Source organism: Homo sapiens, chromosome 16 (genome assembly GCF_000001405.40).
Source record: "Homo sapiens chromosome 16, GRCh38.p14 Primary Assembly".
Lineage (NCBI taxonomy): Eukaryota > Metazoa > Chordata > Mammalia > Primates > Hominidae > Homo > Homo sapiens.
The window spans coordinates 74,158,660-74,230,748 of record NC_000016.10 but is presented as its reverse complement, the minus strand read 5'-3'; the positions used below and the strand labels follow the sequence as shown (position 1 = coordinate 74,230,748).

At 39.4% G+C, this 72,089-nt stretch overlaps 1 long non-coding RNA gene and 1 pseudogene across 1 annotated transcript; one reads left to right on the top strand and one right to left on the bottom strand.

Moving 5' to 3' along the window:
• On the bottom strand, nucleotides 9,322-9,820 carry PPIAP49 (peptidylprolyl isomerase A pseudogene 49; annotated as a pseudogene).
• Nucleotides 15,228-38,357, top strand: PSMD7-DT (PSMD7 divergent transcript). Its single transcript, NR_104657.1, has 4 exons — nucleotides 15,228-15,397; nucleotides 20,244-20,443; nucleotides 24,584-24,844; nucleotides 38,023-38,357. It is a non-coding gene; the product is annotated as a PSMD7 divergent transcript (long non-coding RNA).
• The last annotated feature ends 33,732 nt before the right edge of the window (nucleotides 38,358-72,089 follow it).

Here is a 72,089-nt window from a genome sequence, read left to right as displayed (position 1 = left end):
ATGTGTACATGAATTGACATCTCTGGCTCAATTTTGAACTCTGTTAAACGGTTATATCCATTTATTTTGGCAACTTAAGTTGGAAGATCAGCCTGGGTATTAAGAATTCCAATGAAAAACTGTAGCCTGGAGGCATCCTGCTAGTTTCTTATTTAAATGCTGCTGGAAGTCTGTCTGTCAGCACTCATACTTACTACTGAGACTATGATAGGTATTTGGTAAAAAATGATAGTAGATTATTCAGTTTGTGTATTGCTTTTGTTTTAAGACGCTGATAGTGATTATCTAAGATGATTGTTGTTTCTGTTACCCTTACTCACCTGTTGCAAACATTTTTCCCCCTCTGTCCCAAGCACATTATTGCCAGGTTAAATGTACTTAAAAGGAGCTGGGCACCGTGACTTTACACCTGTAATCCTAGCACTTTGGGAGGCCGAGGCGGGAGCTCGGGAGTTTGAAACCAGTCTGGGCAATGCAGTGAGATTCCATCTCTATTTTAAAAAAAGTACTTAAAGAACATTTGCTGAATTATATAGGGGTCATGTTCCATCATGCCAAAATCCTGTCTGAAATCTTGAAAGGCTGCCCTGACCTGTAGAATTACACAGTGATCGTTTATCTGCCAATCAAAACCCTTCGCAAAACTGGCCAGTGCCTACTTTTTTAGTTTCATCTGTCATGGTTTATATGCAGTGTTTTGTACCCTGAATAGAACTATTGCTTTTTTTTTTTTTTTTGCCTTTTTGTCTTATAAAAAGCTTCTCTCTTAACCTGGAGTGTGCTTTCCCTTCATTTGTACAGATTCTTGGGCTATGAGGTTTGGGAGAGATTTTCAATATTCATGCTTTCTGATTTTCAAGACCCAGAACATATAATCCTGTCTCTGATTTCTAGTTGAAATGACTTCTTTCCTCTGACTTTCTATGTACTGTATTCATACTCCCTTAAGACAGCATTGACTACATTTTGTCATATTTGTAGTAGTTTATGTACCTGTCTTATTCCTCTAATAGATTAAAAATTGCTTGGGGTGAGGGTTGACATTTTATTTTATTTTTTGAATTTCTTGTACTAGCACAGCACTGGGCATACATTAACTTATCAGTAAATGTTTAAATAAAGATGTAGTATTGAGAAATTATTAATGTGATTTTGTGGGTGTTGAATTATGACAAAGCATACATTTTGAGGAGATTCAGACAATGACTTTGCTGAATCTTTTTTTAAAATGGCATATTGAAAAACGTTATTTTTAAAAAAACCATTATATGACTTCAAGTTTATTAAAAATTTTTTTTTGGGGAAAATTACCACTTTTTTAAAATTTTTTTGAGACAGGGTCTTGCTCTGTCGCTCGGGCTGGAGTGCAGTGGCGTGATCATGGCTCATGCAGGCTCGACCATCGGGCCTCGCGATCCTCCCACCTCAGCCTCCTGAGTAGCTGGGACTACACGCCACTGCACTGGGCTAATTTTTGTATTTTTTGTGGAGACAGGGTTTTGCTATGTTGCCTAGGCTGGTCTTGAGCTCCTGGGCTCAAGCAGAACACTCACCTTGGCCTTGCAAAGCGCAATTACAACTCTTCTACAGCAGCATGTGAGTCTGACTTGACATATGGCAGTAAACATGTAGCATGTGAATTTTCCACTCACCCACTTTCTTGATTTCATCAATGTCATGTCCCACCATCCCCATATTTTTTCCCTCTTTCCTTTAGTCACCTAGTCATGATACTTAATCTTTTTAGACAGTAGCTTGTGGATTCATTGCCTTCTCTGTAGCTCAGCCTGAATCACTTTAACAACCACCTGGATGACCTCCCTGCCTCTTGCATCCCCACTCTTAGGGTGCTGGAAACACTCTTCAGATGTAGAAATGTCATCAATAAACCTACCCAGACATCATTCATGGGTTCCCGCTGATTAAATCCAGATTGCAGCATTGAAATCTCATCTGGTTCCATTCCACCTGTTCAGCTTATCTTGCCTTCTTTGGGGCCAAGTACTTTTCACTTAGAGAGCCATGCCTTGGGAGTCCTTCAGATTCAACATGCTCAATCTTTTTATCAGCCATCCCCAGTTTGTGCTACATGGAGCAGGCTTCTCTCTTCTTTCTCTCTCCCCAGGTTCTATCTCCTCCCAGGAGATCACAGAGGCTCTGGCCTCCCCTCTCTGGCCCATTTATTATGGGGTCTGTTTTGTCCATTTGGGCCTTCCTGCGCAGCTGTTGCATAGGCCTCGTCTCCCCAGATGGACTGGGCCCTTGCATGTGATTGGTCCTTGGGCAGATACCTTGTGATGTAAAGCAGGACTCATGATTTGTGTTTCTTTCATGTGGCCCTTGGTGCTTTGCACCATGCTTGGGATGCTTAGTGAACTTCTGAATGTCTCCAACTTGGGGAAAAGCTCTGTCTACAGTAGATCATGCTGCTTTTCTGAAGTTTAAGACATTTCTCCATAATAATTTTACTTAAGATCATGAATTTTTCTCCTCCCCCCCATTATAAAACCATTAAAAAAACACGTTGGATTCTACCCTAGCCCTTTTCTTTTCTTTTTCTTTTCTTTTTTTTTTTTTTTTTGAGATGGAGTCTCGCTCTGTTACCCAGGCTGGAGTGTGGTGGTTTGATCTTGGCTCACTGCAACCTCCACCTCCCGGATTCAAGCCATTCTCCTGCCTCAGCCTCCCAAATAGCTGGGATTACAGGGACATGCCACCACACCTGGCTAATTTTCGTATTTTTAGTAGTGACGGGGTTTCACCATGTTGGTCAGGCTGGTCTCGAACTCCTGACCTTGTGATCTGCCCACCCCAGCCTCCCAAAGTGCTAGGATTACAGGCATGAGCCACCACGCCGCCCAGCCTACTGTAGCACTTTTCATATGATAACTTCAGAACAGGTAACAATCAGAATGAAATGTAGCATCTTTTGGTGGACGGCCAAAACAAATTTATGCCTAAATCACGTATAAGTTGGCCACTGATTGGAGCTGGGTGTTGAATGTGCAGCTCAGGACCCCCAGCCCCTGCCTCCTGGGGTCAATTTAAACCCACTTAAACCAACTTTCTTAAAAAAACAAAGCAGGCCATGCACGGTGCTCATGTCTGTAATCCCAGCACTTTTGGAGGCTGAGGCAGGAGGATCGCTTGAGCCCAGGAATTTGAGACAAGCCTGGGCAACAAACTGAGACCTTATCTCTACAAAAAAATTAAAAAATTAACCAGGCATAGTGGCACATGCCTCTAGTCCCAGCTACTTGGGAGGCTGAGGCAAGAGGATTGCTTGAGCCCAGGAGATTGAGGCTGCAGTGAGCAATGATCGTGCCTTTGTACTCCAGCCTGGGCAACAGTCACAAAAGAAAACAAAATAAAACAACCTACGGCAATTTGGGAATTCTGTGATTTCATGAGAGTTGCCGATGGGATTCGTGTGTTCTGTGTCCCAGGCTGGTCCTGTCCAGGTGGCACTGTGCAGTGGCAGCCCCACAAGAGAGAGACACTGGTCCATTCTCTGGGCGGAAAGATGGAAACAGGACCAGAGCTTTCTGATGGCCACTTTGAAAACTCTCTGTCTCTTTCTTCCTCTCTCTTTTGCTAGTTATTTTGAATATATTTATTTATAAATCTAAGTACTATTAAAAACGAATCACTTTCTCCCTCTCACTTTCCCTCCCCTTCCCTGCCTCCCAGCAAACAAACAAACAAACAGATCCTAATCAATGCAATTTTTTCTTGTCTGGAATTAGATGGTTTCTTCCGGTATAATACCTATTTAGCTCTACTTTGTTATTCTGATTTTATAGCTAGTAAAGTTCTGTGAATATCAGGGGATCCAAACATGACAGTAAATCACACGTACCATTGAAAAAGCCAGCTGCAAGTTTTAAAAAGCCATCCTATTTATATGAATAGAGAGCTCTGTATTTTCTCCACAAGAGGGCAGGAAAGTCTGGGCTGTAAATAGAATTTTTCAAAAAATGTCTTTATTGGAAGAAGCGCTTTACTTAACTCTACATGCATACTTTTAAAAATATATAAAAATGTCCCATTGAAAAAGGAAGTTCTACGAGTGGGTGATTTGGAAAGTTTCTTAAATTTTTCTGGGCAGTGACTTTTCAGCATCGCTCAGCACTCTCTGCTTCTCCAGCTTCTAAGTCAGAGCTTCTAATTGCAGGACTTAGTGTAGCTATGCTCCTGTTAATTGACTGAGGCGGCTTGTCCTCACTGACTCATGATCTTAGACCCTTAATACGTATACAGGGAAAAGGAAGAGACCAGCATTTCACTGGAGGCTCCTGCCAATGAGAAAATAATGCCTGTGTCAAAGGAAAACAAAAATCACATAATAGACTTGAGACCAGTTCTGATCATATATACACATTCATACATTCTCCTGCTCATATTATTTTTTATTCTTCACTGCTTCCCACTGCCTCTCACCCCCACATCTTTTGTCTTTTTTTTTTTCTGTGAGATATACATTATAGGCCACACTGCAAAACCCATCTTAAATCTGTGATATCAAAAAACACAATGCTTCTCTCTCTTCTGGTGATCACAACAGGGTTGGCTTAACCTGTTAGGTCTCAGTGTGCTGGGATAACAATGGAATATGCAAGCGAAGGGGGAGACATTTGACAAATTCACTTTGTTTTCATAAAAATACAGTTGGTAAAATATTTGTAGCTTCAGATTTGGGGGCTGGATGCCCCTTAAATCCCCAGTACCAACTAACTTCCTTCCTCCCTCCCTCCCTCCCTCCCTTCCCCCTTCCCTCCTTTCTCTTCTTTCCCTTCTTTCCTTTCTTTCTTCTTCTTTTTTTTTTTTATAAAGAGCTAATAGACTATTTGAAAGATAAATTGTGTAAAACAATAAAGCATTAAAGACTCAATTTTTGCTTAAGGCTGATAGTGATTCCCCCCTGTAGGGCATGAAATTAAAATGTGTGCACAGAACGAATGATTGCTTCGATATCATGTTTTTAGTGGTGGTTGTCCTCTTGAAGGAGTTAGTGCTGCTCAAAAGAAATGAGGTGGAACAATTCAGGTGGCAAAAGATTGATTCAAAGAGGATGTTTATACAGAAAAATTATTGACAGCTCCAGACATATCCAGTTGACATAGCATATCAGTTGGTGACAGACATAGCAAAAAGATGTGAGAAAGATATCATAGAAGTAATATGAGGACTTTCTGTGTTAGTGAGATGTAAGTGTAACTAATACCGCTAACGTGCATACCTCAAATATAAGCAACGTGGCCACCCACACGCGCTGTTTGTTGCGATATGGCTGCTCAGAAACATACAAGTCATTTGGCACCCACTCCTTTAAGCACCATGACAGTTTGTAGCTTTAGGAAAGGTTCACTTGAAAAACCCCTTATGGTTTCACTCCTAATTACAGATACAGATGGCCACATGAATTTAAAAAAAAAATTTAAAGTGTAGAACATTGAGCCGTGCTGAAAGTTCATTTCAATCCTATGAATGCCTTATGTCTGTTTTCACAGCCTGTCTTCTTTTCCTTCTTATCTGTTTTTCTTTAGAAGTAGTGTAATGGGCAGTGTGCGTGTGTGTGTGTGTGTGTGTGTGTGTGTATGTGTGTACCTATGTATAATTTATATATATATTTTTCATTTTTCTTTTGCATTATAGCTCTTTTTTGCCTGTACCTAACGTGGTTAGTCTTGGTTGAGTGAATGATATCGCAGTGATTTTGGCTTTCTTCCAGCAGGCAGAGGGAGAAATGACAAAGTTGACCAAGAATTTCATAGCACAATGGGAAGAGGAATGCACTAAACAGACTTTACTCAAAGGAAACATGAGGAAAACATCTTATTATAAGATATATATTTAATATGTTTTTCATATTTGGAGAGAAAAGTTAATGTCTGGGAATGCCTTTTGATTCCCTGGCCAGAAGGATATGTGTTGTTTGACATCTCTCCCCACTCCTTCTAAGTCTTTAGATTAGAAATGATTTATTTACAGAGAAAAGAATGGTACTTTGATATACTATACTAATGTTAAACATTTATGGGGTTTAAAAATATTTATGAATGTGTAAAAGTTATTAAAGTAAATGTGTTTTGGGTTACCTTATGATCAGGTATAGTATGAATACAAAACCAGGAAATTTTATAAAAAAAAAAAGAAAATACATATAGATTTGTAAAGTTTAATAATCTTAGGGTATGCACATGTGTCTATTTTGTGTATAATTTAAAATACATAATCCTGTAAAATACAGACTTAATATACATAGGTATATTTTTAGAGTCATCATAAATTACAACGTTAAAGCTCCAAGAAAATTTCATTATAACTCTTTATTCTGAGTCACTCAAAAAATAATAAAAATTTTTCAGTAAAAACTTCCACAATTTGTTCTTTATGAAAAAAATGATCATTTGGGGAATATTGGACTGCTTTTTTGGGGGACATTAGTTTTAAAGGAAGAGAATTTTTATTTGCTCTATAAGATTTTTCAGGCCTTATGTACTTCATAAGAAAAACATTCAGTAAACTTACATAAAATTATACATGTGAGTAGGATACAAAAAGAGAGGCCGTGGAATATTTCAAGTTAAAGGAAAAATTTCTTCTATATCTTTATTAAGTCGATTTTTCTAGAAGCATCTACAGTGCTCAAAGGATAAATGCTTTTTTAGCAACATTAATAGCACACCTAATATGAGTCAAGCAAAGTCATCTTTTCTTTTTTTTTAAAGTATTTCAAGGAAATCAAAGACCCCAAAATTTATTACTCCAAAAATAAAAGGGTTTTAAATTCTTTTTAGTTTTCTCTTTGCCTCTGGGATTTGTAAGCCTAAAAGGACACTTAAAAATATGCATATATCGTGGTCCTTATGTGGTCATCAGAAGAGTGGCTAGAGAGGTGAAGACCCACACATGTTGCAGGGAAGTTGTCTTCCTGCTCCTGCCTTCTCTCAGTGTCCAGGCCCCCGTTGTGACTTTATAGCTAACCAGGATCCTAACATATGAAAGCCTCACAGATCTGCTTTCACTGTGGAGAGCTGTGGGTTTCCTTGGGGCAGCTGAACTTCTTTATGTACATTTTTAATAATTTTGCCACATCAAATTCTTCCTAGGCTATTTATAATTGTTGAACACTAGACAGTTTCCATACACATTGAGGACTGTCATGATCATTTAGTTTATGCAGGAAATGAATATTTTAATCCTGATTCTATTATTGTGGGTGGAAGAGGGGGGAAGGTCAGGTCCACAGACTCACGCTACAATTTTATGCTTTGCTTTGGTGCAATAGCTGTGGCTTATACTACATCTTAATTATTGTGAAAGTGAGTAAAATGTACAGACAAGGTAGAATTTTTTAAATGAAAACTTTATATAAGGAATCACCGTATCATTTAGAGAGAGTAGTAAAATTTATCATTTAGAGACAGTAGTTAAAATCTGCATGTCTAAAATGCACTCCTTTCTTCTATTTCAACTTGCATTTTATAATTAATATAGCCATTTTTTTGTGGGGGAGGGATTTGAGATGGAGTCTTGCTCTGTTGCCCAGGCTGGAGTTCAATGGTGTGACCTCAGCTCACTGCCACCTCTGCCTCCTGGATTCAAGCAATTCTCCTGCCTCAGCCTCCCGAGTAGCTGGGATTATGGGTGCCCACCATCATGCCTGACTAATTTTTGTATTTTTAGTAGAGACAGGGTTTCACCATGTTGAACAGGCTGGTCTCAAACTCCCAACCTTCAGTGGTCCACTTGCCTTGACCTCCTCAAGTGCAGGGATTACAGGTATGAACCACTGCGCCTGGCCAAGTATAGCCATTTTTGATTGTACTTGATGACTATCAAAATCTTGAGGGCTTTTACTCTCAGAATGTTAACTGTGATTCTGTCACCTAGAGTAGAAAATAAAGTGGAGAAGTATAAAATACAGATTGGGACTAATTAAATTGTCTAAATGGAAAATATATGTAAGAGCTACCTTTATGCAAACGTTAAGTGGATGTGTTTTTTTACTCCGGTAAACCAAGATACCCTGGGGCCTACCCCTCACTGAAGCACAGGTTTCAGTGTCAGGGGAAAGGTGAAACAGCCGAACAACCAAGTCACTGCTAAGTTTTGGCTACCACATTAAGCTTTTGGAAGTCACAGTGAGATAGTAGTTTTGAGAGCCAGACTTTGTAGAGAGAGAAAAAGGACTTCTGCTTCTCAAGGCTCCTTTTATATGATCCAGACACAAGAAGCCAGGGCTGAGATGGGGCCAAGTCTCCAAACATGGGGAATCCCCAGGACTCCAACAGTCGCAAGAGAACAGACCACAAGTTCCACCAGGTGAGGACTTCAGCAGGTGGCCAGAAGAGAAAGAGCCATCTCTCAAGAGGCAACAGGGGCACTGAGGGCCTGGAGGACAGCTCAGGGTCTAGCCTTTGAACATAAATGTTGCAAAAACAGTACAAAGAACTCCCCTATACCCTTTGCTTAGATATACCAACTTTCCACTTACACGTTAGCATTCTCTATCTTTATATGTGCACGTATTACTAATTTTTGAACCATTTGAGAGTAGGTTGCATACATAATGCCTCTTTTTCCCTTTAGTCTTTCTGTGTGTATATTTTTAAGAACAAGGTCATTCTCTTCCATAATCACATCAAGTTCATGAAGCTTAACACTGATACATTGCTTCTGTGTCATCTGCAGTGCATATTCAAATGTCATCACTTCTCCCAATGTTGTTCTTTTTAGCATTTTCTCCCCAGTCCAGGATTATATTTTGAATTAATTTCCCTGCGAGACTGAGTCATTGTTGACAAATTGTAGCCCATTTTGTCACTCCATAATACCCAGCCTCCATCTGCCAGAATAGGCACTTCAGAGCAGGTTTCGTTTTTTCTTATTTTTGCCTATTTATGTATAGTGCATGTTGAGTGTATATCCATTTCTATTTCCAAACACTGAGCCCCGTATGTAGAGTTGAGGGATTTCATCTTTATCCTGCATCATTAATTAGACTTCAAGCCAAGTAGCCGAGAGATTTTTTACTTCTGCAGCCTTGGAGGGTGCCCTAATGAAGTCAGAAGAGAGGTAAGGTCATATATTTTTTTTTTTGTTATTTAGTTTTTATTTCATAATCATTTACTTAAGTTTTATTTCAAAACTTAACTCTGCAATCCAGCCAGGCATGGAAGGGAAGAAAGAAAACATGGAACCCAAAGGGAACTGCAGCGAGAGAACAAAGATGATAGGATACTGCAAACAAATGGGGTGGAGGGTACTCTCCTGAGCTGCAGAAGGAGTGGTCTGCTGGTTAAGATAAAACACAAGTCAAATGTATTCGAGTTGTCCACAGTCAGCAGTGGTGATCATCTTGCTGGTCTTGCCATTCCTGGACCCAAAGTGCTCCATGGCCCCCACAATATTCATGCCTTCTTTCACCTTGCTGGAGACCACATGCTTTTGTCCAACCACTGTCTTGGCAGTGCAGATGAAAAACCGGGAACCGTTTGTGTTGGGTCCAGCATTTGCCATGGACAAGGTGCCAGGACATGTATGCTTTAGGATGAAGTTCTCATCATCAAGTTTCTCCCCGTAGATGGACTTGCCACCAGTGCCATTATGGCATGTGAAACCACCACCCTGACACATAAACCCTGGAATAATTCTGTGAAAACAGGAACCCTTATAACCAAATCCTTTCTCTCCAGTGCTCAGAGCATGAAAGTTTTCTGCTGTCTTTGGAAGCTTGTCTGCAAACAGCTAGAAGGAAATGTGGCTTAAGGGCTTGCTGTCGATGGCCATCTCGAAGAACACGGTGGGGTTGACCATGGCTGATAGTATGGGGCTCCTGGTGGCAGTGGCATCTGCCTATTTAATTTATTTTTATTTTATTTTTGAGATGGAGTCTCGCTCTGTTGCCCAGGCTGGAGTGCAGTGGCATGATCTCGGCTCACTGCAACTTCTGCCTCCTGGGTTCAAGCGATTTTCATGTCTCAGCCTCCCGAGTAGCTGGGATTACATGTGCCCACCACCAGGACTGGTTAATATTTTGTATCTTTAGTAGAGACAGGGTTTCACCATGTTGGCCAGGCTGGTCTCGAACTCCTCACCTCAAGTGATCTGCCTGCCTCACCTTTCCAAAATGCTGGGATTAAGGCATGAGCCACCGCGCCTGGCCAAAGGTCATATATTTTAAAATAATAATATTTTATTTTATTACCAGCACAAAGCACTAAATATACATACGCTTATTTAATCTTCAAAACAAATCCATGAAGTAGGTTGAAATCCTCCATGGCTCATACGACCAGTGTTGTCTAGTGTTTGTCAGTTCCCTCCACCTGCTCATTACTTTTTTGCTCACCCAAAGCTTTATGTTTTTTTGAAGGGCTGTGTTATTTTCCATCCCAGGGTCTATACCCATGGCCGTTGTCTGGAAATTCTTTGCCTCACTGTTTTTCAAAGAAGCTTAGCTATGGAGGGAAGGTAAGAGTTAAACTGGTCAAGGGAGGCCAGGCGTGGTGGTGCATGCCTGTAATCCGCCACTACTTGGGAGGTTGAGGTAGGAGAGTCACTTGAACCCAGGAGTTCATGACCAGCCTGGGCAACATAGCAAGGTACCCTTCTCAAAAAAATAAACATGTCAAGGGATGGTTTTGTGGTAGTTCTTATGATTGTTGATGCTTCGTATTGTAATGACAGCCACATATCTATTGTATAAGCTGCAGAGGAAGAGTTAAGAGACAGGAGGAAGATACAGAGGAAAAAGGAAATGGGTGGAGGGAGGTTCCTTAAGAGGAGGGTGGAGATGAGATACAGAAGAGATGAGCTTTTTACAGCTGGGAAAACTCATTGGCAGGCATGCCAGAAGTTGAGGGAGTTTGGCTCTGCTAGTCTTTACTTTTTACTGTTAAAAGGCTCAGTCATTTCCTTGAATGTTTACACAGAGGAGGTTAAAGATGGAGGAGAGGATGGAGGATGAGGGTTGATAGACAATATGACCAAATTATGTTTGAGAAATGGGGACAAAAGGATACCTGCACCCTTGCTGTTATGTTGGACCCCTGGAAAGCAAGATGATTTTAGAAGTGTCTTGCCTGCAGCACAGGGTGGGATCAAAAGAAATGTCGGTGGGTGTCCGAGAGAGCCCCATGGAATCCTGGCCTACTGGGGGACCAGTAACATTTTCCCATGTGGCTAGAGTGGCACAGGTGTACTACATGGGGCTTATGGGGATGAGGAGGAAGCAGCAGTGACCTGTAAGAGCCGACAGGATGGAAATGAGAACATTTTAGAGGACGCCAGCCCATGGGATAAAACTGATGACCCCATTGTTCTCCTCTGTGCCTCAGTCTTGTCTAAGACCTCCTAATGAGAGATGATGACAATCTGGGGAACACTGAAGGACTTTCCTTAAAACTATGTGCCCTAAAAAATTTAATTGGCTTACCAATAACATAGAAAATATCTTACAAGGCAAACTCGAGTTCAGCTATTTTTTAAATGGGAAACACTTCGAAATGTTATTGTTACAAGGACTGAATTCGTTGAGGAATTTCCACTGAGAATTGGAACTGAAAGAGATGTGCCGTGATAGAAATGGAAATCTTTCTCTTATGAGCCTTTGGAATATAGACCTTTTTACTTCCCAGTAATTTTCTGCCTGAAGCGCTGACATGTCTAATTAATAATAATATTCTATTGAACAGTATGATTAATCTGAGAGATCGTTATGCACAAGTAGATTAAAAAAGCAACCTAAATCCCCTTGGTCTGATTTAAGATAAAATAAACCTGAATTTCTTATCTAGGGAGATTTTTTTTTTCTCCTTGTGATGTAACTCGAGGGTACGTTCTATTTCTGTGATTCTTCTGGTGTGTGTTCTTTATTATCTGATGAACTGCAAGGAGACTTTCGAATACAGTACCTATTCAGTCGCACCTCTCCAATTCAATGATAATTTTGTGTAAGTATTTGTATGTGAATATTATTTTTGCAGAATATATCAGTTACTTAATATCTTTCTGTTGTTAGCTTCATATGGGGCAGAGCTGTTAATCTTAATATTTTACTAATAAGAACAAGGAATCATTTGGGAAAAATCAGGTAGCGAAGGACCCCATGGGATATTTGAGCAATTCAGGCTTAAAACTGCCTGATTCCTGAGCTGAAAAAATGACAACAGCATTGTTTTCCAAGTTCAGCAACTGAAAACAACATAAATGTTTTTGCTTTCTCAAAAGGCTATTTTAAGGAAGTCTGGGTATTTTAAAAGTTGTTGTTCCTTGAATTTTTCATTTACTGATGGCAAGATTTTTGATAAACTTTCCCTTACAGCCAGGCACTGGAGTAGAGTGAGTAAAATCTAGCTTTGGGGGTTTTGTGGCTTCAGGTTTTACCTGCTGTGGGACCTTGGTTAAGTTGGTTAATGCTTCAAGGCTCAGTGTCTTCATCCCTATAATGGGGAGATCACCTATTTCCTAGGCAGAACCTCCCTGATGTGTCTGCCTCTCAGACAGATGTTCTGAGATGTTGGCCAGGTGCGGTGGCTCACCCCTGTAATGCCAGCACTTTGGGAGGCCGAGGAGGGTGGATCACTTGAGGTCAGGAGTTCGAGACTAGCCTGGCCAACGTGGTGAAACCCTGTTCCTACTAAAAATACAAAAAAATTAGCCGAGTGTGGTGGCAGGTGCCTGTAATCCCAGCAATTTGGGAGGCTAAGGCAGGGGAATTGTTTGAACCCAGGAGGCGGAGGTTGCAGTGAGCCAAGATCACGGCACTACACTCCAGCCTGGATAACAAAGCAAGACTCTCTCTCAAAAAAAAAAAGTTCTGAGAATCCCTTTGGCCCTGTCTCTCTAGGAATTCAGCAGTGGGACAAACTCAGTTTCTGTATGTGCTAAGTAGTGGGAAATTTGAGGTGGCAAAACCAGTTGTGAGAATTAAGAGTATTTGATGAAGGTAAAGCCTTTAGCTCTGCTTGGGACCTCATTGTTATTTGATAAAAGCCAGCATCCATTATTACTTATTAGAAAATTCATCACACCTTCAGATCATATCTACGTTATTTTTAGAGATAAATTTGTCTTCTATTCGATTGTCTTTCATCTGGAATTTTAACATTTCAAAGATATATCCATCAGCTAAACATTGGAGCCATTTAGCACTTAGCTAAATTTCATAATAGCACGTGGGCATATATAATCTTATACAATTCACAAAACACTTTCCATATCATATTATTTTAGTATATGGTCACTACTGATTATGACCAAGTATAACATTTGATTTTGCCTAAACTGATTATCTCTGGGCATCTTAATCAATGATCAAATTTGGAAAGTTCATGAAAAGGCCACTCACAAGTACATACACACACACACTACACTCATCTATAGATGGTTTAAGATACATACACTGCTTGCTGCTTAGATATTGATATTTATAAATGGTGTTAGAGATGTAATAATTTGTACTATTGTATAATAAAACTACTGATTGGCATTTAGTTCCTATAATTCCTTTCAGTGACTATAATGGAGTAGAAAAGAGTCAACAAAAATGGCGGAAACGCCTCATAGTTAAGATAATGTAAGTGAAGTTTTATTTATTTATTTATTTATTTATTTATTTACTTTTAAAGAGACGGGTCATGCTCAGTCACCTGGGCTGCAGTTCAGTGGCATGATTGTAGCTCACTACAGCCTTGAACTCCTGGGCTCAAGTGACCCTTCCATCTCAGCCTCCTGAGTAGCTGGGACTACAGGCATGCACCACCATGCCTGGCTAATTGTTTTATTTTTGTAGAGAGAAAGTCTTGCTGTGTGTGTGTGTTTTTTTTAATCTCAAAAAAAAAAAACCCACAAAAAACCGACTAGTTCTAATAAAGTATATTGAAATTGATGGTGATATTTTCATCATACATATCTTTCCTTAAAGTGTGCATACACTTGATAGACTGCTCTTCATATAAACATGCATGATCACATATAAACACTCTTGGTGTTAAGAGTTGTCAGCTCTGATAGAAACTCTTCCCATGACAGTGTGGGACATGGAGGCCCAGAGAAGTGAAGTGACTTCTCAAGGCCACATAGCTTATTCATGATAGAACAGGCACAACTAGAGCCTAAGGAACTGTAATGCAATTTCCACTGCCTCGCTCCTCCTCTGTGGGTGATTTCAGGAGCCCTCCAGAAAGTCAGATGCCTCCTGACTCAGCTAATTTTTTCTTCACTTTCTGTGATCAGAGATGCATACCTTCTTGGTTTCATCACTGCTTAGCATAGTGCAAGTAGCTCAGGCTTTTGAGGCAGATGAACTCGGGTATAAAATCTAGCGCCGATACTCAGGGCTGCCACATTGCACAACTCCAGGGGGCACCACTCCAAGGTGGTTTATGTAAATAGAGCCTAGATTAACAAGAGGCACTTAATAATTTGTTAGGAGTAGCATCAACTACTGCTTTTTGAATTTGGAAGCTGACATGAGTGGAATTTTTTCGTAGTGAGGACTCTGTGTTAAGAGCCTGTCTGGACAAGGAGATGTATGTATGTGTATCTATTGCTTTAGTAAATGTCATAAATGCACACAATAAAAACTATGTGAATGTGGATGCCACTACTTCAAAAGCTGTGGTCATGGGGGCAAGAGCTGGGGCAATGGGTGTTATCTTCTCTCTCTCTCTCTCTCACTCACTCACTCCCATTTCCTTTGAGACATCCTGACCCACCACTCGTCTTCCCATTCCAGATCCCGAGTGAAAGGCCTGGCCACCTCTGTTGACATGGTGAGCAGCTAATGAACCTTTGGGAAGTTGCAAAGGGGACAGTTTGCAGGTATCACTTCTGTCATCGCTCAGAGGGCAGGAATGAGGATGGGAGAGCAGCCATCTTAGCTCTGCTCTCCATTTGTCTGTGAGGTTGGTGAGAACTTTCTGAGACTCTTCTAAAATCTTTTCTATTGTCCTTTAGTTTCAGAACTACTGGGATCTAAATTTTGGTCCCAGAGGCTGGGAACCAGTGCGAGAGATTGAATTTTCTGTAATGCTTATGGTCTATTGAGCAAATGAATAGCATCTGAAAATGGCAAGACTCTATAAAATTAAGAAAATGAATTGTTTTCAAGCAGTTTTAGAGGAACCATTTACATACGGACAAGATAATTATGATATAACAAAAGCTTGTGTTATTTAAGGTGGGGCTTTGGTAGTCTAATTTAGTGGGTGTCTGTAGTAGATCATCATCATAACAGCTCCCAGTGAATCAATGCCTCCCTGCATCCACACCCCTTTGTAACATGATATTGTTGCTCTTCCCATCAAGAAATGGTCTCTTTTGGCCGGGCACAGTAGCTCACGTCATCCCAGCACTTTGGGAGGCTGAGGCAGGCAGATGGCTTGAGGTAAGGAGTTCGAGACCAGCCTGGCCAACATGGTAAGACCCTGTCTCTACTAAAAATACAAAAACTTAGCCGGGCGTGGTGGTGTGCATCCCAGCTAATCAGGAGGCTGAGGCAGGAGAATCACTTGAACCTGGGAGGCGGAGGTTGCAGTGAGCCACGCACTCCAGCCTTGGTGACAGAACAAGACTCTGTCTCAAAAAAAAAAAAAAAAAAAAAAAAAAAAAAGGAATGATCTCTTTCTCTATCCCCTTGAATCTAGGCTGGTCTGCAACTTGGTTTGAATAATACAAAGGGATGGAAGTAATGTTCTCAACTTCCACGCCCAGGTCTTGTAGCTTCTGTTCCCATGGAAGGGACCCATCCGTTATGTAAAGAGGGCCAGGCTCTTCTGGAGGGAGAAGCTGTGTGGAGCACAACCAGCCCCAAAGTGCCACACGTATGAGTTAGGCAGTCTTGAGTCCGCCAGTCCTAATGGAGCCACTGCTACGCTGAGTCCTACTCAAATTCTTGACCCATAAATGTGTAAGCAAATAAAATAGTGGTGGTTTTAAGCCACCAATAAGCTTTAGTGTGGTTTGCATGTGGCAATAGATAATGAATACAGTCACAATTCTAGCTGCTAATCAGAGTCTAGCTGCTAAAAAAATTTAGGAACTTTTATAAAAAACAGATTACTTGGCCAGGTGCAGTGGCTCACGCCTGTAATCCCAGCACTTTGAGAGGCTGAGGTGTGCAGATCACTTGAGTCCAGAAGTTCGAGACCAGCCTGGCCAACATGGCGAAACCCTGTCTCTACTAAAAATACAAAAATTACCTGGGTATGGTGGTGGACTCCTGTATTCCCAGCTTCTTGGGAGGCTGAGGTGGGAGAATCACTTGAACCTGGGAGGTGGAGGTTGCAGTGAGCTGGATAGTACCACTGCACTCCAGCCTAGGTAACAGGGTGAGACTCTGTCTCAAAAAAAAAAAAAAAAAAAAGCAGATTACTGGGTTTTGTCTCCAGAGTTTATGATTTGGGACATCTAGTGGGGAGAGGACTGTCTCAGCCTTCTATAATCTACATCTTCCCCCACCCCCATGCAATTTTTATTTGAAACAAGTTTAAATCTGTAGAGAGGTTGAAAGAATAGCACAAACATCTAAAGAAACTTCTCCTGGATTCACCTATGGTTAACATTTTGCCATATTTGTATCAATCAATCAATGTGTTTGTCTTTTTGTAAAATCATTTGACAGGAAGTTGCAGATGGCAAGTCACTTCATCCCTTATCAGGGGTATAAGGGATTCTTACATCCCCGTCTAAGAAAAGAACATTTTCTTACATGACCACATTATCATTGTCACAACCAAGAAAATCCACATGGATTCAATCATATCATTTAATTTATAGTCTATATTCAAATTTCCTAAACTTGGAAATGTCCTTTATAGATTTGTTTAGTTTTAATTTTATTATTTATTTTTATTTTGAGACAGGGTCTCGCTCTGTCACCCAGGCTGGAGTGCAGTGGCGCGATCACGGCTCACTGCAGCCTTGATCTCCCAGGCTCAAGCGCTCCTCCCATCTCAGCCTCCCAAGTAGCTGGGTGATAGGTGGCTATTTATTTATTTATTTTTTATTTTTTTAGAGATGGGGTTTGTCTATGTTGCTAGGGGTGGTCTCAAACTCCTGGGCTCATGTGATCCTCCTACCTCAACCTGTCAAAGTGCTGAGATTATAGGCATGAGCCATGGTGCCTGGCCTCACCAGCAAATTTAAATCGTAAAAGTTGCTGATGCCAGCTGTTTCTACTTCCTTACTTCTCATTCTCTTAACACGGTTGTCCATCTTCTGTCCTCTCCACTCCACTGAAATTCTAATGTCACCAACAACCTCAGTGATTTCCACCCCAGTGGTTATTTCTATGTCCTCACATTCCTCGACTTTTCAAGTGCTTTCCCTGTAGCTGACCACTTCCCCCTTCTTGAAACACTATTTGTCCCTTTGGCTTTTGTGACATCACACTCTCTCCTGGTTTCCCTCCTACCTCGGTGGCTGTGGCTTCTTGGGCTCTTTTGTGGATCTTAGTCTTTTCTGCTTGACCTCTGCGTGTGGGGGAGCCTCTGGGGTCTCTTAACCTATTCACTTTTCCCCAGCTAATCTCATTCAGTCCCATGACTTTTCATCTATATACCGACAGACTCCTAAAGGATTATCTAGCCCTGCCTTCTCCTCTGAGTTTCAGTCTCATATAACTGACTGCCCACATGGTACCTCCACTTTGATGTATAAGAGGCGTCTCAAACCTAACATGTCCTAAACCATTTTTGATCTCCCTCCCCTACCTGGCTTCTGCCCTGGAATCTTCCCCATGTTCATTGCTTTATCTACTCAGTCCCTGAAGCCAAAGCTTAGGGATCCATTTCATCTGTTTTCCTCACTCTGCACTGTCAATCCTTTAATAGGACCTGTCAGTCTGAAAGGGACTCTGAAAGTGTCTGAATTTTCTCACCTGCACTGCCGCCTTTCTTGGTTGATGGTCCAAGCCACTGTTATCTCCAGCCCAGGTCACTGTAAGCCTCTAAACTGGCCTGATTCCTTCTTACTTGCTGATCTATTTCTCTAATGATCTCTTGTTACTCCGCTGCATAAAACCTGCACAATTTCTAACCTGGGCAACATAGCAAGACTCTATCTCTAGAATAAATAAAAATATTAGCTGGACATGGTGGTGCATACTTGTAGTCCCAGCTACTCAGAAGGCTGAGGTGGGAGAATTGCTTGAGCCCAAGAGGTCAAGGCTGCAGTGAGCCATGAGTGTGCCACCACACTCCAGCCTGGGTGACAGAGCAAGACCCTGTCTCAAAATTAAAATAAACATTAAACTCCATCATATTTAAAATCCAAGCTCCTTCCCTGGGCTGTAAAAACCTATGTGATCTGACGAGGTCAGGAGATCGAGACCAGCCCTGCTTGCCTGCCTCTGCAACTTCCCCTCACTCACTGTGCCATAGCCAAATCGGCCTTCTCTCAGTTCCTTGAACCTGCCAACCTTGTCCCTTCCTCAGAGGCTTTGCACGTGTTCTTCCTTCTCCCAGAGTGCCCTTCCCCCTGGGTCTTTGCATGGCTTTCTCCTCTCCAGCCTTCAGGTTTTGACTCAAGGGTCACTTCTTTAGAGAAGTCTCTCTTGACCACCCAAATAGAAAGTAGCCGCCCTCCCCGAGTTACTCTTTCTCACATCTTGCTGTTTTATTTTCTTCAGAGCACTTATCTATTTTAATATTGCTTCCTCGTTTGTTTACTAGTTTTCCATTTGTCCTTTCTACATTTAGGGAGTTGGGTTCTTCTGCGATTTGTTTACTGTTGTGTCTCCAGTATTTTTAGAAGTGTGCCTGGCACGTATTAGGTAGTAAATGACTGGAAACAGTGAATGGGCCGGTGGACAATCCCAGTATTAGAAACCCGGGATTCACCCTGCTCTCCTGTGCTCCTGCTTTCTGTTCAGTAGCCAGGTGCTATTCATTTTGTATTCTTGATTTTTCTGAGCTCTATCCCCCTTCCCAGCTACTACCACTGGCTTGGTTTTTTCCATCAGCACCTAGACAGTTTCCCAGTCACTAGTCAAGGACTGATCCCTGCATGTGTTTTTTTTCCCCTCTTCCTCCAGGAAGAACAAATCAAACACTCTCTGTGCCACCATGATGTTCCCAGATCTACTTCCATAGGACCCCTGAAGCTTTATTGCACAAACCCTTTGCTGTGTTCGCCTCCTCCTATTATAATCCCCCTGGAGTCAGGGATCCCATCTTCCTGTTTTTTTTTCTTTTATTCTTTTTTTTTTTGAGACAGAGTCTTGCTCTGTTGCCCAGACTGGAGGGCAGTGGCACAATCTCAGCTCACTACAGCCTTGACCTCCCAGGGTCAAGTGATCCTCCCACCTCTGCCTCCCAAGTAGCTGGGATTATAGGCAGGTGCTACCACGCCTGGCTAAGTTTTGTATTTTTGATAGAGATGGAGTTTCGCTATGTTGGCCAGGCTGGTCTCGAACTCTGAACTCAAGTGATCTGCCTGCCTCGGCCTCCCAAAGTTCTGGGATTACAGGCATGAGCCACCACACCTGGCCTGTTTTTTCATCCCAAATAATTAACAGTGTGCCTGGCATGTAGTAGATATCTGATAAATGTTTGAAAGAAGAGGATGAATGAACACGAATGAGTTTGACTAAATGGGTCTACATAAAAACAGCTACAATAAAGCACAAACCTAAACTTTAGATTTAAAATTAGTGATGTCCAATTTGTGAATTTAAAAACAACTTTAAAATAAGGCTTACCTATGACAGTTAAAGCTCAAAGACTAGTGACTGACAAACTTGCTTTTGAGGTCATCGTGTTCTTCATTCCAACGTCTGCAGTTCTTGCTATTCATTTTTTTTTGAGATAATTTTATACATAAAAATAAAAGCCTAGCCATTCCCATATTCTTCTCATAGAGATACAAAAATAAAGACGACTTAGTGCAAAGAACCCCATGCTATGTACAAGTTTTAGGAAATCTTTTTTTATTCCCTTTGTATCTTTTGTTGTCTTTTAAATATGTTTCACATATCTAAAGCAATTTAGGAAAACTATGAACAAAACTGTTCACACATCCTAGGACCCTAATCTAACCTCAGAAGATTCAAGTTTCATTCTTATTTTTGCTACAATACTCACTCCATGTGCATCTTTTGTATTTCTAAATATTGAAATCAGAATACATGTCCATATCTGTTAGTGAAATAGAGGAAGCTGTAATTGTATAGTATTTCCAGACAATGAATATACAGTAAATTCTGCATGTAATTTTTATCTCCTTCCATCAAGTGTAACAATATGTTGAATTTGCCATGGGCCTTTAAAGCTTCAATGTTGTGAAGAGCTCTGCATGAAATTTTAAAGAGACTGGACCTTTCATCTGCACAACAGCAGGGCACCTCGCTATAGGGACAAGAAAGGAAGAGAGAGAGAGAACATTTCTGAAGTAATAGTGAAAAATAACAGCAGAAGCAATTATTTCATCAAAGGTTGATTTTTCCCTCCCTATTCTTTATTTATATATTTTTTCAAATTTCTTAGCTGGAGATTGTCTACCTTGTTACCATCCTCTCCTGGCATATGTTAAATTTGCAGGTTTCACATGGTCAAAACGGGGGAGAAAATTCATAAATGAAAAGATGTTTATTTTAAGAGGTGATGTTATTGATGATTGCATTTGAATGTATTTGCAAGGGATCTGCAAGTGGGGAAAGTTGCAAATAACTAAATTTGGCACTCCCCAGCGTCCTGAGTCTGTTTGCTTGGGGATATGAATGATGCGGATATGTTTTCTTCCTCACTTTGTTTTCTCCCTTTTCTCCCGCAAACATTAGCACAAACTTTGACTGCTGTGGCAGGGCAAGAGAGTTTTCTCTCTGCATCTCTGTGGCTAATACTAATATGCTTTTTTTGTTGTTGTTTGTTTAATCTTGGGAGTTTGCCGGGCCCTCCTGGCTGTGGAGTCAGTTTGTACCACTTCTGTGAGATAGACGTTATCCTACTGGCAAAGAGGATAACCAAATACAGAGCCCCATCTTCTTTTCTGTGTTTTTTTTTTTTTTTTTTTTTTTTTTTTTTTAGATGGAGTCTTGCTCCATTGCCCACGCTGGAGTGCAGTGGCGTGATCTCGGCTCACTGCAACCTTCGCCTCCCAGGTTCAAGCGATTCTCCTGCCTCAGCCTACTGAATACCTGGGACTACAGGTGTGTGCCACCATGCCCAGCCAATTTTTGTATTTTTAGTAGAGAGAGGGTTTCACCATGTTGGCGAGCTGGTCTTGAACTCCTGACCTCAAATGATCCACCCGCCTCAGTCTCCTGAAGTGCTGGGATTACAGGCGTGAGCCACTGCGCCTGGCCTTTTTCTGTAATTTTGATAAATCATCAAAATGAAATGCCTGGGCCTGCTCTGCTGTTTGCTTTCATTTTGGATGACTCACTTTAACCTCCCTCTTCCTCCATTTTCTTTCTCCTTTGTCTGATGTTGAGAGGATTGATAAAACACTATTTATTTGGGCTTTGAGGACTTTGGAGAAAACGCCCTCCCTCATGTTAGTTTCCTATCGGCACTGCAATAGATTCCTACAGATTTAGTGGCCTAAAAGAACACAAATGTTTTCTCTTACAGTTCTGGAGGCCAGAAGTCGTATGGGGCTCAAGGTCTTGGCAGGGCTGTGTTCCTTCTGGGGGAGTCCCCGGGAGAATCTGTTTCCTTGTCTTTTCTAGCTTGTAGAAGCTGTGTTCCTTGGCTCATGGCCTCTTCCCCATCTTCAAAGTGCATTGCTCCAGCCCCTGCTTCTATATCCCATTCCCTTCTTCTTGAGATCTTTAATCATATATGCAAAGTCCCTTTTACCACGTAAGGGAGTGTATTCACAGGTTTTAGGGATTAAGATTGTGGACATCTTTGGGGGCACGTTATTTGGCCTACCATCGTGCCCTTCAACTTTATACTAAATAAAATTTTTGTAATCTTCATTCTATTTCTTTCCATTTGTGGATGTGCAGATCATTCCATTCTCAAATGGCAGTGACAGTGAACTTCTTGTTCTTTGTTTTTTGAGATAGTGTCTCTCTCTGTGGTCCAGGCTGGATTGCAGTGGTGTGCTCACAGCTCACTGCAGCCTCAATCCCTCAGGCTGAAGCCATCCTCCCATCTCAGCCTCCCTAGTAGCTGGGACTACAGGCATATGCCATCACACCCAGCTAATTAAAAAAAATTTTTTTTGTAGGGATGGGATCTCACTATGTTGTCCAGGCTGGTCTTGAACTCCTGGGCTAAAGCAATCCTCCTGCCTTGGCATCCTGAGTAGCTAGGACTACTGGCATACACCACTACACCTGCATAATTTTTTGTAGAGAGAGGATGTTACTACATTATCTAGGCTGGTCTCGAACTCCTGGGCTCAAACAGTCCCCCTGCCTTGGCCTCCCAAAGTGCTGAGATGGGAGTTGTGAGCCACCACGCCAGGCTATGACAGGAGAACTTCTTAAATGCACACGAGAGAGTTTTGTTTGCATCCTCTCCAAAGATTCACCTAAGAGTCAAAACTGTCAACAGCTTCAGGGGAGCAAACTTCTTGCAGCGCTGGCTCCCTAAGCAATTGGGGCTGTTTCTCTGTGTCTTTCAGAGGCTTGTGGAGTTTTGAGGAAGTAGATTTTTAGGATTCATCACTTCAGGCTCAGCCAGAGGCTTGGAGATGCACGTATGTTATAATCTCAGCTATTCTAAACTTCCTCACTGGGTGCAGATCTTTACTCTCTTCATTTTGCATTTATTAAAGATCTCTCCTCATTTTTTGGGTGATCCCCTCTCTCACCAACTGACTGTGGTTTTAGGAAGATCTCTCCCTTCTCTGCCAAACTTACTTACTCCATCCTCTGTGTTCCCATAGTGTTTTGTGCATTCTTTTATTGCAATCTCCATCTTTTAGGATTGTGATTATTTGTTTCTGTGTCTCCTACTAAAGCTTGAGGGCAGGAATCTTGACTTATTTACCTTATTATTTCCTTCATTAGCACAGTGCTTGACCCAGAGTAAGCACTTACTGTGTATTTTTCAACAAGTGAATTACTAGAACATTTTTTTTCTTTGAGACAGGTTCTCACTCTGTCACCTAGGCTGGAGTGCAGTGGCAGGATCACAGCTCACAGCTCACTGCAGCCTTGACCTCCTGAGCTCAGGTGATCCTCCCGCCTCAGCTTACTGAGTAGCTGGGAGTACAGGTGCATGCCACCATGCCTGGCTAATTTTTTTGTATTTTTGTTTTTTTTTGGTAAATATGGGGTTTTGCATATTGTTCAGGCTGGTCTCAAACTCCTAAGCTCAAGCAATCCTCCCGCCTCAGCCCCGCAAAGTGCTGGGATTACAGGTGTGAGCCACTGCACCTGGCTGCCCTAGTTCTTTATATATTAACTCTGGGTCTGTAGGGGAATCCAGTTGACCTGGGTTTGTGACAGTTTTGTGGGAAACATGTTCTTCGACATTGCCTGTGTCAATCATGTAGACTGTATGAATTCGAAACAGGCCTAAGGTAACATGAGACAGTGGGAATATCCCAGTTGGACCATAGATATTCCAAATAGGAAAATAACTCACGTGGGGCTCATGGATGAGCTGTTTGTTTCTTAAGAGGCTTCTTGGGATGACATTACCTCAGTGAATCCACAGTCTAACCACTGGCCTTTTTCCTGGCAAGCTGAGAACTTTGCTTTCTGTCTACACGTCAGGTGGCTTAGTTGGCCTGTTGCTTGAGCCAGGGACCCTATTGCCCGGGAAGCATTTGAGTTGGCACTATTACCATGTGCTTTTCTGAAGCTTTTGGCTCTGTACTTCCATGGCTAAGCAATATGATTTTTTAAAATTGATTCATTGTATCCTGTTACACATAGAGCAAGGATATAGTCAAGTATTGCCAACCCTGAAGCCTTTCTGTGTCTGTTAAGGGAGAGAGCATACCATGTTAGTTGAGAACATAGGCATTGGAGGCCGGGCGTGGTGGCTCACGCCTGTAATCCCAGCACTTTGGGAGGCCGAGGTGGGCGGATCATGAGGTCAGGAGATCGAGACCATCCTGGCTAACACAGTGAAACCCCGTCTCTACTAAAAATACAAAAAATTAGCTGGGTGTGGTGGCGGGCGCCTGTAGTCCCAGCTACTCGGGAGGCTGAGGCAGGAGAACAGTGTGAACCCGGGAGATGGAGCTTGCAGTGAGCTGAGATCGCGCCACTGCACTCCAGCCTGGGCGACAGAGTGAGACTCTGTCTCAAAAAAAAAAACAAAAACAAACAAAAAAAACCCCAAAAACATAGGCATTGGAATTAAACAGAACTGAGTTCAAATCCCTGGCACGGCCACGTAGACTGTATGGAACCCTTGCCACTTTCTTGAACTCCTCTAACCTTATTTTTCCTTTCAATAATAATAAGCAACCTTAGGTGCGTTGTGAAGATGAAGTGAGATATACGGTATGAAAGTCCGCGGTGTTTGGCATGGGGAGGTTGCCTGGTAATTGGTAACTTCTAGCTTCATTATGATGTAGGTGACCTCTCATCTCTCTCTTCTGATCCAGTTTGTGCTGTTTTTCAAGTTTAACTTTCAGGAGCTCATCTTATTTATCTTGATTCCAGATTGCAGGGAGAGGCTCCTCCGTGCTCCTGAGAGGCCGAACACAGGGTCGCCAGCACAGCTTACTGCTCGGTGTCTCCTGAGCCACAGAGGAAGACGTGGCAGGAGCACCTGGTGCTAATATATATTCATGTCTATGGCAATGCCGACCATCTGGCTGGTCTGAACCAGGATAAAAGTGAAGAATTCCTCTGTGAAGACCCAGCTCTTTCTTTGGCTCCTTTTTTGAAGCCATCTTTGCTCTGCTCTCCTCTGCTGCCCAGGTATGTGCAGTATAAACAAGTTACACACATATCGCATAAATCCATGCTTGTGAAAAATCCAAATAATGCATAAGCATATAAAAATTATTGTCTTCCTTTACTCTCCCAATGGCCCTCAACCCGTCCTATTTACTAATCATTATTAATAATACAAATACATAATTAGTAAATTAGTATTATTTTGGTGTGTATCATTCTAGCCTTTTTCTATGCATTTATATACTTCTTTTAAAAAATGGTATTACACTATGCACACTTTTTGGCAAACTGCCTTTTTTTTTTTTTTTTTTTTTTTTTTGAAACCGAGTCTCACTCTGTCACCCAGGCTGGAGTGCAGTGCCGCGATCTCGGCTCACCACAAGCTCCGCCTCCCAGGTTCAAGTGATTCTCCTGACTCAGCCTCCTGAGTAGCTGGGATTACAGGCGCCCATCACCACACCTGGCTAATTTTTGTATTTTTAGTAGAGATGGGGTTTCACCATATTGGCCGGCAAACTGCCTTTTTAACTTAATGTTATTTGATCTTTCATGTCAGTACATAAAATTCATCATATTCTTTTTTTTTTTTTTTTTTTTTTGAGACAGGGTCTTGCTCTGTTGCTCAGGCTGGAGTGCAGTGGCACAGTAACGGCTCACTGTAGCTTTGACCTCCAGGGCTCAACCAATTCTCCCACCTCAGCCTCCCATGTAGCTGGGACTGTGGGGGTACACCATTACGCCTGGCTAATTTTTATGTTTTTTGTAGTGATGAAGTTTTGCCATGTTGGCCAGGGTGGTCTCGAACTCCTGGACTCAAGTGATTCCCCTGCCTTGGCCTCCCAAAGTGTTGGGATTACAGGCATGAGCCACTGCTCCTGACGTCATCACATTCTTTTAAATTTTTGCATAGTTTTCTGTATATAGATTAATCAATGTATACCATGAGAGTATTGATGGATACTTAGCTTTCCAGTTTTTAAATACTAAAAACAAGGTTTCGGTAAATATTTTTGGGTTACAAGTGATGTACCTATTAATATTTTGATAGATATTGCCCAACTCTCCTCCTATAAGCCAGTTTATATTCCTATCCACAGTATGCAAGAAGGCCCATTTCCATATATACTCACCAATATTATATCTTCTTTAGTCTTTTTACTAAATGATAAAACACTTTATTTTAATTTGCATTTTGCTGATTATCTGTGAGATTAAGCATCTTTTCAGTTTTTTCATTGGTTCTTCTGAATACCATAAGTTTATATCTTTTTCTCAGTTTTCCATTGCTTCATAGGAGCTCTTTGTATATTATGGATTTTTCGTTTTTTTCTCTGTACTTTCTTCCAGTCACTGTCTTTTAATTGCTTTTTTGTGACTTTTGCTATATACAGAAATTTTAAATTTTATCTAGTTGTTTTTTGCTTTCTTATTATAAAATTTACTCTATTTTATATTTGTAAAGGAGTGTAAAAGTTTAAAAATTACTCAATCTCCCCTGTGGTAACACAGGATAATATTATTTACATGTAACAAATAAGAAAAGTTTAGCACATGAAGTTTAAAACTCTTATTGCAAACTCTAGCTGCTTTCACATCAAACCAAGCATTTATTGAATACCTACTATGTGTCTTATGTGTTAGATAATAAAAATTAACATAAAACATGGTCTCTGCCTCTATTTGTATGTGAAGCATAATGGTTATATACACCTTAGAAAATCATATAGGGAATTGGTTAGCTAAGTGCTGAATTTTGTTACAGAAAAAGTGGCATTAGAATTCAAAAGGAAATGGGTCAAAAGAGTATATATGCTAGTACCTGAAAAAGGCTATAATGGGAAACTTAAACTGGAGCTTAAAGCCTGGAAATATTGGGTAATGAGGTTATAGAACCTATATTAGCTTTCTATTTCTGCATAATGAACCACCCCAAAACTCATAGTTTAAAAAAACTACCCATTTAATGTAGCTCATAATATTGCAGGTTGACAATTTTGGCTGGGCTCAGCTGGGTGGTTCTTTTTTTCTTTTTTTTTGTTTTTCCCTTGAGATGGTGTCTTGCTCTGTCGCCCAGGCTGGAGTGTGGTGGTGTGATCTTGGCTCACTGCAACCTCCGCCTCCCAGGTTCAAGTGATTCTCCTACCTCAGCCTCCTGAGTAGCTGGGATTACAGGTGTGTGCCTCCATGCCCGGCTCATTTTTGTATTTTTAGTAGAGACAGGGTTTCACCATGTTGGTCAGGCTTGTCTCGAACTCCTGACCTCAGGTGATACACCTGCCTCGGTCTCCCAAAGCACTGAGATTACAGGCGTGAGCCACCGCGCCCAGCCAGATGGGTGGTTCTTCTAGTGTGGGCCAAACCTAGTTAATCTTGTCTGAGGTTGCTTGTGTACTTGTAGTTAACTGATAGATTGTGTGGGCTGACTGGTTTATCAGAGCCACATCTGGGACAGCTGGGATGATTGGGACCTTTTACCACATTGGCTCTGAACCTCTTTCAGCCCACTCTGTTTGTTCCCATGGTGAGCACAGAGTTCCAAGAATTTGAGAATGGAAGCTGTAGGGTCTCCTAAGGCCTCAGCTCAGGGTTGATATGCTTCCATTTGTGCACATTCTATTGGTCAAAGCAAGCCATAAGATCAGCCCAGATTAAAGGGGTGGGAAAATATACTCTACCTCTTGATGGGAGGAGCTTAAATATTATGGCCATTTTTGCAGTCTACTGCAGAACTCCAATTCAGATTCATGTTTGCTTACTGATTTAATGCTTGCATTTATGTTTGATGATCCTGCTCAAAAATATCTTTGGCAAGGCCAGGTAAAGATATGAATAGTAAGAGAGTCAAAGTCTGTATACAAGTAATATTTTCCCATGGCAGAATGCATATTGGCTTTTTAGAACACCTTTCTTTCATCCTCTTTCAAATAGGATGGTTAGGAACATGATGTCTGGATTTCCTTGTTTGTTTGTTTTTTTTTTTTTCAGTCTAAGCTCACTGCAACCTCTGCCTCCCAGGCTCAAGCAGTCTTCCCACTTCAGCCTCCCAAGTAGCTGGGACTACAGGTGTGTGCCACCACAACCCGCTAATTTTTGTATTTTTAGTAGACATGGGGTTTTGCTGTCACCCAGGCTGGTCTTGAACTCCTGGACTCAAGCGATCCACCCACCTTGGCCTCCCAAAGTGCTGGGATTACAGGCGTGAACCACTGCGCCCGGCCTGATGTCTGGATTTCTAGACTGGTCAAAATGACTTACGATAATCCTGTTCCCCTGTCCCCACCCCCTCATTTTAAACATAATGAAAAGGTGTTGGGATGTGGTTATTCAACTGTAGTAATAAATGCCATGATTATTAATGCAAAGTATTAGACTAAAAATTTATACGTGATTATTCTCCAATTTAAAAAAGCCAACTTCTAGTATTGATTTCTTGTGTTAATCTTTATTTTCAAGTTAGTTGACGTTGCTTGCAATTTCTGGTTTAAATGGTTAGTATAAACTCTTCTTACCTAATTCTGGCCTTGTAGGAACAGTCCTAGGAATTCCATCAATTCTTGTTTTTACTATATGGAGTAAGGGGAGGTGGCAATGAGTCCTTTGTCTAAGCTCCTCTCCCTTCTAGCAATCATGAGGCTTCTCGGTTCATACAATAGGTGTGAGGCTTAGGAATAGACTTATAGACCTGCCGGTTCGTGTTTTCGTTTATAAATTTATGGTCTTTTGGCCAAACCTTTAACTCAGAATGAAGCATGAGTAATGTCTGGGTGTAACCTAAAATGTATTTATACAAAGATGGTACTTTTTTGAAAATGCAAGGTTATTTACTATTGTCCTCAGTTCTTTCTTAAGGAACAGAGGCACCTTGAAAATTTGATATATTTGTACATAAAAGCCGATTTCCTTTGATTCTTATACATACACAAAATGATGCTAATTAAAAGAAATATGCTGTTCAGTAAAGGAACAGTGTATGATGAGGGAGCCGTCCGTGAATGCTGGAGCCAGAATCTTGTTTGAATTAAGAGGATGTCTGCTTAGTTAAGGCACCCCATGGAGATGTATAAGGCCAGAGCTTCCAGCAGTCCATACTGTCTTTATTGAGAGACATATTTATATCTTCCAGACTAGTAATTAATCACTCAGTGGGGTTTTCTTGGGGGGAGTCATGCACTCACAGAGAATCTTTTTGTCCTGCCAGGAACCACAAAGCATGGGCACAATTAAAATGCTGATTCAATTTATTATATTGAAGCATGGAACAGGAATGTTTAAATGATGTTGACAGGGCCAGAATTTCAAACCACCTTTTTAAAAATAGAAAACAAATGCCTGTCCCCTTAAATTAAATTATATTAATAACATGTCTCTTATAAGTTGCTTGGAAGCAAAATAAAGCTCTTGACATTAATTAAAATCTGAAGATGTATCATTTGTCGTTAATGTGCAGTCTTTGTTAGGGGAAATACATTTCAGAGTGATCTATTTGTGAAAATTAAATGGGGAAAATTGCCTATTGAGCACATGTCAGTTAACAAAGCTGCTTTTCTTAGAAATATGGATTCTTAAGCAACTAAATTGTTTTTATACTCCAATAATGGTTTCTATTTTTGATCCTCTCAAAAATTGTCTCTGTTACTCGAATTTTGATATTTCCACAAAGAATTCTATTGTCAGGGGGCTTGTAAGCCCTAAAAACCAGGAAGGCCTTCATACATTTTGAGGTGTTGGGTAATATACATTTGCAATGAGAATTTCATCTGAAATTGATGTGGTTAGGCACATGGACCTCCTCCAAATACCTCTGCAGGACCAGGAGCCGAAGGGCCCCATTTGCAGCCTTTAACTAGCTCTCCTCTGATGAAGGCGATGTTCTGTGTTTTGAAACTACACGTTACTGGTTTCACACGAACTAGAAAGTGCCATGAGATAATGGGATAGCTGTTGCCTTGCTGTACCCCAGGGATGAGAGGTAATAGAGTCACCTCTGTTGAGGACCTCACATGCAAATAATATTCTGAAAAGGTATACATCTCCAGGGTCATGAAGGAAAGGCTGTTTTTTACCCTGGTTTAGGTCTTATTTTCTTTTGGTGATGGCACAAATGCATTTGACTTGGGTTTTCAAAGTTGATATCTAACAGAACTCTTAGACAATGTTAAAAGAATGTGTTCTTCAGTGGATGCAATAAAAAACCCATGAGTGATGCATGTTGTCCGTCACCCCCTTCCTACAATCTTTGTGGACCTTGATAGTCTAACTATGGCATGGAGACTAACTAACCTCTGTTGGTCTTGAGAATTTAGAGATAGAAGTGCAAATGGAATGGAAGAACGGAGTCATTTGTCTATGTGTGTCTCGCCACTGGTTAAAATGAAAGCAGCCACAGTGAAGTCAATATTTATTTTTATGAACATTTATGTGGTATGAGCTTTCTTTTGGGAAATGTCCCTGTTTTTGTGGAAAAATTCTTATGACTTAGGTAATAAATAATAATGAACTGTTGTTGATGTTGTAAGAATTGTTTTTCTCTCCTCCCTTTACTTATTCCCCTGCATCCATTTAATCACCAATTCCCGTGGCTTCTACTCTTTGATATCTTAATGTTACACTTCCCTTCCCCCTTCCTGACCCCAAGGGCTCCTAAACTCCTGTCACCGCAAACACTGATTTATTCATCTGCTCTGTTAGAGGGCATGAATCACATCTGATTTGACCTGGCCGGTGTGTGGCATATAGTAGGTGATCAGTATATATTCAATGTATTAATGAAGGTTTCCATATAAGTCATTTAATTCATTCATTCTCAGTGGGCAGAGGGATGGGTGTGTGTGTCACTTCCCCCCTACCCCAGCATTTGGCAGCATCTGGAGACACTTTTGGCTGTTATAACTGAACTGGGGAGTGTGTGTGTGTATGTGTGTGTGCATGTGTGTGCATGTGTGCTACTGGCATTGTGGGTAGAGGCCGGACCTGTTGCTAAACATCGTACCATGCTCAGAATCACAACAAAGAATTATCTGGCCCCAAACACCAACAGTGCCAAGTTCGGGGAACTCTGCTCTAATTTGATTTCAAAATATCTATTTTAAATAGATAAACAGGTATCAGAAGTTTCTTTACTCTAGATATAAGAAAACACACTAGGAGAGATTAAATGCCTTATCTAAGTCCACCCAACATAAGGTAGTCACAGAACCAGGAATTCAACCCTAGGCCCTTGATTCCAAATCCAGATAATAACTAGACTATTTCAATCACTAAGGTGATTATTGTGCTTTTAAAATAGTATCTAAACAATAGCCTTATATTTGAGCCTTGGAAGTCTGTCCACACTCTACTCAAAAGTAATATACTGGAATTAAGGCAGAAAATATTTTGTATGCATATTTGAAAGATATCTCCGAGATTCTTTTAGATCTTGTATAAACAGTTTGAATCTGCTAGGCTTACATTTTTCTACAGAGAGTAAATTTCTTCAGTGAAGTGAGTCAGCTCATCCATGATCCCATTGACACAGTTCTGAAAGATTAACATTATTAAATATTTTTGTATTATTAAAGTTGAAGCCTGAAATGTCTGAATTGACCATTAGGTATTTGAGCAAATGCCTGATTAATTTTTAACGCAGTACTTATTTACATTCTGGGAACAGTACACGGAGCGCAGCTGCTTCAAGTGCATGAATCTGTTTAGCACCTGAGTTATAGATTTGAAATAAAACTATTGTGTGTCTGTGCCTAGACCACTGTATATTGTTGGGCCATTGCCTTTCTGGAAATAGCAGTAGAGATGGATGAGGGAAGATGCAGGTTTGGGTAATTAAATCAGTCAAGGGGAAAAAACAGTTGATTTAAACAAAAAAGAGAGATCTGGTGTACAAGAATGTTTCCAGTGTACAAGACCCTGCGGGAGAAACAAAGATAGTCGAGACATACTCTCTTTTCTTAAGGAGTGTACATAGGTGACAGGAATGTACATATCAAAACTAATTAATGAAATAAGGCAGCCTGAGGGCTGAGTGAATGGCAGTAGCAGGGAACGCAGAAGGGGAAAAATATTTTATATTGGTGAATTCTGGTAAGGAATTAGCTGACAGGAGACTCAAAATACATATTTAATCCAAATTGGAAAATGTAAGTCATGAGCCTTGGTTAAAAAATATTTCATAATAAATTATTCTAGATGATGTATTTTTAAAAAAATTTTGTTTTATTGATTCATCATATTTGTACATATTTATGAGGTACCTGTGATTTTTTTTTTTTGAGACACAGTTTGTTGCCCAGGCTGGAGTGCAATGGTGAGATCTCGGCTCACTGCAACCTCCACCTCCCAGGTTCAAGCGATTCTCCTGCCTCAGCCTCCTGAGTAGCTGGAATTACAGGCACGTACCACCAAGCCTGGCTAATTTTGTATTTTTAGTAGAGATGGGGTTTCTCCGTGTTGGTCAGGCTGGTCTCGAACTCCCGACCTCAGGTGATCTGCCTGCCTGGGCCTCCCAAAGTGCTGGGATTACAGGTGTGAGCCACTGCGCCCAGCTGCCTGTGATATTTTTTTAAATGCATAGTAATGGTCAAGTCAGGGCATTTAGGATGGCCATCATCATAAGCAGTTATCATTTGTATATTAAGCAGTATTTCTTATTTTTTATATCGACAAAGAAATAGAACTCTTTTCTGCAACTTCTGTCCACATCCTCTTTGTGATATTTGGATGCTATTCAAAAAGTAAACATCTTTTTGGAAAGATTTTACTTACTATTTAAAATTCTTTCTGTACCATCAAGTTCTGATCTTTACAGGTGCTGAATTTTTCTGGATTCCTTAGGGCTCTCTGCCATATCATGAGATAACTTTGAGTACTTTCTATATAAAAATTATAAAAGTCACTTGAATTTAAAGAATATTTAGAAGAATACAAAATATCTTTATTTCTCTTCTGTCTTTCAATGTCATCCTTGACTTTGCATGTAAACATGTGGTTTTCCAAAGTTGGGATGGGTGCTGGCTATTCCAGAATGACTGAGTCAAAAAGGTGACAAGATAGTCTTGGAAATAGATAGAAGTTTATTTATTTATTTATTTAGTGGCAGCGTCTTGCTCTGCTGCTCAGGCTGGAGGGCAGTGGTACAAACCCAGCTCACTGCAGCCCCAACCTCCTGGGCTCAAGTGATCTTCTTGCTTCAGCCTCCTGAGTGGCTAGGACAATAGGTGCATGCCACTATATCCAGCTATTAATTTTTTTTTTTAAGAGAAAGAGTCTCACCATGTTGCCCAGGCTGGTCTTGAACTTCTGGGCGCAAGCAATTCTCCTACCTCAGCCTCCCAAAGTGTTGGGATTATAGGCATGAGCCATCTCATCTGGTCTAAAGTTTTCAAAATTATGAGAAAGAACATACAAGTAGAAAATTATACTTTAGTTCACAGTAGAGAGGAAAACATTTGAAAATTATTCCCATGGGAGGCAGAAGAAATAAAATTGCTAACTGACAGCACTTCTGCTTTACCTTTTAAAATCCAAATTAAGTAAGCATTAGATTGAATCATTTTGGCCAAGAAAAATGGCAATTTTATGGTCAACCTAACAGTGGCTAAATATGCGCGAAATTTCGAAAACACCAATTTAAAAATTACCAGTGGGGCCGGGCGTGGTGGCTCACACCTATAATCCCAGAAACATTATGGCTATATTAACAAGACACATTATGAATACATTAACACAGACATCACATTCATAAAAAAAGTGTCACATCCCAGAATACCAACATTTGTAAAGGTTAGACTAAAGGCTGCTAAAGAGTTAGTGTCCATCTGATTCATAGCAGAGTACAATGATACTTCATTTAAAAATTATAAAATTGAGAAGTCTCAATTTTATTGAAAAACACCAGGTGACTTGGTGATTTCATCCCCCAAATCTTATTAAAAAATCTTTCAGTCCAGCTTGTTTAAAGTTCTGCATTTAGCAGGCATGTTTGAACATATTATTCAAAAAAGCAAAATTAAACAGACCTCAAGGTGACATTATTTTACACTGAGATATTATACAAATTTTTTTTAGCTCATGGGATATGGCAGCTGAAAGGATTAATTTTAAATTTCAGTCAAACATGTCTAAATTGTAAATAGTAGAAACTGGTTTCTAGATCACTTGAAATCTTTTATTCAGCTGAATAGAGAAACATATTATATCCCTTTAAATGGGGCCAGTGTTGTGCAGAACTGTGAAGTAGGCAATGGTTATTTTCAAGCTGGTTCCAGGCTCTCCTTTCTATGTTGTTTAGTGTCTACTTCTGTCAAGATCTACTTTCAGAAGAAGATCAGGCTGGGGGCGGTGGCTCACGCCTGTAATCCCAGCACTTTGGAAGACTGAGATGGGAGGATCACTTGAGGCCAGGAGTTCAAGACCAGCCTGGGTAACGTGGCGAAGCCTTGTCTCTACAAAAAATACAAAAATTAGCCAGGCAGGTTGGCATGTGCCTGTAGTTCCAGCTGCTTGGCAGCCTGAGGCGAGAGGATCGCTTGAGCCTGGGAGGTCGAGGCTGCAGTGAGTTGAGATTGCACCACTGCACTCCAGCCTGGGCAACAGAGTGAGATGCGGTTTTTGTTTGTTTGTTTGTTTGTTTGTTTTTTTTAAGGCTGGGTGCGGTGCCCCACACCTGTAATTCCATCACTTTGGGAGGCTGAGGCGGGTGGATCACCTGAGGTCAGGAGTTCGAGACCAGCCTGGTCAACATAGTGAAACCCAGCTCTACTAAAAATACAAAAATTAGGCAGGCGTGGTGGCACATGCCTGTAGTCCCAGCTACTTGGAAGGCTGAGGTGGGAGAATCGCTTGAACCTGGGAGGCAGAGGTTGCAGTGAGCTGAGATCATCGCCGCACTGCACTCCAGCCTGGGTGACAGAGTGAGACTCTTGTCTCAAAAAAAAAAAAAGAAAAAAGGAAAAAAAGAGGATTAGATAAATTCATTCACGCAGAGTAGAATGTCTGAGGTTTACTTTTTGACTGTTTTCAGAAAAGGTTGGTGAAGACACTAGAAGGTCATGTCATGATTTCACAGAAGGTGAAGGTGCTCTGACTGCTTGGTATTGGGAAGGGTAGGAAGATGGGGTGGGGCATGACATCTACAAGGCTACCGTGAGAGGGTGCACAGAGCGTAGCACAGAGTGTACCGTCATACGATGTAATCAGCACTGATCATGAGAGCTGTGGACTGGGTGTGGGGGCTCATGCCTGTAATCCCAGCACTTTGGGAGGCTGAGGCCAGAGGATTTTTTGAGTCCAGGAGTTTGAGATCAGCCTGGGCAATGTAGTGAGACCCCATCTCTACAAAAACATAATAATAATGAGAACTGTGATTATTATAAAGAGGAAGAGGGATTCAGTCTATGGCCTCAAAAATAAAAAGAATAGATGAGTGGAAGACCTCAAGGATGCAGATTCCAGTTGGATGGGAGGAAAAACAATATTCGAATAGAGCTTTCTAAAAATTAAATGGGCTGTCCCAGGAGAGGACTTTCCAATCTTTGGTGTGGTTGTATGTAATTCAGATCTGTCACTCCCAAACCAGGTACACATCAGAAAATCTGGGTGGGGGGGCTTGTTAAAAACACTCCAGTGTTTCTGACTTAGTAGGTCTGGATGTGGCTCAGAACCTGTATTTTTATCAGCACCTGGGTTATTCTGAGGCAGCTGGTCCATGAACCAGCATTTGGAAATCACTTGTCCATATGACCACCTGATGAAGACATTATGAAGGGAAGTGAGGCATTGGGTGGAAGATTGGGGAAAGATTCAATTTCATTTCATTAAATATATTTTTAGAATGTTTTTGGAACATGTGATTCCTTTCTCTTTTCCCATTTTATTAGGAATGTTTTCAAACACACAAAAAATTGAAAAAATTTTACGGTGAACACCCATATACCCACCACCTAGATTCTCTTATTAACATTTTACTATACTTATTTTGTCACATAAATACTGAGATGAAGTTTACATACAATGAAATGTACAAACTTGAGCATAGCACTTCTATAATTAGGAAGGATGAAAATGTGCATTGGAGCCAAGGGGGGTGGGTGGGTGTTGATGAGTAAGTAACAAGATCAATGGTTAGAAAATTGAGAGATGTCAGAGGATGTGCAAGGTAAGTATCAAATTGGGCTATTGAGGAGGACATTTGAGATGGAGATAAAGTCTGTGCTTATTATGACAAATTCTGTATTTGTGAAATTGCCTATTTGCAAAAATTTCCTTTTTGCAACCACGCCAAAGATTGGGAAGTCCTCTCCTGGGGTGGCCCATTGCATTTTTAGAAAGCTCTATTAGAATGTTGTTTTTCCTGCCATCCCACTAGAATCTTTATCCCTGAGAACCCCCAAATCAGTACTCATGGTGCCTTTGCAGTCATTTGTGGACATGCGTAGAGTGATGAAAAATTTGTTGATAAAAATACAGATTCTGAGCCCCATCTAGATCTACTAAGTCAGAAACACTGGAGTATTTTTAACAAGCCTCCCACCCAGATTTTCTGATGTGTATTTGATTTGGGAGTGGCAGATCTGAATTACAAACAACCACGCCAAAGACTGGAAAGTCCTCTCCTGGGTCGGCCCATTTCATTTTTAGAAAGCTCTATTAGAATGTTGTTTTTCCTGCCATCCCACTAGAATCTTTATCCCTGAGAACCCCCAAATCTGTACTTATGGTGCTTTTGCAGTCGTTTGTGGATAAGCGTAGAGTGATGAAGGATTTGAATTATCCGACATGGATGTTCCCAGATGATGTTGAATAAGGTAACGCTCTGTCTTCTTGTTTCAGCTCTTGTAAATAAGTGTTTTTAAATTTGCAGTCTGCTTAGTGCCATATTTTCCACATTTTTGTGCTATTTCCTAGTGATTTTGCTGTTTAAAATGCCTCCCTCCTCCGAAGCTTGGTATTGAAGTAGTGTCCAGTATTCCTAAGCAGAAGGCTGTGAAGTGCCTTACAGAGAAAATACGTGTGTTAGATAAGCTTTATTCAGGTAGGAGTTAAGGTGCTTTAGTTCTGAGTTCAATGGTAATGAATCAATAATATATTAAATAAGGTTTATTTAAACAAACACATAAAGCAAGGTTATGTCTTGATTGATAGAAATGTTGTGATCGACGTTTGCAGGAACCCAACACTGTATTTCTCCTGGGATCCATGGTTCAGTGTTCCCTAATTCAGTGTTTCCATTATGTTCAGTAGAACATAACTACCAAGAATAGATTGTAACACCTTGGGTGGGTCAAAGAAATTGATTGGACACTTCAGTGTTTCTCATCTTTGAAGCTCCGATACTTGGAATTTTCTTAGGTGCAAACGTATTTGCAAGAGCACACCAGCAAATCCTAGGCTTTAGAGTGTGACGTTTTTGTGGAATAATTATTCTACTTGTATGAGAAGTTGGCAGGCTAAACATTCCATTTATTTAAACATTCTGCTAAACTAATAATTTGGGGATTATGTTCTTTGATTTCATAGATATTTGTTGTGTGAAAATGTGCTGCATTTCTCTTAAATATAATCCTAGTAGAAGAATGGTTTACATACCCAATCATATCACCTTTTTACTGTGGCTTTATATAGAGATTTGTTTGTTTTCATACCTTTCAAGATTACTTCTTGTCCAGAGCCTGACTCCCGGGGCTGGAATTAGAACTGGGTATGAAGCTTATGAGAAGGGGATAAAATGATAGTTGTGGAACCAGAGAGATAAATATGTCAGGGAACCTCAGACCTGGCCCCACCTACAGGTGTGTGAGGCCTGAAAGGTGAAGCTGAGCCCAGTGGGGAGAGTGTGGATGAAGGTCAAGGTCGAGTTCAGCAATAGACTCCACATCTTTTACTGTAGGCTCCCTCTTCTTGGGCCTGGGACCTAAACGTAGCAGGTCAGAGCTGGACATTCCTAGATATTTTTATTATTTAAACATTAGTAATCGAATATTTTGTTATGCATCTATTGTGTATGAGATATAAAATACAGACATTACAGACCTTATTTTGAAGGATCGACAATCTGTTTGTGGAGGAAAAGACAAATTACACATGGAGAATTGTAGATAACAAAATAATACGTGGATGAATATGATATCGTAACCCAAGATCCCCAGGTTTCTGGGTATGCACCCTGAAAAAGCACCCACTTGTAACTGTTGCATCTTGAGTTTCAGAAAGTTCCAGAGTGAAGCTCAGCTCTAGATGAACAAAAACTGGTTGAGTCCAGAGATGCCTGAGTTGGAGATGAACCTTGCAAACTTTCCTCATTACCATACTAAAAACCCCACCCAGGAAGGAGCTTATCTGCCATTTCCTACACATGTGACATATGGAGAAGCATGATCAGCTACTTCACAGTCTCTGCCTTTACTCTGCCTCCGCATACAATGGCTCAGCCAACTAGCCTAACGAAAGCTGTTTTCACCATTGTTTGGGAGGTACTGCTTTGGGAAACTGCCCCAGCTGTCCTCCTTACTTGTTGTAGGTAATAAAATCCCTTTGTTAAATCTTCCTTGGTTGTGGTCTTTGGACTGTCACCCACCAAGTGATAAAACCCACCCATTGTGTGGGTAACAATATTATCTAAAATTCAATATGTAAATGCTGGAGAAAGGAAGTATCAGAGTGGGGAGGCTCCATGATCTCATTTTGCTAAATGTAGAGCCAGTTTCACACATTTTTAAAAATTTTTATTTCTGAAAAATAAAAGGTAGAGAATATAAATTTTAAAAGTTTCATAAAGCTAATCTAAAAGTACTTTTATATCTTAAGACTTTGTATGGCCTGTAAGAAAAAGTTTACTGATCCTATGCAAAAAAACATCATGTAAAAAGTGAATCTGCTCCAAAGTCAGAAGTGCTTATTGAATACCCATGCTTTGTCAAGCAACGTAGAAGAGGATAAATGTAATATTAATACAGTGTTAAGACTAGGTCTCTTTCCTTAATGTCTATAGTCAAATAAGGGAGACAAAATACATGAGGAAACATATATTTAACATAAAATATATGTTAAATTAACATAAACTTTATGTTAACATATATTAACATAAAATTTAAGTTGCCCAATATGAGGGTTACAATTTTATGGTTTTAAATGAAATCAGTGATGCTACTTTAGATTCTGACTTTCTTCCTCTAAATGCAATGTCTCTTTTTCTCTCTGCCTGTCTTAAATATTTTTTCAGCAGTTTGACTATGCAATATATCAGTGTTTTTAATTTTTGTTTTCCTTTAAAAAATCTTGCTTATGATTCTCTGGGATTCTTGGATCTGTGGTTTGTTGTTTTTCATTAACTTTGGAAAATTCTTGTCCATTTATCTCTATTCTTGAACTTCAGTTACATGTACTTTAGGCCATTTGATTTGCCCCATAACTCTACTTTTTTTTAAAAAAAATTTCTTTTTATTCTTTTTTCTCTATCTGTTTTAGTTTGGACATTTCTATTAATCTATCTTTACATTCACTGTGTCCTGTCTGCTAATAAGCCTATCAAATGAATTTTTCATCTCTAAAAATGTTTTAATTTCTAACATTTCCACTGGACTCTTTTTATAGTTTCTATCTCTCTGCTTAAATTTCCTATCTGTTCATGCATGTTGTCTAACTTTTTCACTAGATCATTTAACACAGTAATCATGGTTATTTTAAAGTCTCTGTTCAGTAGTTTCAGCATCGAAGTCATCTCTGTGTTTGCTCCTGTTGGTCAATCATTTGACAATAGCATGCTTTATCTTGCTTTTTTGTGTGTCTTGTACTTTTCTATTGAATGCTGGACGTTGTATGGAGAAGAAATGAAGAGACTGAGTTGAACAGGCTTCAAATCCCTTGGTGATGGCTGCCATTCCCTTGAGTTTAGAGTGGGATCTGGAGTACTGGATGACTTTTCTCAGTGTTCCCATTCTACCTTGCTTGCCTGAAACACAGAGGGTCTCTTTTCACGTTCTTGCCTTGCCAGTGTTAAACTACTGTTGCTTTTAATTGGTTTTGGGCTTGGGTGGGGGCAGAGGGGACTCTCTCTTCTAATGCTCCAACCTCAGTCTTAGGCAGGCCCTGTAAGCCTGGGCCTCGAAACTGGGGTTTTCTCAGCATTCCTTCATCTCCTCTCTATGTCAGCTGGATTCTGCCTTGTATCTGTGGTTGGTCTTAGGTGGGAGAGAATTTTTTGTCTCTCTCCTAGCAGTAGCTGACCTGTGTCTGGCATCATTGCAGAGTCTTGGGCCCAAGATTTCCTGCCCAGTTCCACAGACAAGTGTGTCTGCTTGAAAGGGTCTTCATCAGTGCCTGTCTCCATCAGCAGCAGATGTGTCCCTGAAGGATGGCTCTCTCAGGTTTCCTGCTCTGGTCCCTGTCTTTGTCTTCAGTATGTGTACCCAGGGGGAGGCTTATGAAACTGAGGTTGAAAATGAGATTGTGAGTGAAACTTCCCCTGTGTCTGGGGCTCCTAGCTCTTCCAAACTGACATGCCAGCCCACACTTGCCCTTTAAGAATTCATTCAAATTTTGGCTGATTTTTTTTCTTGCCTAGTTGAATGGTGACCACCTCTGTCTCCCCTGTTCTGCAAAAAGCTTTGTGTGCAATCTAACTTTGGAAGCTTGTCCCTCTTTGGAATTCAGGTTACTTGGCTGTGTTATGATTTCAGCCCTCTGATGGGCTCAAGAATAGTTACAGTTTTGTAGATCATCTGACTCTTTTGTGGTTGTTAGAGTGGGAGCAATATTCTTTTTATGGCATTCATCATCCTAAGTAGCAATGGAACTCTGAGTTTTTTAGTTAATGTGTGTGCATTGGTATTACCACGCTAATCAAAATGAAATCTTGGGATCAACTAGAAAGCACTAAAAAAAAAACTTGGAAGAGAAACATAACCACTCTTTTCTCCTTAGTATCTGTAAGGTAGTTGAAATAGTTGAAACGGTATTAAGGTTAACCTTGAACTTCCCTGAAGCTATTTCTGAATCCAGAGTCCTAATATCTTAAAATTCGAACCCATCCCTATCCCTCTTCCTTCCTCCCTCCTCTAAAGGAATCAAATGGAATGGAAGGATTGAGGCTGAATGTCTCCCACTGCAAACTGGGCAAAGGCTCTAGAAGCTGGGTAAGCACTGTAGAGACTGATGGGGGCTCTAGCAGCAACTACAGCAGTAGCTGTGTGTGTGTGGGAAGAGGCTATCTGGAATATATGTATAATACTTTTATTTTCCCCTCTGCTTTTCATTTTAGTTATAATCTCCTTAGAAAGTTGACCACTCTGCTTTTATTCCCTCTATAATTTCTCAGCAACTAAGTGCCTGTATTTGCTGTTTGTAAAAGGGTCACCCAATATTACATAAGAGAAATGGTGAGCATTGGGTCCTCTGGTTCTCCCCTTTCTGTAAAGGGGACAAGTGTGTCTGGAGGACAAGACTTTGATGTCATCACCATGTAAATCGTGGCATAATTCTACAACAGGAAGAACTCTTTAGCTACATTATAAATTAAAGTTTTGTTTATTCTTATGGCGTGGTAAATTATAATTTGTTGTCTTTGACCTGTAGGAACCCAGTTGTCTTGATTACAGTGTCTGGATATCAAAGGATGAATAAGCTTTATTTCCCTCTCTGAAATGAAAGACTTGTAAAATAATATTTAAAAAACCCATTCATAGCCACCAATAGCTTTAATTAATTAAAGGTAGAGGATCTTGGTTACACAAAATATATGCACATCTTTGACTTCAAAAAGTGTCCTTGTGTCTTTAGTGGATTTGTTAATTGTCTTTGATGTTGGATCACCAATGTATACAGCTGGTAGGGTCAAATAATTTGGGAAAGTAAATATTCTTTCTCACTATCAACACAGAGTTCAGAGCTGTTCTCTGAAGAGCTGTCACTGACAGAGGAAAATACGGCCGTGCGAAGAAAACTCTTTGCTTCCATACATGGACTTCAAAAATCTGATCTGGTAGCTTCTCTTAGACACAATCTCAGTCCTTCCCTTTCATGTATGCACTCTTTTCTGCAGTATTACACAAGTTCTTTGACCTCGAGGTTTTCTGAATAGACATATGGAGAAGAGCAACAAGATAAAATTACGTAGAGCAAAATAAGCACGTTCGAACCAGAATTTTAACACGTATATTGAAACAATGATCAGGAACTGTATTAGTCTGTTCTTGTATAGCTACAAAAAAATACATGAGGCTGGGTAATTTATAAAGAAAAGAGGTTTAATTGGGTCACAGTTCATCAGGCTGTACAGCAAGCATGGTGCTGGCATCTGCTGGGCTTCTGGGGAGGCCCCCAGGAAACTTACAGTCATATAAAAGCTACACACTTTTAAACAACCAGATCTCTCGAGAATGCACTCACCATCAGGAGGACTGTACCAAGGGGGATGGTGCTAAACCATTCATGAGAAACCCACCCCCATGTTCCAAACACCTCCTGATGTGGTTTGGATTTGTGTGTCCGCCCAAATATCATATCAAATTGTAGTCCCCAGTGTGGGAGGTGGGACCTGGTGGGAGGTGATTGGATCATGGTGGTGGATTTCCACCTTGGTGCTGTTCTCATGATAGTGAGTTCTGGTGAGATCTGGTTGTTTAAAAGTGTGTGGCACCACCTGCCCCCCGGCTCCCACTCTGGCCATGTAAGAAGTGCTTGCTTCCCCTTCTCCTTCCACCATAATTGTAAGTTTCCTGGGTGCCCCACCTTCCCACTCCCACCCCCCGAAGCAGATGCTGCCATGCTTCCTGTACAGTCTGTGGAACTGTCAGCCAATTAAATATTTTTTCTTAAATAAATCACCCAGTCTCAGGTATTTCTTTATAGAAGTGCCAGAATGGCATAATACACCTTCCACAAGGCCCAACCTCCAACATTGGGGATTGCATTTCAGTATGAAAGTTGAATGGAGAAACACATCCAGACTATATCAGGAACCATAACTGGATGTCTTTTCAAGCCAGTAGGTTTATTCTGGGGCTATCTTTATTTGAGAAGATTTTTTTATTCTTCAATGTGAACCACATATATTGAATAAAAAACAAAACAGAGTTAATACCCATGATATTTTAACACATTGGATGAGAAGAAAGTTGAAAATGGGTTCTGCCATGTAAATATAATTTAAGTAAAATGCTTTTTGAAGGAGCAATGTGAATGACTAGACTTAGGAAGAAGCAAACGTTTGGGAAATTTTGGACTTAAGTCTGGTAAAGTATAGTTTGATTCTTTTTTTTTTGTAGTTTGATTCTTGACATTAGTGAAATAAAAAGAAATTCAAAAGAATCTCATTAGAAATTTCTGGGTTTCAGTGAATCTGGTGAGCTAGCTTTGGGTTGAATGGAAGGGTAGAATTGTAAGGAAATGAGATATTTAGCAATCATGTCACAGGCTTTAGAGATAGAGAGTTTACCAAAAATTCATAGAAATGCTCAACCAGGAAATCTGCCTTTTCCCCTTATATTTAATAATTGCAAAGTGTAAATGTAATTTGCAGTGAATGTTTATATGTCATTAATGTTTTTTAGTTAAGAAATCAAAAATGAAAGGGAAATAAGGAAGAACTGACTCACATAATACTAGATGTGTACGAAATGCTCTTTGGAGTTGGCTTAAAGGAATCCAAAAGGATAACACATATCAAAACATGACACCAGAAGGGTGAAAAGTATTTAAGAGCCTAATCACTATAAATCATGCAATAGTTTCCATTTTTCTCAAATGTACAAGAATGTATTGAAAATAAATTACAAAGTTCTATGGCTTCAACGGAGTTTCATTCAGAGAAGGGGGAAAAGCCCTTTGTAAAATATGGAAACCATCTTGAGTTAAACAAATGCCAGAAAAAATTATAATTGTAAAAATAAGATGTCGACTATCCTTATTACAGTGGCTGTGTTGTTTCCAATAACAATTTGGCATTTTATTTAGTCTGTAACAATCCACAATTGAAATATAAAATAAAGATTTTTCTTTTATTTCCTTCTGAAGTTCTGTGCCAAGCTAAGCAGAACTGAATGAAACATCTGTGGGTGATTAAAACAAGCTTTCCTATGGGGTTCTGAATAGAAAGTAAACATGGATTTTATCCATAGTCAACAGCATTTACAAATGTAAAGAGAGGAAGCTACTGAGTTTTTGAAGAATGAGCTGCTAGACAGGAAATAGAAGTATGGAATGGCAGATGGCGATAATTAGTTCCATACGGTAAAAGGCTTCCATTAAAAAAAAAAAATGACAACGAGCTGCTCTGGTTGGGTGATGTTTTATTGAAGCAATCTTTGTGTCTTATTTCCTATCTTTGTCTTTTGAGAATAGTCTCCTCTCCCAAAGCTAAACAAATGTGACTCATGTACATGAGGGATTTTCTTTTTTGAGTCTACGTTGGCCCTCATGAGTGGAATGACCCTTCCTTAAGGGTCACCCAGACTGATGAAGCACCCTCCTGGATGCTCAGCCATCTCTTGTACCTGAGATCTTAAATTCTCCAGTCTTTCCTGCTTAACTTTATTTTTGGTCAATCACAGTTTCCTAACTTCTTGAGAATATGTCATTGAGAATATGTCCAGACTGCCTGGATTTGAGTTCTGCTTCCCCAACTTACTAGCTGTGAAAACTCGGGGGAATCACCTAAACTTTCTATGCCTCAGTTTTCTCATCTGTACAATGGGGACAGTTATTAATATAATGCCTGCCTGAGTATATTACACCACCTAATAGTAGAATTGTTGTAAAGATGAAAATGAATGAATATATATAAAACATGTCTATTAAAAATACACATTCTAGGGCCTCACTCTAGAGCTACTGAACCAAAATCTCTGCACTTTCTTCATCACATACTACTCGTCATAAAGAAAAGGTTTCTGATATTTACTTTCCCTATGCTTGTTCGTGTATTTAGTAATCTGCATATTGTTTGAATGTAGTTTATACATTTTATAACACACACAAGATAGACATTTAAAAAGAGTGAGAAAATAGCAAAGACATAGAATCAACCGACATGCCCATCAGTGATAGAGTGGATGAAGAAAATGTGGTACATATACACCATGGAATACTATGCAGCCATAAAAAGGAATGAGATCATGTCCTTTGCGGGGACATGAATGAAGCTGGAAGCCATTATTCTCAGCAAACTAATGCAGTAACAGAAAACCAAACACTGCATGTTCTCACTTATAAGTGGAAGCTGAACAATGAGAACACATGGACACAGGGAGGGAAACAACACACACTGGGGCCTGTTGGCAAAGGGTGAGGGGAGTGAAAGCATTAGGAAAAATAACTAATGCATGCTGAGCTTAATACCTAGGTGATGGGTTGACAGGTGCAGCAAACCACCATAGCACACATTTACCTATGTAACAAACCTGCACATCCTGCACATGTACCCCGGAACTTAAAATAAAAATAAAAAGAATGAGATAAAAAGTAAGTATAGGCCAACATGGTGAGAGGACCACTTCAGCCCAGGAGTTCGAGACCAGCCTGGGCAACATAGTGAGACCCTGTCTCTACAAAAAATTAAAAAAGTAGCTGGTGTGGTTGTCTGATGGTATGTGCCTTGGTCTCAGCTACCCAGGAGGCTGAGGTGGGATGATCGCTTTAGCCTGGGAGGCCGATGGTGCAGTGAGCCATAATTGCGCCACTGCATTACAGCCTAGGTGGCAGAGCGAGACCCTGTCTCAAAAAAATTAAAAAAGGAAAAAGCGTAGAAAGTTTAGATGTCTTTTTCTTGAATCGTGGGGGCTAGGATTCAGAGGTCACTGGTTGAGAATGTGTTTCCTGAGTTGAACTAAACTGAAAGGAGGAGTTCTGAATTCCACTAGCCAAGACCTTCTGCAATGACAGCAACATAGTGCCAGCGCTTTACTAACCAGTGTCTCCATTCCTCATGCACGTGCCAATGCCAAATGTGAAATTCTGTGCCCAGTGCCTTATATTTTGCATTTCAGCAATCTTTTTGTTTGCTTTTATCCCTTTGCTTTTTGTACTTTTTAATATTGCCTACCAACTCAGTATTTGCAGTTGTGACCTTGACAGTATTCAAAACTCTCTGTTCTTGGCCAGAAATATCTGTGGCTTTCAGAAAGATAAAGCAAACTTTGTATATTTTGTTTTTTAAAATTTTTAATTTTTGAGGGTACATAGTAGGTGTATGAATTTATGGGGTACATGAGGTGTTTTGATGTGGGCATGCAATGTGAAATAAGCACATCATGGAGAATGGGGTAGCCATCCCCTCAAGCACTTATCCTTTGTGTTACAAACAATCCAATTGTACTCTTTTAGTTATTTTTTAAATTTATTTTTATTTTATTTTATTTTTTTGAGATGGAGTCTCTCTCTGTCGTCCAGGCTGGAGTATAATGGCACAGTCTCAGCTCATTGCAACCTCCGCCTCCCAGCTTCAAGCAATTCTCCTGCCTCTGCCTCCTCCCCAGGTGGTGGGGACTACAGGCACCCACCACCATGCTGGGCTAATTTTTGTATTTTTAGTAGAGGCAGGGTTTCACCATGTTCGCCAGGTTTGGTCTCGAACTCCTGACCTCAAGTGATCTGCCCGCCTTGGGCTCCCAAAGTGTTGAGATTACAGGCGTGAGCCACCACTCCCGGCCTCTTTTAGTTATTTTTAAAACTCTGTATTTTTAATTGTTGAGAAAGGTTTCCTTACTCCCACCTTATTTCCATTTTCTTCCCAATTGGCAGAGACTGTAGCAGCTTTCTTTGTTCTTGGTGGCTGGTGGCCCTGACTCAGATATGCTACATGAGTGGGCACAGATGTTAAACTTCCTCTATTCTCTCTTGCAGCCTTTCTCTAGCTTTATATTTTGCCATTATTTTCAATGGCAAAAATTGCAATTACTTTTGCACCAACCTAGTAATTACCCAGGGTGGTAACAGCTCTTAAGAACACACTCTGTCACCTTGAAATCAAGTGAGTGTTTGCTGAAAATTCAGGCAAGGTCTTAAAGTTGTTGTTTCTTTCAGCTGTGAATAGTGAGGGAGAATTTGAACATGACAGTTCTTGATTGTAATGATATTTAGATGGTGGATTCCCGTTACCCTGCATAATGTGTGATGTTGACATTTCATTCAAACATGTAATCCTTGTCATTGAGGGTGGGAAGGAGAGAGATTGCTCCCTAGAGTAGGGGCAATACAGGATGGCACTACAGAGAATTGACATAAAGCCCTAAATAATAGCAATGATCATTCTTCTTGTCATTTCATTTTTAGAGTTCACATGATTTTAGAGTTTCTGTGGCACTATCTTCATGATTCTAGGTGGCTGCTGTGGTTCTGAGCAATGTTGAGGGCATACCTCATTATACAGATGCATTCAGTACCCATGAACATTGATTATATTTGGTTAAAATTTTTGATTCATGTCCTTAGAATCACATCTTGTAATCAGAAGAACTTCATTGTTGAATTATTTATAGATAATCTCGTATTTGGGTTATAATGCCTATTCTTTTATGCTGTTAATTTGTTGGAGATAGAAAGAAATAATTACTGGCCAGGCATGGTGACTCACACCTGTAATCCCAGCACTTTGGGAGGACAAAGTGGGTGGATCATCTGAGGTCAGGAGTTTGAGACCAGCCTGGCTAATATGGCAAAACCCCATCTCTACTAAAAATACAAAATTAGCTGTGCATGGTGGCACATGCCTGTAATCCCAGTTACTCGGGAGGCTGAGGCAGGAGAGTTGCTTGAACCCGGGAGGTGGAGTTTGCATTGAGTGGAGATCACACCACTGCACTCCAGCCTGGGCAACAGAGTGAGACTCCATCTCAAAAAAAAAAAATCATCCTGGCCTCTGCGTGAGGAATGATTTATAGGCTGGCAAGTGTGGAAGCAGGAGGACCAGTGAGAGAGCTATACTGTGGTCTATACAGTGGTTTAGAGGACCAATGAGAGTGGCTTGGATTCAGGCAGTAGCAACAAAAGTGGAGGAAAGTGGTCAGATTCATGATATAGATTGTTCCTTGGGCTTGTTCATGAGTATGTGTGGTTGGTAATGGAAAAAAAGGAGCAATATATGGCCCTGGGGTTTCTTTGCTATGGTAATGCATTACCTGAGCTGGGAGGATTAAAGTTATTCGGAATATGGAAGAAGTAGTTCTGATCATTTGAGGTTTTAGGTTAGTGGAGTTGGTGGTAATGGTAGTTATGATCTACTCCTTTTTTTTTTTTTAAACAAAAGTTTATTCCTTAATCTGGCAAAACCATGGGTTCAGTTCCTAGAAGGCTCACTTAATTTTGCTCTATTTCATTGGTGGGATGGGGGAGGGTCTCTGTCTCTGAAATAACTTCCCATTTGTTACAAAAGAAAAAGTGTGTGAATGGGTTGGTGAAAATCCACCACTATGCTTGGCTGACAACACAGAGCAGTACTTTACTATTGCTAATAAGTTGAGGATGTAATATAAAAGAAATTATGCAGAAAGATTTTGAGAAAATAGATATTTATAGTAAGTAATCAGGGCTTGCTATAAGAAATTCAAACAATATGAAAGTAGAAATTGCGATTTTTTCTCTCTGCTAATTCAGTGCCTCAGAAGTGACCCCCATCAGCAGCTGGAAGTTTTCCTTCCAGGCACCTATCTATGTATCCTTGTTCCCAACCTTCTCTACACATACACATAAAATAATATAGTTTAACAGTTTTTTTGGGATAAAAATGGGACTGTATTAGTTATCCACTGCTGTGTAACAAATTTTCCTAAAATATAGCAGCTTAAAACAACAAACATTTATTGTCTTACAGTTTCTTTGAGTCAGAATCAGGCTCTAGCTTAGCTGAATTCTCTGCCTCAAGATCTCTCATGAGGTTGCACTGAGGGTATGGGCCAGGGCTGTGGTCTCATCTGAAGGCTCTATTGGGTAAGGATTGGTTTATGAGCTCACTCATGTGGTTGTTGGCAGGATTCAGTTCTTTGTGAGGCTGTTGGATGGAAGGCCTCAGTTATATGCTACCTGTTGGCCAGAGGCCTCCCTCAGTTCTTTGCTACACAGGCCTCTCTGGCCTCCACTACAATAAGCAAGAAGAAACTGCCATCTCTTTGTACACCTAATTGTAGAAGTGATATTCCATTACTTTTGCCATGTTCTATTAGTTAGAAGTGAATCACTAGGTTCAGCCTACATTCAAGAGGAAGGGATCACACAAAGGTATGGCTATGGGATCACTGGGGGCCATCATAGAGACCACCTCCCATATGGATCATAGTATATATACAGATATGCAACTTGAGTTTTTCACTAAATGATGTGCTGTAAATATCTTTCCAAGTTAGTATATATAGATCTGCCTTAAGTTCTTTTTAATTGTTTTGTATGGATGTGTCACAATTTATATAATAATATTCCACCGGATAAAATTTAAATTGTTTTTATTATTTTACAATGAATACCACATATATTTCTTGGACATTAGTGCAAACTTTTAAAAGTATAATTCTTAGAAATGTATTACTGGAAAAAAGGTAGGCATATTTTAAACTGTGGTAGAAATTGCTAGATTGCCCTCTAAAAAGATTACACTAGTTTAAAATTTTTTCAAGAATGTAAGAGATTGCCATTTCCCCATATACTCACCTGTGCTGGATGTTAACAATCATTGAAATGTTTGCCAGTCTGTTAAAAGTGGCATTTGATTGTTTTCATTCCCATTTAGTTTACTAATGTTGACATTGAATACATTTTCATATGCTTATTTGCCATTTGTATCTCATTTTTCCTAATTTCCTATTGTTTGTCTTTGAATTTTGCTCATGAAGTAGTTCATCATTCCTTCCTTCCTCCCCTCCCCTCCCCTTCCTTTCTTTTTCTTTCTTCCTTTCTCTTTCTTTCTTTCTTTCTTTCTTTCTTTCTTTCTTTCTTTCTTTCTTTCTTTCTTTCTTTCCTTTCTTTCTTTCTTTCTTTCTTTCTTTCTTTCTTTCTTTCTTTCTTTCTTTCTTTCTTTCTTTCTTTCTTTCTCTTTCTTTTTTCTCTCTCTCTTTCTCCCTCCTTCCTTCCTTCCTTCCTTGCTTCCCCTGGCACAGTTTACATAACAAGGTTTATTAGAGGTGAGACTTACCTTAACAAACTTAGGTCAATTACACCCTTACCCTAACCAACTGAGGTCAATTGCACCCTAACCCTAACTAACTTAGGTCAATTGCACCCTCTGGCAGGCCCTGCTCTTACTCAGCTTTATTTTTTTTCCCATCTGTATTGGTTTCCTATTGCTGTTGTAACAGATTAACACACATTTAGTAGCTTAAGCAATACAAATTTATTCTCTTACAGTTCAGGGAATCAGAAGTCCTAAAATCAAGGTGTCCACTGGGCTGGTTATTTCTGGAGGCTCTTGAGTGAATCTGTTTCCTTGCCTTTTCCAGATTCAAAAGGCTGCCTGCATTCTTTGGCTCATGGCCCCTTCCTCTATCTTTAAATTTCTCTGACTCTGACCTTCCTACCTCCCTCTTATAAGGGACGCATGTGTTCACATAGGGTGCACCCAGATAATGTAGGACAATATTCCCAGTTCAAGACTCTTAATCACACCTGTAAAGTTCCCTTTATCATGTAAAGTCACATATTCACTGGTTCTGGAACTTGGGACATCTTTGGAATGGTGGGGGTGGGGGTGAGGGCATTACTTAACCTCCACACCATCTAACATATGATATATTTTGCCTATTTATGCTATTATTGTCTGTATTCCCCCTTCATCCCAATCATCACTAGAATGTAAATTCCAAGAGGGCACGGTTTTTTTCTTTTTGAATCCTCATAATTGAGAAGAATAAGAATAAGAATAGTGCCTGGTTATATTGGTTTTCAATTTATATTTTTGAATCAATAAAAGAAAGAATAAATGAGTAAAATAACACAGACTGATGACTTTTGGGGTTAGATCTTAAACTACCCTTTCTATTTATTTTGTGCTTATTAGTAGGTTTGTGTTTTATGTCCTTGAGTTAAGTTGAATCATTTTTATTATCCTAAAAATCATCCATTTTATCTAGAGTTTGGTTTTATTGCAACCTAATATTATTGATTATTTTATGTTTAAAATTTCTTTCATATTTGTGAGTATGGCCAATTTTTCAATTTCAACGTGTTTATTTCGGTTTTATTTCTTATTTTCTTAATTATACTTAGCAGAGATTTATTTTATTGGTGTTTTGAAATGACAGATTTTGGGTTTATTTTCAAGTGTGCTTTTTAAAAAACTAATTTCTACTTTTATCTTGATTAATTATTCCCTTCTTTATTTTGGCTAATTTTGGTTTTACTTCTAGCTTTTAGAGTTGTATGTTTATTTTATTATATGTCTTTATTTTTTTTTAACTTTTAGGTTCAGGGGTACATGTGCAGGTTTGCTACATAGGCAAATGCATGTCATGGGGATTTGTTGCACAGATTATTTCATCACCCAGGGATTAAGCCTAGTACCCAATAGTGATTTTTCCTGATCATCTCCCTCCTCCCACCCTCCACTGTCAGGTAGGCCCCAGTGTCTGTTGATTCCCTCTTTGTGTCCATGTGTTCTCATCATTTAGCTCCCATTTATGTGTGAGAACATACAGCATTTGGTTTTCTGTTCCTGCTTTAGTTTGCTAAGGATGATGGTCTCCAGCTCCACCCATGTTCCTGCAAAGGACAGGATCTTGTTCTTTTTTATGGCTGCATAGAATTCCATGGGGTATATGTACCACATTTTCCTTATCCAGTCTACCATTGATGGGTATTTAGGTTGATTCCATGTTTTTACTATTGTGTATAGTGCTGCAATTAACATATGCATGCATATGTCTTTGTGACAGAACAATTTATATTCCTTTGGGTGTATACCCAGTGATGGGATTGCTGAGTTGAACAGTGGTTGTTTTTAGCTCTTTGAGGACTTGCCACATTGTCTTCCACAATGGTTGAACTAATTTACATTCCCACCAACAGTGTATAAACATTCCATTTTCTCTACAATCTCGACAGCATCTATTATTTTTTGACTTTTTAATAATAGCCATTCTGGTATATCTTATTTTTTAAAAAATTAATTTAAGGCATCCTCCTCTGAAAGCCAAAGCGACATTCATTTTGATATGTGGTACTTTCACTGTTACTCATTTCTTTAAAAATAAAAGCCCTTTTTATTATAGAAAATTTTAAATATACACAAAAGTAGACATACACAATCAGAAATTGTGGATCTCTTGAAATGACATAATAGAAAGTGCACAACACTAGAATAATGAAGCCCTAGTTTTATTCTACCAGTTTCAACAAATATGGTCAATTTTGTTTATCCCTAGCTTTCTGGATTATTTTAAAGCAAAGCCAGACATTTTATCTGTAGGAACTTCTTTTTGCATCTCTAAGATTCCGACTTTTAAGTAAACATTATCTCCAAAGGAAAAGTGACAAAATTTCTTATATCATTTAATAGCCAGTCAGTGTTTACATTTCCCACTTATCTCATGAATGTCTTTTTAATTGTTGGTTTGTTTGAATTAGTACTCAAATAAGGCCTGTATGTAGCATTTAGTTGACACATCTCTTTCCACCTGTAGCAGTCCTTCTTTCTCCTTCTCATTCTGTTTTTACTTTTTTGTGTGAAAAAATAAGGCATTTGTACTGTAAAATTTCCCAGTTCTGGACCTGCCTAATTGTATCCTCATGGTGTTGTTTAACATGTTCGTCTATCCCTGTGTCTCCTGTAAACTGGTGGTTACAACTAAAGACTTGATCAGAGTCAGATTTGAGTTGAAGATTTTTGGCAAGAATCTCTCATAGGTGGTGCTGTGCAGTGCAGTTTGTCTTACATCATATCAAGAGACCCACAATGCCTTTTTCTCTTCTTATGATATTAACATTGATCAATAGGGGCAGATGTTTTGAGCTTAATTCATTCATTATAAGGTTCCTCATCAGTCTTACCTGATGGTTTTATCAGTCATCCTTGATCATTGCCCAGATAGTTTATTTCATTGAGGGTTGCAAAATGGTGAGTTCCAATTCTATTATTTCTTTATAGCAACTAAATGTTTATCCAAAAATAAATTTCACAGAGAAGGGCAGGATAAATTTTTGAATATTTTATTTACCATTTTCAGTATAATGAATTGGTGCTCTAGAAACCTCTAGAACAGACCGCTTTTAAAGTATTATTACAAATACATAGATTTTAATGTGTTTGATGTGTTTCAGTCCATTGTAGTCAGTACTTTTTTGATGTTCATGTTGTCCCATCTTTGACCAGTGGGGGCTTTAGGTTCTTTCCATGTGACCTTTGTGGTCTTTGATAGCTTTCTTGCTTTCTGGTACAAGAAGATGTCCCACGCTTATCTTGTACAGTTCCTGCCCCAGATCCAGATCTGTTGTTTCCCCAAGATGCTCTGGTTCTTATTAGTGGGAGACATCATTAATTTCTAAGTAGTCTGTAATTTCATTCTTAGATGTTGAGTTACTCAGAAGGATGTTTTCAGATTTATTTTCTTTTCTTTCTTTCTTTCTTTTTTTGAGACGGAGTCTGGCTCTGTCACCCAGGCTGGAGTGCAATGATGCGATCTCAGCTCACTGCAACCTCCACCTCCCAGGTTCAAGCGATTCTCCTGCCTCAGCATCGCAAGTAGCTGGGATTATAGGTGCAGACCACCATGCCTAGCTAATTTTTTGTATTTTTAGTGCATATGGGGTTTCACCATGTTGGCCAGGCAGGCCTCGAACTCCTGGCCTCAAGTGATCTGTCCACTTTGGCCTCCCAAAGTGCTGGGATTACAGGAGTAAGCCACTGCACCCGGCCTGTATTAAGATTTCTAAGTGGTTAGTTTTTTTGATTTGTATTTGTTGTTAATTTCTTCATTTGATTGCCCTGTGATCAAAGAATGTGGCTGCATGATTTTTATTATAAATTATCATTAGATTAATTAAAAGGGTTTTAATAAAAGGTTGACAATAATTCCATAGAGTTATTGAATTAATTCTTTAATTATTATTCATAAACAGTACTCATTTTTGTTTACTTATTCTGTAGAATTTTAAGAGAGCTGTGTTAAAAACAATTGCTCTTCTAGTGGTTTTCAATTCCTTTATTATTTATTTATTTATTTTATGAGACAGAATTTCGCTCTTGTTTCCCAGGCTGGATTTGCAATGGCGTGATCTGGGCTCACCACAACCTCCGCCTCCCGGGTTCAAGCGATTCTCCTGCCCCAGCCTCCCGAATAGCTGGGATTACAGGCATGCACCACCATGCCTGGCTAATTTTGTATTTTTAGTAGAGACGGGGTTTCTCCAAGTTGGTCAATCTGGCCTCAGACTCCCGACCTCCTTGGCCTGCCTTGGCCTCCCAAAGTGCTGGGATTACAGGCGTGAGCCACTGTGCCCAATTCCTTTATTTCTAAAAATATATTTTGGTTTGTTTATTTTGAAGGAATGTTATTTGGGTTTATAACATTAGGGTCCAGGTAGAAAATCTAATTATTCTCATCTGTAAGTTGGATAATTTGAAACAATATAAAATTAAATTTTCTTCTCTTTATTAAGGATTAGATTGCACAGAGCACAAACTTAGATTTTTTGCTCTTGTAAAAAAGGGTTTGGATTTTGTTGGTAGCTCTAAGGAGGAATTGGAGGTGTCATTTCTTATGGGAGTTGGATTGCTAGTTCATGTATGCAATAATTAATGGTACAGTGAAATGCAAATAGTTGGTTGAATAAATAAAGGAGAAATTACTGGAGAGTGACCAGTATAGTTATTATCGGTTGTACACATTTTCTTTGAATGCTACTCCTTGGTAACCTGGTAGTCTCAAGAAAACAAAGAGATTTTCAGAACCTGAGTGCAATAAGGATGCTTGTGGGCTGTGCCTTTTTCTTTCCTGGAATGCTGTGACATTACGAGAGTGTCTGCATTCAGAAGGCCCAGTGCATTGTCTGAACATCCATGGTAAGGACAGCCTCACTCGTGCTAGCAAGAGATGTGAGACAGGCAGTGTTCGCGTGATGTTTCAACACATGGTTGTGGCCTAGCAAAGACAGCCTGCCACCTATGAGGTTTCCTTTCATTTCAACTGTTTAAAAATACAATTTCACACATTCTTTCATTTTATTAATGAAATGCTATGCTTCAAACCCAGGGGCCTGCCTGCCAGGTGGAGCTATAATTATGCCTGGGCAGTCTGCAGCTGTGCTTAGTTATAAAGCTTTAACTAAAGCAAATAGAATTGGAGTTGCTTTTATGCATCTCATAATATTTCCCCAAATTAGTACATTTATATGACAGTAAAATAGTTTCTAAAAAGATTACTGGCATTAAATTATTATTATTATTTTTAGCCAAGACATTGGAAACTTGGTGCTAAGAAAATACCTATTTTGGGGTTATCGTTTCACACAACGAACCCCCAAATTATCCTTTTATTTTCTCGGAAACCGTGTACTTCTGCCTCTTTCTTGACTCCTCTCTTTTTTCCCACCCACTACCCCAATTATCGGCAAATCCTCTGGTTCTGATTTTGAAATAGATCTAGGAGGCAGCTACTCCTCACCTCCTGACTACGACAGCCAAGTCCAGGCTGCAGCATCTCTTGCCTGGACTCTGCTGCAATAGCCTTCTATCAAGGTTCCTGCTCCTGCTTCCCTTCCCCAGTGTGTTCTACAGCCAGCCACAGCCATCTCTTAGAAAGGTAAATCCGCCGTGCCTCTCCTCTGCTCAAAGCCTACTTTGCTGTCTCCTTTCACTTAGAATAAAATCTAGTGTTGTTGCCATGGTCCGTCAGGCTGGAATCTGTCTAGATACCTCTAGATCTCTGTTCTCATCTCTCCACTCTTCCCTTGGCTGCTTCTACCCCAGCTGCACCTGCCTCCCTGCTAATCTTTGGGCACAGTGAGCACGATCCCACCTCAGGGTTTTTGCACAGGCCGTTCCCACCACCTGGAAAATCTTCCTGCACATACATGTGTGGTTTGCTCCTGACTTCATTCAGATGTCCACACATATGTCACCTTATCAGAGAGGCCTTTCCTAAAATGGCCTAGTTACTGTCTGTCTCCTTACTTGGATTCAGTTATTCTTAGCTCTTATTAGTATGATAGTGTGTCTCTAGTCATGAAGATAAGAGTTCTAAGAGAGCGACTGGGCCTGGTGGCTCACGCTTGTAATCCCAGCATTTTGGGAGATGGAGAAGGGTGGATCACCTAAGGTCAGGAGTCAGAGACCAGGCTGGCCAACATCATGAAACCCCATCTGTATTAAAAATACAAAAATTAGCTTGGCGTGGTGGTGCACGCCTGAAATCCCAGCTACTCGGGAGGCTGAGGCAGGAGAATCGCTTGAACCCAGGAGGTGGAGGTTGCAGTGAGCTGAGATTTTGCCACTGCACTCCAGCCTGGCTGACAGAGCAAGACTCTGTCTGAAAAAAAAAAAAAGAAAAAAAAAAAAGAGTTATAAGAGAGCATAGATTGGCTGGGCACGGTGGCTCACACCTGTAATCCCAACACTTTGGGAGGCCGAGGTGGGTGGATCACCTGAGGTCAGGAGTTCGAGACAAGACTGGCCAACACAATGAAACCCTATCTCTATTAAAAATACAAAAATTAGCCTGGCATGGTGGTGCATACCTGTTACCCCAGTTACTCAGGAAGCTGAGGCAGGAGAATCGCTTGAACCCAGGAGGCAGAGGTTGCAGTGAGCACAGATCACGCCATTGCACTCCAGCCTGGGTGACAGAGATAGACTCTGTCTCAAAAACAAAACAAAACAAAACAAAACAAAACAAAAACGATGGATTATGTTTTGTTCATGTTGCATTTCCATGTTGAGAGAGTGCCAGCTACAACATAGATGTTCAGTCAATGCTTGTGGAATGCATACATGAAGGTCAGTGTCTGTTGAGTCTCCTGCACTTGGACTTGGTGCCCTAGTTCTGAGAAAGTCACAACCCACATTCATGCTTCTGAAAAGCCAGCTAGAGCCAGCCAGAGCCACTTCTGTATGGAATTATCATCTTACAGTGTGCAGAATGGCCTGTTGAATAATAATTTCTCACATTTGCTCCAGGTCCTAGGATTTATAAGACCTTTCCCACATGCTGTGGATTGAATGTATCCCAGCTAAACTCGTATGTTGAGGCTCTACTCCCCATTGTGGTGGTGTTTGGAGGTGAGCCTTTGGCAGGTAATTGGATTTGGATGAGTCATGAGGGTGGATGGGATTGGTACTCATAGAAAAGGATGAAGAGACCAGTGCTCTCTGCCATGTGAGGGCACGGCAAGAAGACGGCTGTCTGCAAATCAGGAAGAGGGTCTTCACCAAGAACCAGACCAGGCTGGCTGTCTGATCTTAGACTTCCTAGCCTCCAGAACTGTAAGAAATAAATGTTGTTTAAGCCCCTCAGCCTATGGTATTCTGTTACAGTAGCTCAAGTTGACTAAGATGTCACATATGATTGTGTTGAATTCTCACAATTATTTTTCTCATTTTATTTTAATTAATTAATTAATTAATTTTTTTATAGAGTCTCGCTGTTGTTGCCCAGTCTGGAGTGCAATGGCATGATCTCGTCTCACTGCAACTTCCACCTCCTGGGTTCAAGCGATTCTCCTGTGTCAGCATCCCAAGTAGCTGGGATTAAGGCGCCCGCTACCATGCCCAGCTAATTTTTAGTAGAGAGGGGTTTCGCCATATTGGCCAGGCTAGTCTTGAACTCCTGACCTCAGGCGATCCGCCTGCCTCGGCCTCCCAAAGTGCTGGGATTACAGGCATAAGCCACTGTTCGCGGCCTATTTTATTTTTTTTGAGACAGAGTCTCACTTTGTTGCCCAAGCTGGAGTGCAGTGGCACAATCTTGGCTCACTGCAAACTCCGCCTCCTGGGTTCAAGTGATTCTCCTGCCTCAGCATCCCGAGTAGCTGGGATTACAGGCACCCGCCACCACGCCCAGCTAATTTTTGTATTTTTAGTAGAGACGGGGTTTCACCATGTTGGCCAGGCTGGTCTCGAACTCCTGACCTCAGGTGATCCATCTGCCTCGGCCTCCGAAAGTGCTAGGATTACAGGCATGAGCCACTGCACCTGGCCATTTTTCTCATTTTAGAAGTGAGAAAATAGAGACTCAAAGTGGCAGAGTTGGAATTCAAACCCAGGTTTTTAAGTGCAGAGGGCTTCTGGCTTCCTTCAAACAAATAAAAAGATGTGTGGGCTCTTTTTAACCTAGATAGCCTTTTGAGCATTTTAAGGAAGTTGACATTTTTTATTTGTGAAGAATTACTTTAGGCATTAAAGCTTATAGCCACTGGGATTTGAAGTGGTCCTAGTTATTTAAAACCATCTCTAGCAAGAAAGAAGGTAGAAAGAGCATATTCTGAGGATGGGTTGGGCTGTGTCCACTTGCCAACAGCATGGGAGGTACGTTCTAAGAAGGGGCATTCCAGAGGTGAGACAAGAGTTGCAGATCTCTTAAGGCCCAGCCTGTGGTGTTATACAAAGTCACATCCATCACAGTCAGACTGGTCCTGTAATCAGAATAGGTCCCAGGAAAGGCTAGACTTAAAGAGAGGTGAAGTAGACTCTACCTTTTGACAAAGAGATGGTGAGGTCACAGTGCAAAAGGTATGTTGTGGCCAGCCTTGGAGACACAACCTACCCCCAAAAATCATTCTGAAAAACCATCATAATTGCATCACAAGGAGATAATAGAGAGCTTTATAAGATGACAATGAGATTCACACTGTTGAAAATTGTGGACTTTCTTTTGTGTACTGGAGTTTTTCTTTCTTTTTTTTAGATAGCGTCTTGCTCTGTTGCCCAGGCTGGAGTGCAGTGGCGCCATCTTGGCTCACTGCAACCTCTGCCTCCTGGGTTCACGCAATTCTCCTGCTTTGCCTCCCGAGTAGCTGGGATTGCAGACATGCACCACCATGCCTGGCTAGTTTTTGTATTTTTAATAGAGACAGGGTTTCACCATGTTGGCCAGGCTGGTCTCGAACTCCTGGCCTCAAGTGGTCTGCCCACCTTGGCCTCCCAAAGTGCTGGAATCACAAGCATGAGCCACTAGGCCCTGCTGGTGTACTGGATCTTGAAGAAAGGCATCACCTCTGACTAGTACCCTTCTCATTGGGCATACCAGTAGGTCCAAGGGAATGTTGTTCCTCTTAATTGTGGCAATGTTGATAACACTTTAGAAAGCAAGAATAAAAACCAAATTGTGGAATCTCGCTGAATTCTCCAAATTTTATATAGGTAGCTAATATTTGTACTTTGCAACAGGATTCAGTGAAACTGGTATTATACCATTGGTCACAAGGAAGCTTTGACAACAATGTGTAGAGCAATTATTATCATTCATTTCCATTAGAATAAAATTCAAGAGAATATTAAAATCTGTGTTACTAATACATGATGTTGCCATGTCTGCTAAATCTAGAAATTGATCTGTTGTTAGGGTATAGTTGTCTTTCTAATTATAAAAGTAATAACTATACCATTGGTTTTAAATTTATTATTTATTTATTTATTTTTCTTGTTTCCAGTGGGGTTAAATACATTTGTTATTTCTCTTCAGCATTTAGAAGTACTTCTTGCCACCGGGCATGGGTGGCTCATGCCTGTAATTCCAACACTTTGGAAGGCTGAGGTGGGAGGATCGCTTGAGCCCAGGAGTTTGAGAGCAGCCTGGGCAACATAGCAAGACTTTGTCCCTCTGGGGGAAAAAAAAATTAGCCAGGTATGGCGGCATGCACCTGTAGTCCCAGCTACTTAGGAGGCTGAGGTGGGAGGATTGCTTGAGCCCAGGAGTTCGAGGTTGCAGCGAGCTATGATTGCACCACTGGACTCTAGCCTGAGCAACAGAGGAAGACCCTGTCTCTAAAAAATACAAAAAATAAAAATAAAAGAAGAAATACTTTTAGTACATTTCTAGGCACATGGGAAACCCTGAATAAATTTTTGCAACTGTTGGATATTATATCTCCAAAATCAGCTTGTTTTGTTCTAGAAACTTCATTTTATGGGGAACAAATGAAATAATGTGATTAGGCCGGGCAAGGTGGCCCACGCCTGTAATCCCAGCAATTTGGAAGGCCGAGGTGGGTGGATCACTTGAGGTCAGGAGTTAGAGACAAGCCTGGCCAACAGGATGAAACCCCGTCTCTACTAAAAATACAAAAATTAGCCAGGCATGGTGGTGGGCACCTGTAGTCCCAGCTATTCTGGAGGCTGAGGCAGGAGAATCACTTGAACCTGGGAGGCGGAGGTTGCAGTAAGCCGAGATCGCACAATTATTGCACTCCAGCCTGGGTGACAGAGCCAGACTCCATCTCAAAAAAAAAAAAAAAAAAAAAAAAAAACAAAAGAGAAACAATGTGATGAACTCTAACTGTGGTCTTACCAGGCACCGCCTTTCTTACAGGCATATGTAAACTATATAAATATAGTCTATCTAGCCGTTGTTGTAACTTTTACTTTATCACTATAATTTTTAATTTTTGACACCCTCATCTCATGTTTTAATTTCTGACCGTATCCCGTCTCCCCCAGTTCACTCTCCACTGCTTGGCAGGACACTCCGTCTGGAATTGCTGAGTTAACAACTTCCTCTGCTGTGATCGTGAAATTCTAATCTTTCCCCTCACGAGAGAACTTTCTGTGAATTCTATGCCCATATGCTGCATATTCCCATTTTGCTTCTGAAGTGAGTTCCAGACACGTGACAAATATGGTCAAACTATTTACAGCAAATGTCCACAGGAGCATTCAAACTAAGCAACTGGGAAACGGGGGTTGATTCGCAGAAAAGTTTCTGTTTGACTTGACTGTCATAAACAATGAGATCACAAAAGTAAATACTCCACATCTGGCTGTCTGGCTTCTTACTTGCCTGGATATTTCTGGAAAGAAAGAAAGAAGCCATGTGGCTCAGTCAGCATCATGTTGTCCACATAATTATAATATTTTCTAAGAAGTAAAAAAAAAATTGGGGGTTGATTCTTTAAATAGCTTTCACTCTCATGATATGTGGGCAGTCGTGGTGTTTGAATGAGTACAATGTAGGCAAATTAAAGAGTTGGAGTATTTCAGTATGATATGGGGATACTTGTGGTAGAAACAAACACGTAATTATTAAGTTCATAGTTACAATCTTGGCTTACAGCAAGAAAACAGTTGGTTAGCTGCCCCAGAATCTATAGTTGTCTTTTTTTCTTGTCTTTTAATTAAATGATATTTTCTTAAGATGCCATTGAATTGAAAGAGAAAAGTGCTTGTCTACATTCAGAAATATTTCTCAGTATTCCATTTCATAATGAAGGTAGGCACAAAAATGCCAAATTGGTTATTTCCTTATGATTTAACCAAACATTCAAGTAGTTAAAACTTTACGGGTAACCATTAGTTATGGAAATACAATTCAGTTAAATGTAAAGAAAAATAGAGAATTCTAATAATAGGCCTAAATATGTGTTAAAATACGTATATTTTTCCTGAAATGCTTTTGCATTAGGGATAACTTATATTTGTTGATTTTTCAGCATACTATTTGCACTTCAAATTTTTTTTCTCTCCTTATAATGCACAGCAATAAAAAGTAATATTATATTCGGAAGTGTGCTGGCAAGGGAAACTGGTGGAGTTAATCCAATAACTTGGAGTTCCTTGGAGAAAAGGCTCCATAGAAACACAATGTATTGTTATCAGTATTATTGCTCTGTGGAGCTGGAAACCTGTCTGCCCTTTGTAAAAGCTAGCCATTTAAGAAGGAATGCAGAATTGCCATAGAATGAGCTGTGAGTTTCGCATTTTCAAAAAAATGTACACAACTAAGTAATAGAAAAAATTTAAAAAAATTTTCCTTTAAGAAAATGGCTTACGTAGATTTCTTACTGTTGTTCTTCATTTTTGAAGCCGATGGTGTCGGTGATTATTTTCCAGGTATAACACGTAAGTGAAAATCTCAATGCTTAGGGGTATTATTGGTCAAACTGAAAATATGATCCTTTAAATTAGAATTTGTAACACATCGGCCTTTGGGATTCAGATGAACACAGACTCCCAGACGTACAGAAGAATTTACAGTTTTACATTAATATTGGAACACTGTGAATAGGAATCATATACTTCTGTACCTTAGCTGAGGATGTGTCAGTATTAGGGAGGCCATAAGTGTAGTGGCCGAGAAGATCAGCTCTGACATTTAACTAGCCTCCATTCAAATCTTGACTTCTGGTCATGTGACCTTAACAAAGTCATTAATTTCTTCAACCCTCAGTTTCTTCATCTATAAACTAGGTATGATGAAATCACATCAAAATCAGTGCCTTGCACATAGATGAGTTCTCACATATGGAGGCCATTGTTTCAATTAAATGTTACCATCATTCCAATTAAGGTTAACCTAGAACTATACTTACAACTATTAACTCAATTGTTACCAAGATAATTATATAGTGTCTGCACACTTCAGGTTGCTATCTTTTATTTTCTGCCATTGCTCTCTTTAGGGAATGAGAGAAAGGAGAGGTCATAGAAATTAATTATCCAAATAGGAATGCTTTTACACTGTTGGTGGGAGTGTAAATTAGTTCAACCATTGTGGAAGACAGCATGGTGATTCCTCAAGGATCTAGAATCAGAAATACCATTTGACCCAGCAATACCGTTACTGGGTATATACCCAAAGAGTTATAAATCATTCTACCATAAAGACACATACACGCGTATGTTTATTGTAGCACTATTTACAATAGCAAAGACCGGGAACCAACCCAAATGCCCATCAATGATAGACTGGATAAAGAAAATGTGGCACATATACACCATGGAATACTATGCAGCCATAAAAAAGAATGAGTTCATGTCCTTTGCAGGGACATGGATGAAGCTGGAAACCATCATCCTCAGCAAACTAACACAGAAACAGAAAACCAACCACCACATGTTCCCATTCATAAGTGAGTTGAACAATGAGAATACATGGACACAGGGAGGGGCACATCATACACCATGGCCTGTCAGGAGGTGTGGGGAGGGGGAGGCAGAGTATTAGGACAAATACTTAATGCACGCGGGGCTTAAAACCTAGATGACAGGCTGGTAGGTGCAGCAAACCACCATGGCACATGTATACCTATGTAACAAACCTGCACATTCTGCACATGTATCCCAGAACTTAAAAAGTTGCAGAAAACATTAATTCTCCAGTTTTGAAGGTGAGAGGGAACTTATTCATAAAATAAATATATGGCTTTGATGTAAGTTTTCACTGTATAAATATGATTTAAGGAAATGAGAAATGCAAGTTAAAAGCATATTGGCTAATTAGCCAGATACCTGCATCTTTTTTTATTGCATCATTATAAATGCTGCATTACAAGTTCTTTCTTGGATGTCATGTTGTAAATAATCTCTTTAGGGCCATATTTTCAAAACTACTCTAGCAGTATTTCAGCATTTATTTACCAGGTATATCTGCTTATTCCAGTCATTTTAGTTAACTTGTATTTTAGTTATCTCACAAATCAAAAGGAAGTGTGCTTCAACTTTTCCTTCTGCAGATATGTGTCTTAGGACAGGGTATTTTAGTATTCCTAGCTAAGCTTAGATAAAAGAAATAGACATTACCCAAGTTCATTTCTATATGTGGTCTTGTGCCTGAAAATAATTATGGGTGCAAACATTCTGCATTTCCAAATATGTTGAACATATTTAGGGTGTCAGAGTGATGGTTTAAAACTGCATTGACTCAGCCATGTCTAACTACAGCTTTGATGAAAATACTGGGTTGATATTGGAAACCACTGATTTTATTGCTATGGACTGCTCAGTAGGCATGTCTTTATTCAGCTGAGAGAAGTGTGAACCCAATTCTTATTTCAAGGTGGTATTTAAAGTGGACCGAGATAAAAACCTTACAGTAGCTACATTTCACGGAAGACCAATGCATTCTCATGTCTTTTTTTTTTCCTTTTTAAGAATATACGTTGCTTCCTTTGGTATACAATTTCACTCATGGCTCTCCATTTTTACATAGATACACACATACCCACATGTATTCCTTTACTTCGTTCTTGTTATTCTCTTTTGTTAAATTATATATTTATTCATTCTGTCTTAATTTTTCCCTTGTCTTCTCCCTGCTGGTGTCAAATGAATTCCTCTTTCTGCAGAAGCTCAGCTGGAAATGGATTAATGCAGCTGGAACACAACTACTGTAGTGTCAGGATGCTGGGTGACCTCTGTTATCTGAAAAATAAAAGAATTGAAAAGTATCCAGCAGCTAAAAGTCAGGGGGAAAAAATCTTGATGCATCTTGTTCATTTCCACTGTGGAAGTGTTTGCTGCATCTCCGAGGTATCTTGTGAGAGAAAAGTCATAAACACACACACACATACACACATATACACAAAAACTTTAAATGAAGATGAAGTGGTCAGGCAGAAATGCTGAGTCTGGGATATGTTTTAATACATTTCAAATTAGCAACTCACAAGGAACCTGGAATATTGAGGCACATGCTTGATAGGGCTAGAAATGTGACATTGTTCCTGCCCCATCCACTTATATTGTATTATTTCCAGCAGTGAAAACCATCTCAAAAATTCATCTTCCAAAGATAAAACGGGTTCACATTTCTAGCCATCCTTCATCAATGTCAGGCTGTGATAGTCGGTCATTACATGGGTATCGTTGCTGCTGAGGCAAACGGCAACTTAACTAGGACGGAAAGGATGTCCATATTCTCTCCTGCTGGGTCACTTGCTTGCGAAGAGTATTTTTTTCCATGACTAATATTCAGTAAAATATCTGATGGTTAAAAACAAGATTGCTTAGCTTTGCAATTGTTATTAAATTCTTTTCCTGGGCTATAATGCATAGGCTTTGATCTAAAGTCCTACCATTGCTAGAAGGACTCGTATGATTACGATAATGTGCACTGCTCTTTTTGCTATTCCTATAGGGAAAATAAACCCCACATTAGTTCCATATTAGTACCCGACTTAGAGAAGTTAAAAAGCAACAGAAAAAGGTTAAACAGAGTCAAGTACACGTAAGAGAGCAGTGGTTATTAGTGTTCAGGGAACCATTAAAAAATTCTGCTTATACAGAAGAATTTATTGGTGCTCCTGCTTCTGGCTGCTTTATGCATTTTAATAAAGAAGTAGGCTCTGTGTGTGTGTGTGTGTGTGCGCTTGCACACATTTTATGGCTATGATTGAACAAGGACTTTAGCTATTTGGTCTGTCATTAATTTTATCCTTTTTTTCTCTCCTTTCCCCAAGTCTCCTTCTTTACTTTTCAGCTTCCCAGACAATATTATGATTCTGAAAATCCTTCAGTTCCATTTTTATGAAGGTAATGCAGGAATAATATGCATATTAATTGTGTGGATTTTTTATTCTGATATATATATCTCTGTCTCAGAAAAAACATATATATGGAAGCCTTTTTACTTTAGCTAGATGTTTGGAGGTAATTAGAGAAAAAACTAAATATGCAGTTTCAAGAGGCAAGAAACGTTTGTGAAATTCTATATTTCTGTATGCTTTGAAATTTAAAAAAACCTTTATTAGAAAGGACATGTGGGTTATGATTTAAGGAAATTATTTGAGCATATGCATTTAACAATTCCTTTTAACTGCTCATTGAAATAACCAACGGAATATAAAATTAGAGAAAAAGGTAAGCCAATATTAGAAACTAGGCTACAATGCTACTGACGTTCAGGAACTCGGAGAGGTTTTTGCAAAATACACTGTAGAAAAGATTGAACTATGAGGAGAGCCAACTAGCACGTGAAAGAAATGCCTTCCTTTCCTTCAAAGAGGAACAACCCTAAGAAAAACCCAGTTGTAAGCTTGAAGAGTCAGGGGGTTGAGGGCAAGAGTGATCTTTAGAAATTGGGAGTTGGGGGGAAAATATTAGTCTGTCATATATACCAGGTGCAACATTGTACAATACTCACTGCTAATTTACACTTGGGCCTATGTCAGACTAAGTTGCGTAGAACTTACTGTTACAACTAACCACAACCATCCTATTTTTGTGTGTTTCTTTTCATTGTGATCAGAGAACATATTTTGTATGACTTAAATCCTTTTAACTTTATTGAGATTTGTCCTATCTCAATAAAACAACATAGACCCAGAAAATGGTCTATCTTAGACCACAGGTGCACAATGTGTATTTTGCTATTGTTGAGTGGAGTCAATTAGGATGTGTTGGTTGGTGATGTTGTTCAACTCTTCTATATCTTACTCATTTTCTGTTTATTTTTCTCTGAATTTTGCTTCAAATACTCTAACACTGTGCTATTAGGTGCATAACAGTTTGGGATTATTATGTTGTATTGACAATTTGATCCCCATAGAGCTGTGATATTCTTTACTCTGTAATCTGCTTTGTCTGATAATAATACTATCACTCCAGCTTTGTTTTGATTAGTGTTAGCATGGTATATCTTTTTTCATCCTTTTATTTTTAACTTATATGTGACTGTATTTAAAGTATGTTTTTGTAGGCAGAATATAGTTAAGTCTTGGTTTTATCTTCAATCTGACAACCTTTGCTTTTTAATTGGGGGATTTAGACCATTTGTACTTAATGTGATTATTTATTTGGTTAGGCCTAAATCTATCATCTAGCTATTTGTTTTGTATTTGTTCCATTTTTCTTTATTTTTTCTTCTTCTTATTCCTTTTGGATTAATTGAACCTTTTTAGTAATTCCATTTTATCTTTTTTGGTTCAGTAGCTGTTAACTCTGGTTTGCTTTTTTACATCTTTAATTGATCACATTTTAATTTTGGTACATCTTTGATTTATCACAGTTTACTTTACTTTCAAGTGACATAAAATCATTTCATGAGTAGTCTAACAATCTTCAGCAGCATATTCCATTTCTCCCTCCCTGACCCTTGTGCTACTATTGTCATGTTTAACTTTTACATATGTTACAAATCCTTACTATATTGTAGTTATTTTTATTTAAACAGTCAAGTATCTTTTAAAGAGATTTAAATAATAAGAAGAAATCTACATATTTATCCATGTGTTATCATTTCTGGTAATCTTCATTCCTTTATATAGATCCATGTTTCCATCTGGTATTATTTTCCTTTTTTCTGAAGGCCTTCTTTTAACATTTCTTATAGTGCAGGTCTTACAGGTAATACATTCTTCCAGCTTTTATATATCTGGAAGTCTTTATTTACTTTTGTTTTTCAAAGATGTTTTCACTGTACATAGAGCTCTATGTCTCCTCATCAGGGCATTTTCTGGGTGCTGGCTCAGTTTCCCCTTCCTGTGCCATGGCCTAGAAATTTTCTCAAGGCTGTAAGCTGAGGTAATCTTAGGGTTCATTTTATTCATTTTGTATCTGCTAGGGATCACCATTTTCCACTGCCAAATGTCCAGTTTTTCGTATATTTTGACCATTATTTATTTGTTTCTGGCAGGAGGGTATATCTAGTTCTTGTTACTCCATCTTTGTTAAAAGTGGAAGTCCCTGTAATTGGATTGTAAATGACCTTCGCGTTAAACTTTTTTCTTTGTATATTTACCTCCCATATGTTTGATGCACGCAGGTCTATAAATGTTGAATCATTAAATGTTGAATCATTAAAAAAATTCAACTTTTGATTACATAATTTTCCTTTTTATTTAGTACTTAAATTTATTTTTCTTTTTTTGTGATTAATATTGCTACTCTTGCTTTATTTTGTTTTCTATCTGTTTGGAATTTCTTTGATCATCCCATCATTTGGTTTTATTGTTTTAAATTTACATTTTATTTTAATCAAAGTATATAATATCATGTAATGAATGCAGAATATTACAAGGCCTGTGATACATAATATTGCAGGTGCCCTTAGTCCTAAGTCCTATTCCCTGGTGGCAATTACTTTCAAAATTTTTGGTGTTTTCTCTGTTATTTTCTTGGATATTTTAGAATGAAAAAATACTGCATTGAGTGATTTTTTTCATTTTTAGACATTATCAATGGACTTCCTATTAGTGTTGATGAGTTTTAATTTTCTTATGTCTTTCCCCTCTCACAACCACACACACAGTTCTATTCCTTCTGTCCTCTCATTATAGAGATGTCATGTTTGGTTAAGTCAATAACCAGAGTTGTTATTATCCTGATGACAGAAACATATACAACTGTATCTTTTTTTGTGTGCTATGTAAACATTATCTTGCATGTTCAACCTTTTGTTTTTCCTGGATTTGGTAATTGTTTTGTATTTCTCATTTTATTTTCTATATATTAATATGTATTACCAATTCAGCCTCACATTCTTTGCCAAGTTGTGAAATGTAATTAAAAGCTACAGATAATTTCTCAATGATATTTATTTTCTCATAGACATTTCTCCTGGAACCTTCTATCATTGTGCTTCACTATGGACTGCTTGTTTTCCAAGCATGTTGCAGAGTCATCAACCTGGGACTTCCTTCAGCACCATCCTGTGAATTCCTGTCACCAATCCTTTGTGTTGGATCGCCTAATTTTTGTATCCTGTCTTCCTCTTCCTTGCTTTAAGCTTTCAGTTTTGTCATAACTCATAGCTTCCTGAGAAATGGTACATTGGAGGTAATTTTTTTTGAGATCTTGCACATTTGAAAATGTCTTTAGTCTCCTTTCATTTTTCTTTTAGAATTTTTGTGAGACACAGTTGCTTTTGGAGTTGCTGTTGAGAGGTCAAATGCTATTCTGAGTTCTTATACTTAGTGTGAGACATATTTTTTCACTTTGAGAGTTTTTAGATCTTTTCATTTTTAAAACAGATTATGTGCTCTGGAGGGAGTCTCCTTACATTCATTATATTGGACACCAGCTGGAAACTCATGTCCTTTAATTATGAATTTTTTAAAATATCATAACTTTGATAATTTCCTTTTCCCTCTATTTTTTCTTTCTGGACCTCATATGAATATCTAAACTTTATTCAGAATTTACTGTGTGTGGCAGACTGTCTTCTAATGGCTTTGCTTGTATTAGGTTGCAGCAGGTATCATTATCATCTTCATTTTCCAGATGAAGAAATTGAACTCAGAGAGGTCAATGTGTCTCAGATTATGCAGGTGATACATAGTGGAACTGGGATTCAAACCTTGGCTGTGCTGAATTGGGGTAGGGATTTTAATTCCTCTTTATACAAACTTTCAAGTGCCCTGAATCCCAAACTTTAGAGTTGTGTGGTGTCTCTCTTGAGCCTTTCTGAAGTTGTGCAGCTATGACTAGACTAGATTTTGCTCTCTCTGATCAGCTGAGTCTACTAGTCTGACAGCTTTCCAGTTCAAATACTTTGTAGTATTAATTTATTTTCAGATGTAAAATATAAATATTATATACCATATAACTAATTATTGTTTCTTAATGCATTTTGATAGTGTCTGTCTCTTAGTGCAACACTCAATTAGCTTAATTATATTCTGTACATCTCACTTTATGTTTATTGCTTTCTTTTAATTTTTCTCATAGAGTTTTCATGAGGATTAAATGACAATATATGTAATGCACATACAACAGCGTGTGGTACATATTACACACTATATAGATAACTTTCATCATTATTATTTCAAATTAAAACTAGATATCTGCAAAAGACACTATTCTCCCAATAAATTCAACTCTTAAGAACATTTTCAGTTCTCTACTTTCTCCTTTTTTCTCATTCTCAAGGAACAACAAGGAATATTTTATTTCTTCTCATTCCTCTTCTACTCTCATTGTCCTACATTTTGCTGAGATAATTTACTACTTTATCCAAGTTTATGATCAGAAGTTCTATTGTATCTTGGGTGATATTTTCCCTGACTTATTACGTGTTTACAAATGTTTTTCTTTCATATTTTGACTGGGTCCCCAAATCTTGGTGTTCATTCTGCCCCCTCACACTAATCTTAAAAATATTATTCCATTATCATCTAGGTTCCAGTGTTGCAGATGAAATGTCTGATGTCAGCCTCATTTCTTTTTTCTTTATTTGTAACTTGCACATACTGTCTTGAAAATTGTCATATTTTCTTTTTATCCTTGGAGTTCAGAAATTTTTCAGGATGCCTGAGTGTGTGTTTCTTCTTACTCTTACCTGAAACTACACAACCCTTTTCCCTCGGTAGGCTTTAGCTCAGGGACAGTTTTTCATGTTATTTAATTATTGCCTCTCCTCTACAGTTTTACTCTTCTCCTTGTGTAACTGCTATTATTCACCTCCTGGATTTCCAGTGTCTATTTCCCCAGGCCTTGGATCTTTTCCTTTTTGATGCTAATCTCTGTTTTTATCTAGATTTTAAAATATTTCTTCTGTTTTAACTGATATGCCATTATTTCAGGGCTCAACAGTGACTATTTACCCTTCCATTAATGTAATTATTATTTATGTAATCTTAATGTGCTGCAGGGCTTTCTAGGCTTATTACTAAAAGATAAAACTAGAAAGAAAAGTCCAGTTGTGGTGGCTCACGCCTGTAATCCCAGCACTTTGAGAGGCTGAGGTGGGCGTATCACCTGAGGCTGGGAGTTCGAGACCAGCCTGACCAACATGGAGAAACCCTGTCTCTACTAAAAATACAAAATTAGCCAGGCATGGTGGTGCATGCCTGTAATCCCAGTTACTCGGGAGGCTGAGGCAGGAGAATCACTTGAACCCAGGAGATGGAGGTTGTAGTGAGCCAAGATCATGCCATTGCACTCCAGCCTAGGCAACAAGAGTGAAACTCTGTCTCAAGAAAAAAAAAAAAAAAACTAGAAAGAAAATTACTGGTAGCTTTGTCTATATAAAACAAGGACAAAAAATAAATTCATAAAATAACTGTAATACATGTGCCAAAGTGCTAGTATTCTATATATGAAGTTTTTACAAATCAAGAAGATAACCATATCAATTGAAAAAATATATTAGCAGAAAATATACTGAAGAAGAAATGCATATAACCAGTAAATTTCTGAAAACATTTTTAACCTCACTAGTAGTCAAAGAAATGCAAATTCAAATAACTTTCTATAAAATGACAATATTTTAAAAAGATTATTGTCATTAATTATGAAGAGTAATATAGATACTCTCCTATTGTGTGAGGATATATTTGGTTACAAGTAATAGAAAGCCCAGTTCGAATAACTTAATAAATGAGATTTATTGGCTCTTGTTATTTGAATTCCAGAGGATTGGTTTGTTTCAGGGACTCAGCAATACTATCTAGAACCTAGTTTCTTTTTCTTTCTCCTCTCTGCTTTCTAAAGTGTTGGCTTCATCCTAAGACTGGCTTCTCATTGCTGTCACCAGAAGATAGATTATCAACATTTCCTGAGACTCTCTGCTTCTTACTTGCAGGGTAAATGAGAGGGTTATTCTGGAAGCTTTCTTAGAAGGGGAGCAGTTTCCTTTGACAGAATCCCAATTTCTTTTTTAGATCCTTTTGGCCCAACTTGAGGCATATACTCATCCCTGAAACAACAGCTCGATCCATGTGGTTACATTACTTAGCTAAGTCTTGAGCTACATCTCCCATCTGGGATCAAGAGTGGGACCACCTTCCCTCAAAGTGTTGTGCTGGATAGAAGAGGCGAAAATGCCTGCATAGAAAATCGGGGATGCTGTCAAGAGACAGACAAAAGATTTTGGGGAAGCACATAAGATGTCTACTATCCATGCATTGCTTCTGGACATAAAAATTGACATATACTTCCTGTTATGAAACTGGCAATAGGAATTAAAAACTTTAAAATGTGCTTATAATGTTATTCAGAAATTCAGTTTCTTGGAATTTATATCAGAGAAATAGTTATGGATATATAATACAATAATATCTGGCTATTATGTAACTGAAGCTGCATCATTTATAGTAACTAAACATTTGGAAATATTTAAATGTCTAACTGCATGGATTTGATGAAATTGTGTATTGAACAGTCAATATTCATACAATGAAATATTATTTAACAATGAAAAATGATGCTATTAAGAATATTTAAGGGCGTGGGAAAGAGTTCACTATGTGTTATTAGGTAGAAAAAGCAGGCTACAAAATCTATGATCTTTTTTTGGGGAAAAAGCATATATATTTATAGAAGCTATAGAAGAAAGAAGGCTATATAACAAAATATTAACAGTGGTAGGTTGGGTGGTAGAAATATATGCTTGCATATCTATATTTTCATACATTTCTTGCAATAAATCTTTAATATATTAATTTCTTCTTCTCCAATCTTTATGCGTCTTTTTCCTTATTGCACTGGCTAGAACTT